Raw genomic sequence first — 72,089 nt, 5'->3', positions numbered from 1 at the left:
AGTTTTAAACAACACTGCTTAACGTTGCTGATAATTTGAATTCAAATTATCAGCAACGAAGAAGAGAGCTGTGCTCTAAGTCAAGCCCTGTCATGTGTATATTCAAACAACGTGAAGTCTCCAGCCTCCATTTTCCACGGCTTAAATCCAGTCAGTGGAAGTTTCCTCTACTCGTCTTTCGATCCACAGCCAAACATGTAAAATTATTGTGGTTTTGAATTCATAGGCAAAGAAAAGTATCTTTCACTTGTGTTTGGAAACCCCCATTCAAGGCTCAGCCAAGCGAATACCCCTAGTCTCACTGTTCTGAAGTCCCAGTGAAGCCGTAATCGTCAAACTGTTTGTAGATGGCGCTCTGTACGACGTATGCCAGAGCATCCAGCGTTGGTCCGAAGTTGTAGCTAAAAAAAAGGGGGGGGGGGGAGGCGTTAAAGAAAGTGTAAATTAGTGTTAAGATTTATAATAGCATAAGAGAACGTTATCGTCATTAAAGAACTGTTGGAGGTTGACAATGAACACAGCAGGCGCAGTGGGCCTTGGTAAGCATTTAGACCTATGTTGTACTACTTCAACGGACCACCCGTCTCCAGCTCAAAGGAACAGTTAGATCTTGTATCAGCGAGAATCTATAAGACCTGGGCGGTATTTCAACCCCATACCACCAATGAAATGTTGCCTACGATAAAACTGACGGGAAACACTTAAAACTTATTTCAAAACGACAAAAAAGAAATGGACAACGACAATCCTCGAAAACCGAAGATTTCTATGTTTACAAAAGTGAACAGTTCCTCCTTGTAAATGTGAATGCAAGCTCTAGTATTATTAGTTTGAATGTAACACTGCTTTCATTGACTGAAAGCAACATGTGCTCATAAGTCAAATTAACAGAATATTACAAGTATCTTCCTCAGCAATAATTTACCCAGTTTCATTTATTCTTTTTTCTGTAATGTTCTTCATGTAATGAGAGACAGAGAGCTTTAGTTCATTATATTTGCAACAAACATTACGTAAAACTTACCTCATAGATCTTCCATTACGGTTAGTCAGAATTCCCTCCACGAAAGTAGTAATCGTGGAATACAGGAACAGAATAATGGCAAGAGCTAGAAGGGGTCCGGTATACAGACGAATAACACCGCTTACAGCCGGCATCACGATATCCAAGTCCCATGCTTTTGGGTTCAGCACGTTCTGAAAAGAAGAAGAAGAAACTTACAAGACCGTCCCTCGCGGAAATACGATTTCAGTTTTTAAATTATCGTGTTGTTTGATAATTTTCCCGTGTGGCTATATTAAATTACGCTTGTGCTTATATGCAGTGACATAAGCACATATAGGAACGAGATCTCTAGGCTTCTGCAAACGCTGCTGGTAAGTGACCAAACGTAATTCATAAAACCTTGGGATGGTGAAGATAAAGCAATGCAAACAATGTATATTTCATGTGGAAATGACTATATCTTCATTATTTTGGAAAAAATGTAAACAGAGTGGTACCTTTGCGTGGCCTAGGCTACCCGTTAACCGTATTAGGCATTTCAGAGGGAATAGGTACTACACCTTAGTCTAACTTAACCACAAACGCCGTGCCCTATCCGGCTAGAGGGTCTTTTGACTTCCCCTAATATGTTGTGACCCATCCATCTGCATACTACCTCTCAATTTACCTTATTTGTAAAAAAAATTAAACCTAAAAGGAAAGAAAATACCGTCTATGGTATCTGATCCTTTTAGGTAGGCCTATTTAAACTTGATAGACGTTTCGGTTGATAGGCTACCTATGCTTTGGTAATTTGTATTAATGGATAATTGTTCAAGAAAAATCAGCTAATTAATTTATTTAGGCATCACACAACCTTTAACTTATCCAATTACCCTTCAAAACCCTAAAACTTTGGCGTAAGGCCCGATTGATCGTAAACAAAAACCCTGTGGTACAAAATGTTATAGTCACGCTTGTTTTTATTACAGTTTTCTATGGAATTTTTTTATAGAAAATGGCCCTGACTGAAACTTCTTTTGCAGGGGTAACTATAAAGTATATTTAGTCTTGCACGTCTAATACTTCAGTGAAAAGGTGTGTGCTAATCCTCACTCATCTATGATATAACAAATTAATATCATATATTGACAGTTAATTAATACAATTAGAACCATTTTATCTGAAACCGGAAGAAAATTAATGTAAATTACTTGTAATTGAATTTCCATGTTTTCCTTGTTCTTGTTGACCGTACTCATATATATATAATATATATATATATATATATATATATATATATATATATATATATATATATATATATATATATATATATATATATCGAAACTGGATATTGGTACGGCAGCCGTACCCCGATCTCGGTAGATATTGGTACGGCAGTGAATTGCGCATGCGCTAACCGTTGTTTACCGCCTCACGCATATCCAAAGACTATATACTGAAGTATATACACAGTCTTTGGGCATATCAGTGACAGCAAGAAAAATGGTGACGGAACAGCATGAACCGCGGAATAATACATTAGTTTTCGCCGAAAAACAGATGTTTTCAGGCTTTAACGAGCTGAAGAAAGCCATAGACATCTATGAAGACTCAAACTTTCAAAAATTGGGTAATTCATGGTATATACGTAGGTCACGAACGATCGAATCGGCCCTGAAAAGAATTCCGAAGAGGAGATTCAAAGAGGATTATATATAAATATATACACTACCATCGTACCTTTGGTGACTTTTCTCTGGCTCTTTATTCTGCCGGAGACGTCGCAGCTGCAAGGGCCGTTATATACTTTACAATATTCTTTTAATTCACTTCATTGGGTATATTGCAGCTGTCGGAGAAGACGATAGAATTTACCAGGTCCATTAAAATCTGGATAGTGTTGTTTTTGTAGTACAAAAAAAGCGGGACACAATTCACAAAAGCTAAACAAACAAAAACAGGGGGGAGGAACATTTTGCTAACTGAAAAAAGGGGGACAGATGTTCAAAAAGCGTGACTGTCCCACCTAAAAGCCGAGCTCTGGTTTACATAATACAGTATGATTAGCAAACTGGTAAACGGATACAGCTAACTGCCGTATCTACAGCAAGTCAAGACCGCAAATACGGCGCCAATGACAGAATCTGCCGTACCCTCACCGCACTATATTATTTGTACGGCAGGAAGTCTGAAATTGACGCATGCGCAATTCACTGCCGTACCAATATCTACCACGATCGGGATACGGCTGCCGTACCTATATCCTGTGCCTATATATATATATATATATATATATATATATATATATATATATATATATATATATATATATATGTATATATATATATATATATATATATATATATATATATATATATATATATATATATATATATATTGCATACACATTTCTACCTGAAGGGTAAAACCTTTCAGTTTCTTTCTGATCAAGTCCTTACATATGTGCATTGTGTTCCCGTCCCAATAAAATATGAATTTATGTAAAAAGAAATACCTACCCTTACAATACTTTTAAGGTAGTACCAAGGGCCTTGCCAAGTACAATCTCTCTCTCTCTCTCTCTCTCTCTCTCTCTCTCTCTCTCTCTCTCTCTCTCTCTCTGTCCTTACCACCGCCGTCTGGAGTGCCAGTTTGTAGTATGTAATGAAGTTTTCCAGAATTTTCTTCTCGTTCGGTCCCATCCAAGAGATGTCCGTGAACTCCTTCGCCTCCTCCCTTTCAGGGATGCTTTCGACGTCCTCTGATGCTGCCGTCGTCGCCATATTCATCGCCATCATCAAGATGGCTGTGGTTACCACCGCTTTCGTCACACACGCGTTCATTGTATCTGAAACGATCGATTAATGCTTTAAACCGTTTCCTGGCAAGTTCTGTCCAGGCTCGGGGAAGTAAATGTACCTAATCTTGTACAGTGTGAAAATGAAACGATATTGTTGTTTGATGTTATATTAAACAGTAAGCCACCTCTGTTGACCTGAATTATTTATGTACGTGGTTGGTAGCAGCTGGAGTGGTTAAAGGAGAACAAACAGACAGCTATAGTAGATTCACATCAACCGTGCATTTGACGTCTAGGCCAGTCTCTTACGACGCTCCTGGAATCTCTCTGTCTCTCGAGAGAGTTCACACAGACAGGATGTATGTTCCACCTCTCCTTAAAGACGTATCCATCAGGAAAGGTGGAACATACATCCTACCCGTGTGAACTCTCTCGAGAGACTGAGAGTTTCCAGCCCTGTCATTGGCTTATCAACAGCCAATCAGGAGCGTCATAAGGGACGGACCTAGACCAAATGTTCGGTTGATGTGAATCTACTATAGATGTAGTGATCTGTCAAAATGTATGATAAAAAAAAAAAAAAACGGTGGGGCTAAGACAGGAATTCTCCCCCCCCCCCCCACCCCCCCCACCCCCCCCCCCCCCACTAACCCCCGCCGCCCCCTCAACAAAGATTAGACAAAGACAAAGTAATTCTCAATAGTACTCCATCAAATGAGTGCTTATGTTGCCCAGTACCAGTAATTGACTTTTAATCAGGTTATCAGTTTTACTGTTTTAGCTGCAATGACGCAAACTTTCAGATGACCAAATACTCTGGGCCATGTCACGAAACCGGAAACCGCTGAGCCTAGGGCGATGTGATTTAAGGTAATTGCCATTCATTTGCCTGGTCCATATTCCTCGTCCCTGTTTTTTCGCCAAGTCACCGCCGGGATCTGTGCAGCTATAGTTGCTGCTTTCTCCCACAAATCATCTCATCTTGGGAGACACCCCCAGAGCGCAGAACAGATCTTCCAAAGACACGCAAGTGGTTTCCGCGGTTAGATTTCTCGTCAACCTTTTTTTTTTTAAGCTAGGGCTGAATGGGCGGGAAAGGTATTGAAGATTACCCGTAGTTCCGCGGACATTCTCGAGAGGAACCTTCCTTCCGTTGACATTCTGGGATATTTACCCGCGCTCTCGGTAAAAAAAAAAAAAATAATAATAATAATTGTATAGCTTAGCGAGCAGTGTAGGTACGCATGTTACATGAATAATTGTTTTGTTATTTACCTGCTGGAAAAATAAAGTTGTGGAAACTAATGAAAGGTAATTTTCATTCATTCTGTTTGGTAATCGTATGATAAGTATTTTTCTTTTAATTAATGATAACTTTAAGAATATTGAAACTACACTATTTATAAAATACAGACAGATTTATTGTATTCCCGCTGAAACAGGAGTCCGGGTAATCTACACGTATATATAGTACTTGGACATTTCGCGCGTTATGAGAGAATGAAAAAAAAAATGTATCCTAATAGCACATCTTTAAATCATTTGCCCTCGTGTTGGCAACAGTGCCTCAAATTATTCACACGCGGAGTACTGAAAACAAAAAGTATGCCGCAAGATTCGATGGAATGTTTGTCTGCAACGAAAATAAAATCAATTTATGTCATTATTATTTGCATTTCCGAATAGAAGGGGACACAAGGGCCGACAGTGGTTGTTACAAAATCAGTTTAATGACTTAATAGGATCTGCATATCCGAGTTAAAAGTGACCCACGGGCCAATGCTGCTTTGTACAAATCGGCCAGTGAAATAGAAACATATTAAATTCTTCTAGACAATTTTACGTTTTCCTATTATATGAAACTTATATCCGCGAATGCCATAAAACCCTGAATCCAAATCGAAATTAAGAAATGGAGTTTTTCTAACGAACCGAATATCTGGAATATTATAAAAAAATGACCTCGTAATCATTCATTTACCCTGAGTTATTAACTCCTATTAACGATTAATTAGTATTTGTTGATTATCATTTTTGATTTATAACTTATCACCAATCGAAGGCCGAAATTCGCGTCATCTTCATCCACTTACTGTTGAAAATAGTCTTTAACTCACAATGCCCTCTGTCTCATTAGTTATTTCTAATTATTAACATAAAAGTAGATATCATTTTTCTTTCGAATTCTTCTCAAATTTCTGGATAAATCATAGTACATCTCAGACTTGCTAAACCAAACGTCTTTCCATTTTTTTTTTTTCCGATGCGTGGTTTACTCCTGGTCTAGTATATATTCCAGCCATTTTACCCTCCTGTGAATGAGTATTATCAGCGACTGCAGGTGCCAAGAAACGCGATTTAGTGGAAACCTCTTCTCTAAAGATTTGTGGAGAAACCAGAAGGCTTCACTTGTCTTATTATACCGTCCTTTGCAATGAGGATAATGCATGCGGTAAGTATGTAGGCATATATAAACAAAAACCCGATTATCCAGTTGGTCTACTCTAGCGTTACGGCTAATACGAAAAATATTGGTATATAGTAGTAGACATTACTTCTAAAATATTTATCATAATGGTAAATGGAGTGTTTAATGAGCATCGTTTTCCAATATGTTCTGGGCCCCGATATATCGAAGAAGACTGGTCTATAGGTTACTGAGATGTCGAGCGCTCCCTTCATCTTCTTCTTCTTCTTCTTCTTCTTCTTCTTCTTCTTTCTTATAGATCACAACACCTCTGGCGTGAGTAACCAAGAGTCAATTCTTTATGTCCAATTCCGTATTTTCTCAGTAACGTTACGTGTCCGTATCAAAAAGTGAACTCTTTATTTTCCGCATTTTCCAAGTGACTCACTATACTTTGCTTTACGTGTCCGTATCAAAACTGTTTTCCCGTGACCCATATGTGAACCTTCCATTATGATCCCACAGACCGCGAGATGAGTAGGCAAACATTAGTATGGAATTATGCACTAAATGACAGATCTCTGGCGGTCAAAAACCGCAAAGGGATTGTTAGTAAGTTCTACCCTATGTTAACGCTCCCTATAGATTAACGAGAAGAAGAATGTTAACGAGATGGGGAAAACATAGAATTAGAAACACTCCCCGGAAGGAAGGGAGTCACTTCTCTTTGCAGTTACTGGGCCAATAGGTCTATTAATATTTACAATTCCCAAAATTATCCCCTATGTTAACGCTCGGTATAGATTAACAGGGAAAAAATAAAGAAGAATGGTAGCGAGATGGACTTGGAGTCAACGACAGAAGTGGAAATACACTCCAGAAGGGAGTCCAGTCTCTTTGCAGTTACTAGGCCTATAGGTCTATTATTATTTATAATGACCACAACTGTCAGCTCTAAGGAGAATCGTTGGTTTATATAATGAGTCGAGGGAGAGAAAGCATCCTTAAGGTTGCATCAAGAGCGTTAATTAGTCTCAGATGTGTATGGTAGAATGAGACTGTCATTATATGGTGAATTAGAACAGCAAATAGACCCACATTTTCAGCCACAATGTTTATACAATGAATTACAGCGTATTGTAAGAACAACGGGCAGAAAACTATGGTTGATAATGCAGCCTCAACATATGAGTGACAGTGGATGTATGTGTGATCATTTTTAATCTCTCTCTCTCTCTCTCTCTCTCTCTCTCTCTCTCTCTCTCTCTCTGTATAATTATATATATATATATATATATATATATATATATATATATATATATATATATATATATATACATATATATATATATATATATATATATATATATATAATATATATACATATATATATATATATATATATATGTGTGTGTGTGTGTGTGTGTAGCGTTTTACTGTAGATATGTATGCGTATATGTGCGTGCGGATGCGCGCACAGCATCTTAATATACGTTTTGAATATATATATATATATATATATATATATATATATATATATATATATATATATATATATATATGTGTGTGTGGTGTGTGTGTGTTATATATACCTACTATATATATATATATATATATATATATATATATATATATATATATATATATATATATATATATATATTCCTTTGTTGCCTTTATTTTAGACTTCTCGATCAAATCTTTTCTCATCTGAAAAACAACCTGCGTTATCTCTTGGGGTATTTCCTTGTTCATTTCTCTCGCTTGAAGGATTTAAGAAATCGTAGAGAGCAGAAATTTGTTTCGTAAACCCAGAAGAAACGATGTGCAGTCAGTGCTCATGCACAAATGCATTCCTGTTGTTGAATTAATATCTAATTTTCTTTGTTGATTCGTATTTGAAATCTGTCATCTGCAGACAAATGTGTGTCCTCAAGTGTGCTTCTCTTGTTAATAATAATAATAATAATAATAAGAATATATGCAGAGACTCAAGGCGATACTCAAGTCAAAACTCAACGCCGGAAATATGATAAAAGCCATAAACACATGGGCAGTGCCAGTAATCAGATACAGCGCAGGAATAGTGGAATGGACGAAGGCAGAACTCCGCAGCATAGATCAGAAAACCAGGAAACAAATGACAATACACAAAGCACTACACCCAAGAGCAAATACGGACAGACTATACATAACACGAAAGGAAGGAGGGAGAGGACTACTAAGTATAGAGGACTGCGTCAACATCGAAAACAGAGCGCTGGGGCGGAATATCTGAAAACCAGTGAAGACGAGTGGCTAAAGAGTGCATGGGAAGAAGGACTAATAAAAGTAGACGAAGACCCAGAAATATACAGAGACAGGAGAAAGACAGAAAGAACAGAGGACTGGCACAACAAACCAATGCACGGACAATACATGAGACAGACTAAAGAACTAGCCAGCGATGACAATTGGCAATGGCTACAGAGGGGAGAGCTAAAGAAGGAAACTGAAGGAATGATAACAGCGGCACAGATCAGGCCCTAAGAACCAGATATGTTCAAAGTACGATAGACGGAAATAACATCTCTCCCATATGTAGGAAGTGCAATACGAAAAATGAAACCATAAACCACATAGCAAGTGAATGCCCGGCACTTGCACAGAAACCAGTACAAAAAGAGGCATGATTCAGTGGCAAAAGCCCTCCACTGGAGCCTGTGCAAGAAACATCAGCTACCTTGCAGTAATAAGTGGTACGAGCACCAACCTGAAGGAGTGATAGAAAACGATCAGGCAAAGATCCTCTGGGACTATGGTATCAGAACGGATAGGGTGATACGTGCAAACAGACCAGACGTGACGTTGATTGACAAAGTCAAGAAGAAAGTATCACTCATTGATGTCGCAATACCATGGGACACCAGAGTTGAAGAGAAAGAGAGGGAAAAAATGGATAAGTATCAAGATCTGAAAATAGAAATAAGAAGGATATGGGATATGCCAGTGGAAATCGTACCCATAATCATAGGAGCACTAGGCACGATCCCAAGATCCCTGAAAAGGAATCTAGAAAAACTAGAGGCTGAAGTAGCTTCAGGACTGATGCAGAAGAGTGTGATCCTAGAAACGGCACACATAGTAAGAAAAGTGATGGACTCCTAAGGAGGCAGGATGCAACCCGGAACCCCACACTATAAATACCACCCAGTCGAATTGGAGGACTGTGATAGAGCAAAAAAAAAAAAAAAAAAAAAAAAAAAAAAAAAACAAAAAAAAAAAAAAAAAAAAAAAAAAACTAATAATAATAATAATAATAATAATAATAATACAATTTTTCCTCTCCTATACTGTACAATTTATTGATTTTTACATACGCTTGACATTCTATTCGTTCAAAATATTGCAAGTATGATAATAAAAAAAATATTCGAGTAGATTTTCTTATTGCGCTACACATCAATATTTACTCCAAAACCACCCGAGTTATTTTCCGAAAGATACTCGAAAACGACCATACTCACGATTCCTATTGTAACCTTTTACGTGTCGTGTCCACAGCTTCCGACGTCTGACTTACGACTGAGTGCCTGACATTTCGTCCGTAAAGATTATAAGGAGGGTCGACGGTCCAACGATGGTGGGTGTGACGTCATTGTATAGGGGTGGGAGGAGCCAGTCTGAATGATGACGTCACTCTTCCGTTGCTTCTTCTGCTGCTGCTGCTGCTTCTTCTCTGCTTGATGAAATGGAATTTAAGGCTCCTCATTTCAGCTAGTTGCATTACGCGTGTAACTTATAAACAACGGGTACTCTTTACAATGCTTCTTTTGTACCTTTGACGTTAATAAATTTCGGGGAGATAATAATAAACAGATATTTTTCAGCCAACAAAAGAACCCCAGTAACATCGATAACTTGAGCATTGGTGAAGAGTTTCCCGCCTCGAGAAATGTGCCGTACCAATGACGTAGCCTACAATTAAAATAAGCTCTCTGAGAAGCAATTCATAGAATAATGTAATAGTCTACATGACGGATTCATCTTGTAAAGTAATGAATAATATTCTAATGAGTCTTTCTCGCAAGAGAATTAGTATTCCATGAAAGGTACATTATACAGTGTAACGTAAGCTTAGGCCTATACTCACAGTCGTTACTTTAAAAGCCTCGTCACGCCTGAATAACTTCGAAAGTCTCAGGTCTTTTGAAATCTTGTAGAATGGTCCAGTGATCAAAGTCACTACTAGACTTATAAGTCTCACATCAGTAGCGTTTATGAAGGAGGGACAAGTCTGCCGCAGCCATACAAACATCACTTCTGTCTTGATAGTTTCTGCCTTACACACGCACACGCAAACATGCAAATGCACTCAGGTAAAACACATCATCACGGTTTGTTCCTTATATACATACATACACACATGCAAACTTAAATATGCATATGCACACAAACTATTGACATAGTTTGTTCCTTACACACACGCACAAGCAAACATGCATATGTATACAGGTAAAACACATCAACATAGTTTGTTCCTTACACACACACATACAAGCAAACAAACATGCATATGCACACAAGTAAAACAGATAATAAAACACCAGCGACATCTATAAAAGCGCGACTCCTAATTTATATTTAAAATATATGCAGAAACTTTCAGTTTGACATTAACTTCTCGATGCTGGTTTATTGCAAAGACGTCACAAATCTTGCATTTGTTACCACAAACATCTTCGTAATGCTGTAACCCGCGTCTCGAGTGGATGAAAGCCATAAAGAAGAAGAGAATTTCCTTTAAATACGTTGTAATCTAAGGTCATAAAATTAGTTTTTTGGTATTCAATTTGCATGATAGAACTGGTCTTACTTTGAACGTATCTAAAACTCGGGAAATCTAAGATTTTTAATCAAATGAAAAGTGATTTGATCAAGTGCGTTGCTTGGAAACCGAGAGAGTTATTTTATTTTGGAGGGGGCGGTGGTATTGGGGGGCATCGGGGCCTCTGCTCGGTTGAAATAATATACTTTTAATAGGATCCACAAGATGGGTCCTATTAAAAGTATATTATTTCAACAATAAAGAAGTCTTTCGTTGCCAGATATTCCTATGAGCCACAGAATTAAGTTGTGCAAATGCACTTCACAAAAGATAGGAGGCCATTTTGCCTCGTATATTGTTCATTATATGAAATGGTTACTTTATATATTGTGGTTTTCACTGCTCAGCTGTGAATCCCTCACTAAGCTGAGGTAAGCTTGTGTCTTTCAATAACATCAAATCATAAATGGTACTTCTTGATCTGTTTCAAGAAATCAATGTGTAGCCTACATTTGCTCTATATTTATGCATGTACTTATGTATTCCCTTTCTCCCTGTAATTTCACTCTCCCCTAGAAAGAGCCACAGGAGAGAGAGAGAGAGAAAAGAAAGGTGCATAAGATAGCCATTTCTTTTTTGCCGCCCCTCCCTTCGGGCTAAATGACACAAATTCTCTCTCTCTCTCTCTCTCTCTCTCTCTCTCTCTCTCTCTCTCTCTCTCTCTCTCTCTCTCTCTCTCTCTCTAGACGCGGCAATAAAGACAATCCTTCAGCCGAAGATTTTCTCTCAGACAGGCGGCACTAATTTTTTTTTTCTCCCCGTTTACCTTCTTCAATTGTGGAATAATATAATTGACTCGTCAGACTCTTTTAACAAAACACCAACTTGTGCCAGGTGGCCGACTATGGCGATATGACATATGGGAAGCCCTGGAGACAAGTTTGGTGCTGCTGCATCTATGGTTTTCTGTAATCAGTGTATAGTATCCCTCCGCCTTCTTCTTCTTCTTCTTCTCTTTTCTCTTTTGTCGAACGCTGGAGGTGGTGGTTCGCTAGCTATTGGTTGCTAAGCGCTCGCTCCACAAACACAGTTGCGGGCGCACTACACTATCTAAGTGAAGTGCAAAGCTTTACTATTTACTTTATTCATTTTTAGTTTAACTTTACCTCAAGCTACTTCAAAATACGTAGCTCGTTAGCTCCTTTCCACAAGAATCTCTTCAAAATACGTAGCTCGTTAGCTCCTTTCCACAAGAATCTTCTTTCTCTCTTGACCGTTGCCAGCCTTGGCCAGTTCTCTCTCTCTCTCTCTCTCTCTCTCTCTCTCTCTCTCTCTCTCTCTCTCTCTCTCTCTCTCTCTCTAGTGTTGAAGAGTTTAAAAGAAAGCTAGACAAAATCATTAGGACACTGTGAATGCACAGTCAAATCTGCTCCTAGAGATAAGTGAGCACACGATGTCTCATCGGATGGACTAACAAATCTTTGAGAAACTTCCTAATCCTTGTAACTCTCTCTCTCTCTGTTTTATTGGCCTATCAGTCGAACAGGACAGAGGCGATTCATTCAAGCCATTGGACAGTGACGACGAAGACTAACGTACCATACATGCTCAAAAATCATAACATGCATCTTTTGTGGATTTTATTATATATATATATATATATATATATATATATATATATATATATATATATATTCTAATCTAAAAGGAGCCCATAAAAACACCAAAATGTAGAGAGAAAAAGTACTATATTTCAGAGACTGCTGCTCTCTCTTCAGGTATATAAATGAGAAAAGTTTACAGAAAAGGTGGTATTTATACCAAGAGATTCGTCCACAAGTAAGCCAATTTAGGTCACCCCCGCTGATAATCTTCCTTTAATCTTCTTAAGCGTTGGTTGAATGAACACTGCGTCGACGATGTCCGATGTCCAATTCCCTTTTGAGATGTTCATTACCTGCTTCTCTTTTATTAAGGCCGATTCCATCATTTGACTCTTGTACCGGCAGTTGCTGCTATAAATTACACGTGACATATTCCAGTTTATTCTATGGTTATGTTCATTTATATGGTTGAAAATAGCCGAGTTCTGTTGTCCATACCTAACTGACCGTTTGTGTTGTATTAATCTCTTGGGAAGTGATTTACCTGTAAATCCGATGCCAGGACTGTGACCAATCTTACATCGGATTTACAGGTAAATCACTTCCCCAGAGATTAATACAACACAAACGGTCAGTTAGGTATGGACACAGAAACTCGGCTATTTTCATCCATATAAATGAACATAACCATAAAATAAACTGGAATATGTCACGTGTAATTTATAGCAGCAACTGCAGGTACAAGAGTCAAATGATGGAATCGGTGCCTTAATAAAAGAGAAGCAGTAATGAACATCTCAAAAGGGAATTGGACATCGGACATCGTCGACGCAGTGTTCATTCAACCAACGCTTAAGAAGATTAAAGGAAGATTATCAGCGACCATAAATTGGCTTACTTGTGGACGAATCTCTTGGTATAATACCACCTTTTCTGTAAACTTTTCTCATTCATATACCTGAAGAGAGAGACAGCAGTCTCTGAAATATAGTACTTTTCTCTCTACATTTGGTGTTTTTATGGGCTCCTTTTATTAGATGGAATTCTGTTGTTACAGAACATTTTTACCAGTCATATATATATATCATACTATATATATATATATATATATATATATATATATATATATATATAGATAGATAGATAGATATAGATAGATAGATAGATAGAGTAGATAAGATATATAGTATATATATATATATATATATATATATATATATATATATATATATATACTATATTTATAGCCTAACTAAATTTTATAATCTAATATATCGCCTTTACTGAATCCAGCTCCTTGACTCTGAACATCCCCGATATCAGTGAGATTCGCCATAACATTTCTCACTCCTCTCAGTCAAACAGGCGACTGCGCGAATTATAATATGGCAAGTGGCATGAGACGCCAGTGAGTCGCCAGCATCAGCTGGTGCTCCTGTGACGTAAATTTGTCCGCTAGGATATTTTCCGGAGACACTTCTGAGGCTGGATTTCTCGGTTGACTTCTCACTTCGAAATGCGCTCGTTAGGAATGGTCGCAGACCGCAATTCGGTTTCCGCCGTGAACATATTTAATTACGCTGGTCTTTCGGGCATTTAACTGGGTTTCTCTCTCTCTCTCTCTCTCTCTCTCTCTCTCTCTCTCTCTCTCTCTCTCTCTCTCTCTCTCTCTCTCTCTCAGTACGGTTCTTCGATCGATCGCTGTCTTTCTGAGAGATAGAGGAAATGGGTCTATATTTTTATTTCTTGTTATTAAAGAAAACAGACATAATGAGGTCTAGGATAAAATAACATGCAGGTAATACGGAAAGGCTTAATTGATGTTTCTTCTTCTTCTTCTTTAACGGATGGAAACAATGGTACCATTCTTGAATTCTTTTGCTCTTCTTCTTTTTCTTCTTTGATGGAAACAAGGATCAAATCTTTGGATTCCTGGATGTTTCCTTTATTTCTCAGTCTATTAATTTACTTTCATTCATTAGTTCTCATAATTTGAATTTGACTTATATCTTTGCCCCTCTTTGCTCTCTGTTCCTCCTTACACGAATGTGAGAAGCTAAAATGATAAAAGAAACTGCAAAGTTAGATTTCTTAACTGTTTAATTTCGATCATTTTTTTCTTTATTCCTGCCTAAAACCTAATTATTCAAAGCGTTAGTACTAATGAGACCGAATTTATTACACAGGCTTTAGACAGCGAGATGATTAGAGGCAGAGAAATGCTTCAATAACAAGAGAGAGAGAGAGCGCGTACTGGAAAATCTTTCTGGCGAACACCATCAGCAGAGATCTGTGTGCTGTTGACCACAGGAGTTCCTCGGTTAAGAGGAGAAAGTGAAAAAGCATCTCGTGAGCGCGTTGGAGTGGAAAACGCAACGCACTGAACTGAACTCTTATCTTCCAGTTGTCGGCGACCAGCATCTAGGCGAAGGCCTAACAGAATTCTTCTCTTTTATTTAAATTAGATTCCTTTGTATAGAATAATTCAATTGACGATGCTTGGATTATCCTACAGAGGCTTTTATATAATCTGCAGCTTCCTTTTCATTATCTTTCTCCTGGCAATTATTAGGAATTCTTCCAAAATTGTTTACTTGATCTTTCTTTCTCTTTGTTTACAAATTCAAGGTTATGATACGTTTCACTGAGTTAAGCAATATAATTGTAGACCGTATATTTTATAATGGTTTAAGCCACATATGCAAAGACTGGTTAGATTAGATATCAGTACTTAAATATCCAACATTTATATAACATTCCAGTGCTGTCTGGTGACGTCTTATTGTCAATCAGTTTACATCGCTTGATTAGTTTTGGACAGTTTCTGCTAATAAAACAAAAATGCACAGCTTTTGAGTAGTCCCAAAAGCACCCATATTATAGGCTGAAAATGGCGTAAAAGGGCAGAATGTATTATTCTGTTCGAAAGTTGAGTAATATTGAGTATGTTGAGGAGCTGGAACTAGAAGTGATCCACTTCGGTTATTTTTATATTGGCCGCTGTTGCAAAACTATTGCGTAAGATCGTCTTCGTGTGATATCTATTAATAAGCACGCACTACCCATAGTGCAATATCCCAGTCGTCTGTTTCGTGTGATCTCGAAGACATCAACGCTGGTAAGAAGCTGGTATATTTCTGAAATGGAAATATCGCTGAAGAGTATTTTTATTATTATTTATATTGTTGGTATAATTGTTGACGTAGTTTCCCTTACCGCATGACTCACTAGTTTTCAATTGAACACGTCTTACTAGTGATTAGTTCGAATCATCACCTCTCCAACATATTCAGTAACAAATTTACGCTCTACGGCTCTTAATCAATTTCTAAGCAGAAATTATAATGGCAATATGCCAAGCCAAGTGTTTTGATGTTTCATGTAGCTACGTTTTCTGATGTCATGCTGACTGGAACTTATTCCACAGGATAAAGTTTGACACCATACTCGAGCAGCTATCTACCTTTAAAGATTTTAAATTATGTAATGTATTTTGTAAATCCTTCATCAAAGAAGCTTATAATTCATTACTTGGGAATTAGTCGATTGAGAACGTACCCATCATATGACACGAATTTATCCGGTTACTTTGTCCCATCTGTTTAATTCTCATTTTAGATGCGTCGCTATATAATGTCTTCTTATTGTAGACATATTAATATAAAATTAACACATTTAATATTAATTTTTCCTTCAAATCTAACCTAATATCGTCAGTTTTTGCAGTTTTAAGTTACGTTTTCGAGAAACGAAGTCAATCTCTACCATCCGGATGAAGATGACGCTCTCACAAGACGTCGATGTAAACAAACATGGCAGCGGCAGCCAAAGGTTAGCTGATCTGTTACCGCTCCTTTGTAGTTTGCTCTTACCCCCCTGATATTTATAAGTGACAGTGTTATTTTATAAGATTTTAAGAGAATTTATAGCACTGTGTTTCTTGTGCCTTTTTCCATCACCCTGAGTCTTTTGTTAAAATAGTACTGTGAACATTTCTCATTGCCTGACAGCCTACTGTAAGCTGGCATTCAAGTGTTGTGTTCGGAAGATTACAATTGTAGCCATCTCATTTTTGAAGGAAAAACTACGATACTCTGATTAATTTAGACAGCGTATTTGTTAATGGCATTGGTGGAATAACGGAGTATAGGGTAAAGCACCGCTCTGTGGTCATTGATCCGTCAAAAGGCCACTTTTTTCACTCGATATGTAGTAATTGCTGAAACAACAATACAATTCAATATTTAGGCATACCATTCAAAAGATTGAAGTTTCTTCAACAAAATGAGATATATGAAACTGTCTTAAAAAGTAAAATACCTAAGCTAAGCTTGTGAAGTCTTCGTAAAATAGGTGTGTGTTCAAGGCAGTTGTTGATTCCAATAGGGTAATCAACCGCGTTGAGTCCATCCTACTTGTGCAGAGATCACCCTTTTTCACTCGATATTTTATTACACCTTTAAGCATACCATTCAAAAGATTGAAGTTTCGTCAACATAATGGGATATATGGAAGCGCCTAGGCTATATAACAACCATGTAAGCTCTTCATAAAATATGTTTTCAAGGCAGTTTTTAAATTCAATATGGCTTCTACTCGCATCTGGTCCCTTTCATCTCTGGCATCGAGACCACATCCTTCCCTGCCTTCCCAGCGTTCATTTGAACAACACTAGCGCATACCTATAGGCTAGGCTTATGTTACATTTATTGATATTAGGCTACTCAAGATTGCAGTTGTAATCAAGACAATAAAACGACATTTTGTTGCTTATATTAGTGAAAGTATGGGTCGTCTTATTCCTGGGGTCATGGTTTGAACTGAAATGCATTTTTACCTTGTAATCAGTGGTTTTATCCTTGCTGCCATCACAACTGAAACTCCACAGTGCATATTTGATTGTAATTATGCACATTTTGTTCTTAATCCACTCCAAATTGCACTTGAAATACATTGAGAGTTTGTTGACAGTGAAGTTATGGCAGGAACAATTTTTGTCTTAGTGTACAGGGTGTCAAAAAAGGCCCACTATACCATTACAAGTATTTATTGCTCAGAAACCATATAATATAGAGTAATGCAGTTTTTTGTAGAATGAAGTGTTCTGAAGAATGTAAACTTGAATGTAGAACATTCTATGAAAAACTGCATTACTCAATGTTGTATGGTTTCTGAGCAGTAAATCTTTTTTATGGTACTGGGAATTTATGGACACCCTGTAGTATGTACATCTGGCTGCCGAAAACACCGGCGAGCAGATGACAAATTAGTGAATTGTTTACAGCAAAAATTTTGTATTTTTTATAGCACTTTTCATTGATAAAAGTCTATATTACTATTTTGAATTTTTAATATTTAATAACTGTACCTATGCCTGAAATAAATGTAACCTTTAATGCTTGCATGCTAGGAATGGCAAAATTTCATCGTTGCCAATTTACTGGAGCTTCACACATATGCTGATGCATTTACAAACTGTTTCCATGAATTCTAGTTGTCATAATAATGCAATAATGGTTAAATTTCTCTGATATTTATGTATATATGCTACAAATAGATATGCTAACTGCATTTATTTCCACAGTTTTGTGTAAAGTCTTTTATAATCAGCTTGGAAGGTAAACACATACCAATTGGCAACACTGTGCTCATTTGAACAATGTATGCGTATATATGTAAGCTTTATTGATATTACTCAAGATTGTAGTTGTAATTAGCACAAGAAAACAACATGTTTGGAACTGAAATGCATTTTTACCTTGTAATAGTTGGTTTTATACTTACTGCCATCACAAATGAAACTCCACAATGCTTATTTGATTGTAATTATACACATTTCATTCTTAATTCACTCCAAATTCCACTTGAAATACGGGAGTTTGTTTACAGCAAAGTCATGGAGAAAATAATTTTTCAGTCTTTGACGCCTGGCAGCCAGAATCCACAAGTCAAGCAGATGACAGTTTAGTGAATTGTTTATTACAAAAACTTGGTACTTTTTTGCTAGCACTTTTCATTTATTTAAGTCTATACTGTAATACTATATTGACACTTTTTTTATTTTTTTTTAATAATTGTATGGCTGAAATAATTTGTTTCTAATTTTCAATCATTGTACTGCTGAAACAAATGTAACCTTTAATGCGTGCTAGGAATGGCAAGTCACCTTTGCCAATTTAATGGAACTTGATACGTACGCCGATGCCTTTACAAACTTTTTCCATGAATTTTAGTTGCCATAGTAATACAATACAGGCAGTCCCTGGGTTACGACGGGGGTTCTGTTCATGAGACGCGTTGTAACTCGAAAATTGTCGTAAGCCAGAACATCATCAAAAATCCTAAGAAAATCTTACTTTTAATGCTTTGGGTGCATTCAAAACTATGTAAACTGCATTCTTATTGCATTTTCCATCAAAAAACCTTCAATTATTGATTATTTTGCATTTTTGGTGTCATATTTCTTCTGCCAGATGAGCGTTGTAGGCATCGTAACCCTGGAACATGCGTCGTAACCCTAGAAATAATTTCTGATGAATATATTGAAAAGCGCCTTAACCTCGGAACATCGTAAGCAGAACCCGTCGTAACCCGGGGACTGCCTGTAATAATTGCTCTATTTATGTATATATATTACAAATAGATACACTAAGTTCACTTGTTTCCACAGAGGAAAGTAGAGGTCTCGAGGTGTTGCTTCCACAAAGGTTAGCTCATGACTTGCATCTAATTCAGGATACTGGAAGTGCTAAAGTTATTTTTTGGGAAAGTGACCACGCCATAGTACAGATATCCACCTGTCCGTACAGTGGTGCTTTACCCTAGGTTAGGGGCCAAGTGAATATAAAACAGTCATGTATTTACCATTGAAAATATAATGGTTTGCATCAGTTATCCTGTTAATTGGTGTAGTTTTCAAGTACTTTTTGATTCCCTGGAAACTGTTTGCAAAGCCAAAGCACAAGGGCTTTTTAAGCACATCTTCAGCCTTTATATATATATATATATATATATATATCTATCTATATATAAACATATATATATATATTATATATATATATATATATATAGATATATATATATATATATATATATATATATATATATATATATATATATATATATAAAAGCAAATACCACAGGAAAATGATAGTCAGAAATCGTATCATTTTCATTGGTGTAGTATTTGCTTATGGTAATGAAGTCACATGCATCTACTGTAATAAGTTTTTAAGTATATATATATATATAGATTATATATATATATATATATATATATATATATATATATATATATAGATATATATATATATATATATAATATATATATATATATATACACACACACACACACACATACAACCTTTACCAATCTAGGCTAATATTTTGGCTACCTGCAATTTTCAACTAAAACTAGCCTAAGTAAGTAGTAACTATGGCAATTCTACAGGAGAGTTCTCCATCTAGAAATTGTTTAGATATTGTTTATTAATGAATTTTTTTATACAAAATAGCCTTACATAAAAAAAGGGTGTAGGCTATATGAAGCAGTTCCTCACTCTCCTAACAATTGATTTATAGTTTAACTGGGAGGTTTTCCTCCTGTTACACCTTTAAAACCTTTTTCTGTCAGTTTCTGCTGAGTGACCTCATAGGTCCCAGTACTTGGCCTTTGGCCTAAATCCCATATTTAATTCTATATAATGTAGTTTAGGTGGATGTTTACATTTTTATATAGAAAAGCTTTACGAATTCCATATTTAGTAGCAGCCCCTCGGGGATTATTGTAAAATCATAAACAAAAGACAGTACATTTCCCCTGTTATTTCAGTGAATTTCTTTAATTATCTCACTGATACTGTATTATATACACCCATTTTTATACTGCTGAGTCAAAAAATTCAGTTAACAAACCATATCTCCATGCAGAGCTCTGCTGTAGAATAACCATATAGTATTCATGTGCTTAGATATCTGTTATTTCAAATTAAATATACATACTAACTTCTTAATCCTTCTGACAGGATAAATTCCTTTCCTCCACAAAAATTACAGAACTATTGCATTTTATATAGGAGTACATATTATGCAGAGCAAGTTGAGAGACAGTCATTTAACTTGGTAACGAGATGGCTAACTGGTGGTTAAGGGATGTGAGTTAGGGACTACTCTTCACTCACCTGCCATTGCTGAATATTTTTTCATGGTTTTTTTGCTTTTGTTGTCTGTTTTTATTTACTGTTTTGAATGAGTAAAAACAAGACCAGAGATGTTGTGAGAGGCATGGACAGATAGTCTCACTTCACATCCCCCCTTAACAATTGATTCTTGTGAGTATTGTTTGTTCTGCAGAGGGAAATCATACACCTGTAATTCCCCTAGCAGGGAGTGAGCTGGTTAGTCTTCCTTTTCATTGGAGAAGTATGGTAGGAAACAAAAGAAAGATAGGAAGCATTTACCAGCCTCAGTGATGCTGCCAAATCTAACCAGTTCCTTTATCACTGCTTGTGTTGTACATTTTCCATTACCTTCCAGAAGTACAGTCCCGGGTATTACTTTTGGTAGGATTAGTGCTTCCTGCTCTCTTTTCAGGTGACAGTTCAGGTACTTGGGCAGGTGTCTCCCAGATGAGATACAGATCCAAGTTCTTTGGTCACCCTCTACCATTCCTGTTAATCTTCTTGATGCTTCAGGTAAGCATTCATCATCCATGAACTAGCTGCAGACAATTTGATTATTCTCTGAACATTCCCTGAATTCCATCTTATGGTACCCACTAAGTAGGGGGATCCTCTTTTAGTTGTGATCCTTCTTATTGCAAACCCTCCTGCTTATGCAGCACTGATGACAACATTACCTTCCTTGATTTGGTCGTCAGCATTGGTTATGAACAACCCATGATTCAGGAAAGAGGGGAAGCATCTTTGAAGGTGTTCTTCATCCTTTTCCATCTCTTTGTTGAGTTCGTCATCCTCTTCTTCCCCCTTGACTCCTCATAGAAGGAAGAAGTTCCATAGGGCTTCAAGTGAGCTCCCTGCCTTGTTTCTTGGGGTGGTGCTGGTTCTTATAGGTTGGATATAGGAACTGCTCCCAGCTCATCCTCTCATAATCCTCTGGAAATTCTCTAGGTCGAGTCAGTGTAACCCGTTTGCTGTGTACCTGGTCCGTGGACTGTATACGTGCAAGGAGCAGAGTCAACCCTACCTCCTGTCTCTGCAGGGAGACACTGAGTAGAACACAAGCAGCCTGCTTCTGCTATGTGTGCTAGGTCCAAAGACCATGCTCATCTCAGGTGTCATACAAACCCTTGAGGAAGGCTTTGGGCCTAGATCCCACTGTCAAGTCTGTATCTCTGCTAGCCTTGCCTTCTACAGAGTGTGTAGGCTCAGCAGTTGAGTACCCAATCTTAGAGCTTCATCTTGTAAGATGAGACTTCCTCTGCTCTCCCTTTTAACAAGGGTGGGGCCTCAAGATGTTATCTGAACTTATGATTTTGTATATGTGACTTACCGAGTAATTATATATCTGATCATATAATTACTGGATAAGTATATACAGAATCTGATTGTATCATAAAAATATCATCTTTGTATATGTGACTTACCCAGTAATTATATGATCAGATATATAATTACTGGATAAGTATATACAAAATCTGATTTTATACATTCAACTTCCCTGCCAGATATATACTTAGCTATAGACTCCGTCGTCTCCGACAGAATTTCAAATTTCGCGGCACACGCTACAGGTAGGTCAGGTGATCTACCTGGCCCTCGCCCTGGTGGCAGGACTAGGAACCATCCCCGTTTTCTAATCAGAATTCTTCTGTCGCCCGGACCATCAACATTGTTGTTGGTTCCTCTCGATTGGTTTTTCTTTTTTCACCGGCAATTGATCTTCTTGACCGACTTTTGGTGACGTATCTGGATTGTTGGATTGGCATACGCTTTTGTGGACTGTTTTGTGGACTTGATTTTGGAATTTTCTTTAATAATGTCTGACTCTGGTATGGTTGTGAGACGTTGTGTGAATGTAGGCTGTAAGGTGAGGTTGCCGAAAGCTTCGGTAGACCCTCACACGGTATGCAAGAGGTGCAGGGAGTATGAATGTTCTTTTACTAATACTTGTAAGGAATGTGAGAACTTGAGTGAGAACGAATGGAAGAATCTAACTAATTATTTAAAAAAAGTTAGAAGAGAAAGAGTGAGGAAGGCTTCTCGTAGAAGTTTAAGTAGTTCTAGATCTGAAACTAATTCCAAGCTTGGGATCTTCCCAAGGGTAAGTATTGCTACTTCTCCTTCCATTGCAGCCCCACCCCTTCTCCTATTGCAGAACCTGTAGATCCAGCAAAAGAACTTGCGGATCTAAAAGCAGCCTTCAAGTTGATGGAAAACAAAATGGCTGCCATACAAGGTAAGGCTAGTGATTTTTCAGTGGACAGTGATATGAGTGTCCCCAGTGTAAGTGGAGGGGGCATCTGGTCGGCTCAGCAACGCTCCTAGGTCTAGACCTCTTCCAAGCTCACATGCCCAGAGGAGAAGGAATGTCGAAAGCCGAAAGGAGGTTGTGGAGAATCCCCACCGATCAGGTGTCCCTTCGGCGGTTTCTGTGACACCCCAGACTGCCAAGGACCGCTATTGTAAAAGCGTCCTACGTGAGTGTTTCTCGTCGTCGGGATCTTCATCACCGAGACGTGATTGGAGAGATTCAGATCGATCTCGGCCTCTCAAGAGGAGTTGGAAGGCTCCGAATATTGACTCGAGCCCTGAAAACTTCCCTGAGGAGTCTCCATCGGGAGTGAAGAAGGCAAGAAGAGCCATTCTTTCAACCAGAGTGAGAAGGAGGCAGGAGGTGGAGGCTATGGACTCCTCCCCTCCTCCTTCCCCTCCTCCCGAAGAGGATAAAGAGGAGGCTACAAAGAGGTTCATGATGGCGATGCAGGAACAGATTTCGTCGTTTGTAGGAGTCCTGTCAAAGGAGCCTCCTAGAAGGAAAGACACTTCCCTTCCTATTAAAAGATCCTCCAGACGTATGGAGGTATCTGCCTCCAGGATCGATACTCCTACTCGAGGTGAGGTTTCCGGTACGAACCTGGATGAAACAATCAGACGTCTGGCACCGGCCAGGAGTGAGGAGGTCACCCAGGAAGGCAGGAGCCAAGAGCCAGGAGTGAGGATGTCAAACCAGGAGGGCAGGAGCCGCCAGAGCCAGGAGTGTAGAGGCATCCAGCAAGAGGGCAAGAGCCAGGAGGCAAGAGCCAGGAGGCAAGAGGCAGGAGGCAGGAGCCCAAGAGGCAAGGAGCCAGGAGGCCAGGGCCAAGGAGGTCAAGGAGGTCAGGAGCCAGGAGGAGTTCCGGAGTCAGGAGGCAGGAGTCCGGAGTTCAGGAGGCAGGAGTCCAGGAGGTCATGGAGGCCGGAGTCAGGGAAGCCCAGGAGGCAAGGAGTCAGGAGGCCAAGAGTCAAGAGTCCAGGGAGGCAAGAGTCGGGGACTCGCTTCCTGGAGGTTATGACTCTTCTCCAAATAGGAGCTCCTCTCCTTCAGAACATAGGAGGTCTTGGAAGGACTCTCCCTCCAAACGTGAACTTTCTCCTTCGTCTGATCGAGGGTTAGACGAGTTGTCTGACGACGAACCTCCTGCTAATGAAGGACTTTCTAGTTATAAAGTCTTGGCCTCATTACTACTTCAAGAGTTTGGAGATTCTCTTAGTCCGGCGGCTCCTCCTTCTCCTCGTTCGCTCTTTTCGAGCTCAGCTACGGCTAAATCGTCGGCCTTTTTAAAAATGAAGCCTGCGATATCAATGAAGAAGGCACTCCATTCTTTAGATTCTTGGATGGACAAGAAGAAGGAGTTAGGAAAGACGGTATTCTGCATGCCTCCTTCCAGATTGCACGGGAAGAGAGGTATTTGGTATGGGACAGGAGAGACTATGGGTCTTTCTCTACCTGCCTCTGCAGATGCCGACTTTTCCAATTTAGTGGAGGCCTCTAGACGTCACTCCTTAGGATCGGTCAGAGCGACGTGGAGCACTTCAGAGTTGAACCACTTTCTAAAGGGACTTTTTGTCACTTTAGAGGTGTTCAATTTTCTGGATTGGTCACTCGGAGTTCTGGCCAACAAATCTAAGGATCCGGAGTTTCTGAAAAACCCAGAAATTCTCCATAGCGTCCTGTCCTGCATGGACAAGGCAGTACAGGACGGTTCGGGTGAAGTGGCTTCCCTTTTTGGTGCTGGTCTCCTGAAAAAGAGATCAGTGTATGGATCCCTATTATCGAAATGGGTTTCTCCGAGCCAGAGGACTGCCTTACTGTTCGCCCCTCTATCAGATCATCTGTTTCCTTCTCAGTTAGTGAAGGATATATCTCGCTCGCTAACTGAGAAGGCGACACAAGACCTACTAACGCAAACGTCCAAGAAAGGACGCCCTGTAGTGTCGACGGTTAAGAAGGAATCTCGTCCTACTCAGCAGCCCTTTCGTGGAGGTGCAGCGGCTCGTCCCCCTGCCAGAAAGAAGAGCTCTGAAAAGAGAGGAAGGTCTTCATTTAGGCCCTTCAAGAAATCAAAGTGACTTGTTGCTCCTCCAAGCACCAGTGGGCGCCAGACTCCTGAACTTTGCAGGAGTATGGGCAAAAAGGGGAGCCGACCCTTGGTCAGTGTCGGTCCTGAAGAAGGGATATGTAATCCCCTTCGACGAACAGCCCGCCCTAACATCTACGCCTCGGGAACTGTCAGCGAGGTACAGAGACCCGTTAATGAGAAAGACTCTCCTTCAAATGGTGGAGCAAATGTGGGAAAAAGAGGCCATCGAACTTGTGCAGGATCCACACTCCCCGGGATTTTACAATCGCCTTTTTCTAGTACCAAAGGCATCGGGGGGGTGGAGGCCAGTTCTGGACGTAAGCGCTCTGAATCGCTTCGTACAGAAAAGAAGTTTCGCATGGAAACGTCCGCCTCTGTAATGTCGGCTCTTCGTCCAGGAGATTGGATGGTCTCTCTGGACCTACAAGACGCATATTTCCACGTTCCCATTCACCATTTGTCAAAGAAATATCTTCGCTTTGTAATAGGAGACAAGATCTTTCAGTTCAGGGCTCTGTGCTTCGGTCTGTCTACAGCCCCACAAGTATTCACCAACCTGATGGCGAATGTAGCAAGATGGCTTCACCTAGAGGGGATAAACATCTCCCTCTACCTGGACGACTGGCTGATCAGGGCCAAGTCGAAGATTCAGTGCTTGGAGGACTTAGAAGTAACAAGGAACATGATAGATTCGCTAGGGTTACTCGTCAACCTCGAGAAGTCACAAACTGATCCCCAGCCAGAACTTGGTCTATCTGGGGATTCAGATGGATTCTCGGGGTTTTCGGGTATATCCTTCTCGAGAAAGAATCGCTCGAGGTTTGTCGAGAATCTCGAGCTTCTTAGAGAGAAAGAACAGCTCAGCGAGGGATTACCTGAGCCTTTTAGGGACCCTGTCCTCATTGGAAAAGTTCTTCTCGCTAGGGAGACTTCATACCTTCGCCCTCTTCAGTTTTTCCTCAAAGAGGTGTGGAGTTGGAAGACGGGGGGTCAACTCTCGGACATCTTCCAACTTCCACAAGAAGTAAAAGATCATCTGAAGTGGTGGATCCCTCCGCTTCAAAAGAACGAAGGCGTATCGCTTGCTCTGCAGAACCCAGACCAAGTGTTATTACCGACGCTTCGGAGTCGGGATGGGGAGCGACGCTAGGAGCAAGGGAGGTGTCAGGCACCTGGACAAAGGAACAGGTGTCCTGGCACATCAATTGCAAGGAACTTGTGGCCATACACCTAGCCTTAAAGTTCTTCGAAGAGATAGTCAGAGACGGGGTGATACAGATAAACTCGGACAACACCACGGCTCTGGCTTACATACGCAAGCAAGGAGGCACGCACTCTTTCTCCCTCTATCAGTTGACAAGACACCTGTTAACCTGGACGGAAGAAAGAGGCATAACTCTCCTCACAGGTTTGTTCAAGGGATCAAGAATGTGAGAGCGGACAGACTGAGCAGGAGAAATCAGGTCCTTCCCACAGAATGGACTCTTCACGAAGAAGTGTGTCGAAGTCTTTGGTCCCTGTGGGGGAGACCTCACATAGACCTGTTTGCGACGTTCCTCTCCAAAAGAATAGAGATCTTTTGCTCTCTAGTGGAAGATCCGAGAGCCTTCGCAATAGACGCGTTTCTCATGGATTGGTCGGGTGTGGATGCATACGCCTTTCCCCCCGTTCAAAATCCTGGGGGAAGTGCTCAGGAAGTTCGTAGCTTCGAAGAGCACGAAGTTGACACTCATAGCCCCATTTTGGCCACCAGCCAGGAATGGTTCACGGAGGTACTGGAGTGGATAGTGGACTTCCCCCAGATCGCTTCCAAACAGACACGATCTACTCAGACAACCCCACTTCGAGAGGTTCATCACAACCTCCCAGGTCTCGCTCTGACTGCCTTTCGACTATCAAAAGACTTGTCAGAGCGAGAGGCTTTTCTCGCAAGGCTGCGGGCTCTATCGCTAGAGCCCGCAGAGCTTCGACGAGAAGAGTATACCAGTCGAAGTGGGAAGTCTTTAGGAGGTGGTGTAAGGGTCAGAAGCTGTCCTCCTCCAGTACCTCTATAGTGAATATTGCCGATTTCCTCCTCTTTCTGAGAGAGGAATCACACCTATCTGTCTCGACAATAAAAGGATACCGAAGCATGCTGTCTTCAGTATTCAGGAATCGAGGCCTGGACATTGCTAACGACAAAGATCTACACGATCTAATTAGATCTTTTGAGACTTCGAAAGCAGCTACTCCTAGAACACCTAGTTGGAATCTAGATGTGGTCCTGAAATTCCTTTCATCGGATAAATTCGATCCTTTACATCTGGCGTCCTTCCGCGACGTCACTAGGAAAATGCTTGTTCCTGGTGGCTCTCGCTACAGCCAAGAGGACGAGCGAATTACACGCTCTGGATTCCACGGTGGGGTTCAAAGGAGATGCTGCCATCTGTTCTTTCCAGACAATGTTTCTGGCAAAGAACGAAAACCCGTCAAAACCTTGGCCCAGAAGTTTTGAGGTAAAAGGCCTATCTAACCTGGTAGGCAGAGAGATAGAGAGATCTCTCTGTCCAGTGAGAGCTCTTAAATACTATTTAGAGAGGAAGAGACAGATGGGAGCTTGTCAACAAGGTCTTTGGTGTGCGGTGAAGAACCCCAAAAGACTCATGTCCAAGAACGCCTTGGCTTTCTTTGTGAGAAGCGTTATTACGGACGCTCACAAGAACTGCTCGGAGGAATCCTTCGGTCTTCTAAAAGGTCAAGAACTCATGAAGTTGAGGGCAGTAGCAACGTTCTTTGGCATTCCAAAAGAATATGTCTCTAAAGAATATCATTGAGACTACATATTGTCGGAGGTGCAATTCAGGTTTGCATCTCATTATCTGAAGGATGTGAGAGTGACCTATGAGAAGTGCTTCTCGCTAGGTCCTTTTGTATCAGCAGATACAGTACTGGGTCTTGGAGCAAAGACTGATCCTTAATTTGGTGTTTTTAGCGTACATAAACCCTCTTGTCAGATATGTGCTTGGTTTTCTATTAGCAAGCTCACTACTGTCGCACGGGAGCAGAGTGTCATTGCTGGTAGGGGATCAAGGGTATGTATGACTAGTAGGGGAGTACAAAATTTTTTTTTGTATATTTTGTAATGAAAGTGTAATTATGTTTCGAGTTTTTTGGTTGTTTGTAAGGAGTTCAGGGATAACTCCTTACAATCTTAGAACTAACATGGATGTTAGGATCAGGTGATCGGGATCGGTTTTGTGCTCCTTGAACAAGGTGTATTGTCATGTTAGTGGAATAGCACCCAATGACAAAGGCCTTTAGGCTCTGCCGAGTAAGTGGATAAGACCCCATTGGCAGACCCACAAGAACTCTTAGCCATAGATCAATATCTCGCTGAGGCTCTTGAGGCTAAGCAGACTCCAAGGCAGTAGCCGCGAAGTCTTCAGCCTAATAAGGTAGGAACCAAGGTTTATTAATACCTACAACATATGTTGTTTACCTGTCTATTTCAGTTGTTAGCTGTCTCTTACCCACCACCAATGGGTGCTAATCAGCTAAGTATATATCTGGCAGGGAAGTTGAATGTATAAAAATGATATTGTCATGTTACAATAAAGTTTTATACATACTTACCTGACAGATATATACTTAGCTATAGACTCCGTCGTCTCCGACAGAATTTCAAATTTCGCGGCACACGCTACAGGTAGGTCAGGTGATCTACCGCCCTGCCCTGGGTGGCAGGACTAGGAACCATCCCCGTTTTCTAATCAGAATTCTTCTCTTCCACCTGTCTCCTGCGGGGAGGCTGGGTGGGCCATTAATCGTATATATCTGTCAGGTAAGTATGTATAAAACTTTATTGTAACATGACAATATCATTTTTATTATACAAATATCATGTTTATGATTCTCCCAGATGTTAGCTGCTCTTTAAACTTGTGCTCTTTTTTCTTTTGGAAAGCTCTTGGTTTTCCAAAGTTTTCTTGGAGTGATTATCCAGATAAATCTTACTGGCTCAGTGCGCTATCAACCTTGCACATGTATGCCAGATTATACAGTAGGTTACTGTTCACTGTCATGATTGGAAACATGCCAGTCAGGCTCCTTCCAATTTTGTGGTAAGTCTCGTACATAATAAACAGTGGCTCTTATATTTGTATAAGAACAAATATAAAATTTGTAAAGCAATACGTATCTTTCCTAGAAAAAAATGTTGGCATATGACAGGTGAGTGATAGATTCCTCCAACTCCCCTCTTACCACTAGTTAACCACCATGTTACCATGCTTCAATAGCTATTTCCAGCCTGGACTGAGGAATATACTTAAATAAAAGGCTCTGGTTCATACATCTGGGTATTAAGAAAAATACAAATTCCTTTAGAAAATAGATGTTCCTATGTTTTGGAAAGGATCAAGTTAATTACAATATAAATATACAAACATCTGATGTCTCTTTCAGATGTGAATGAAGTATTTTCAAGATTGTTTGACCATCGGCCATTTTTACGTGGTGAAATTGATTATTTTAAGAAGGAATTTGAGGTGAGTTGAGTTAGCTGTAATAATCTGTTAGTTAAATATTTTGATTTGGTATTTATAATAAGATATAAAATACTGTATTACTTTGTTTCTTCTGCATAATGCTGATAATTGTATGTATTTTTATCTTAACATAATATACTGTATAATTAATACAGTAATTTTTAGTATGTATAAAATTGGTTTTGTGCCTATGATGATTTACTGATTCAATCGCTTCTCATTTCAAGAGAAAGATATAGTAGTTCTTTCTTTTAGAAATACAGACCATCTTTTAAATGTAAAAGCAGTATTCCTCAGTACAATCAGGAAACGGTCACAAACGTAATACTAACAAGGTGGTTTCTTCAATGGTAGTCAGGTGAATGGTGGAGTCCCCTTCTCATGCCATAAACCAGCACTTTTTTTTCAGCCGTACTCTAGTCAAGATGTGTTGCTGCTCTCTGACTGAACATCAAGTTGGAGCTTCTTTCATTTTGTTCTTATTTTATGTGTGATGTTTGCATCATTTTTCAAGTGTGGATTAGAACACAAAGTGTAATGGATGTCAGAAGGTGTGTGTTGGTTTATCATATTTTCTTTGTGTTTTTGTAAAAGTATATTGCTTGGTTTGGCTAGGCTAAGGAAGGCCAAAAACATTCACCAGTTTCCTTTGATTTTTGGAACGGAGTTATTCTTCACTCATGACACTGGTGAATCATTTTTGCTGTTTCCGCCCTAGTTCCCTCCCCTGCCCTGTCTACTCATTTCCCTCTGGTTGAGGAGTTACATGGCTAACTCATCTAATACTGCTTTCAGATGGATGAGGGATCCCTCCCCTCCTTCATTCCTCAGTTTTTGGCGAAAACTCAGAACCTGTCAGCAGCGGACAGTAGATTCAAGAGTTTCTTGATTCCCCCCACCCCCCCAGAGCCTTTGATGATGGTAACCCAGACATGATGATCTTATGCCTGGGCTAGCCATAAGATACTAGAAAAGGGCCCAGTCTCTGCAACCACAGTGTCGGTACCTTTTCATTAGTACTGGGAAACCACAGTGTCGGTACCTTTTCATTAGTACTGGGAAACCAGTAATTTTGGGGAACACCCTATATTTGTCTTTGTGAGCTTATCAAATAAGCTTATGATACCTCTTGCATAGAAAACTCTTGCGTAGAAAGACAACCTTTACTTCATCCCCCTCCAGCCCCTGGATACCTCCTCCTTGGGACCTGTGGTCATTGCCCAAGTTGTGTAAGTCAGGGGGTGTGAGTGTGGAGTGACTGAACTCATCTTCTTTCTTCTGGGGTACATGCTGGAATTGGACCAGGTACAAGTATCTATGTACTTAGAGTATACCCAATCTTGGTATAGATCTTAAGATATATTTCCCTCTGCCCCTTCTTTTGACAAGGGGGCAGGGTGGGCAAGGTAGAGTTTATTCTGAACTTGTCATATGGTTTAAGCCAGACTTAGCTGCCTACTGACTTCGTTCCTGTACAGGGGATTTTATGAGACCAGATTTTTTTTCTCCTTACTAAGGTGAGTCCTCTCTCTAAGTCAGCGGCTCATTTAAGCCCAGGGCCCCACTGCTTTGCCATTCCACATGCCAGACCAAGTCTGTGCATTCCCCGCATGCATTTACTGTAGTACCTCGAGATACGAAAGGCTCAACTTATGAAAAACTCGAGATACGAAAGCCGATACGAAAAATTTAACGGCTCTACATACGAAAAGTTTTCAAGATACGAAAGGTTTCTGAAAGTCCGAGATTCGCCCGGATAACAATTTTGAAAATCGCGCCGCACGCCGCCATCTTAGTACTAGTAGACTCGCCACCATCCTCCTGCTCTCCCATTGGCTCCTAATGCTAGTTGCGGCCATGAAATCCTTCTCTCCTATTGGCCAGCGTCCCTCCCATCATGCATCTACTATGTACACATGGTGGCGTGCTTCGGCCACTCGGTACCAGCATTGTTATAGTATGCACGTGGTATTTGTTTTCGGGATCATCAATGTGTACATTATTTAAAAAAAAAAGTGACCAAGATCTCTCACATGGGATAAGTGATCAAGGTCTCTCTCATGGGATAACTGGAAACTTTGCAAGGTTGGTAGAATATCCACTCCCTGCTGAACAGAGGGTGTAGACCAATCATTTACAACATGTATACCAGTACGTATAATCAAGGCACTTCAGTTTATGCTGAAGGTCAGCAGCCGAACATTCAGTACCCCAATCAGTTGCAGAGAGAGCATTTGGTTGAACAGGGTTTTGATGGACACCTGGGCCAACAGAGTCCCCCCCCCAAACATGAGGTGCAAAAAAAGAACCAAGTGATAAAAAACAGAAAAGTTGAAATTCTGTAAAAAAAAAAAAAAAAAAAAAAAAAAAAAAAAAAAATAAAGTAAAAAAAAAGAAAAAAAAAAAGTTAAAAATAAAAAAAAATAAAAAAAAAATGGCAGAAATTAAAGCCGCTTTTCATAAAGTGCTATCATTTCTAGAAGACACCCCCCGAAAAGGCTCACACAGGAACATTGTGTACGTATATTTTTTAAAGTGTACGTACGTACATATGTACAAAAGAAAAAAAAACGGCAGAAATTAAAGCCGCTTTTCATAAAGTGCAATCATTTGTAGAAGACACCCCCCGAAAAGGCTCACACAGGAACATTGTGAAAAGTAGGCAGAAGCCTCACTCGAAAGGTAAGCTTCCACATTTTACATACAGTATATTTCTTGTTACCATGTACACTAATATACACTTTATTTACAGGTTATATTTTGCATTTTGTTCCGACACGGCATACAAACCTTCGGTCCTTTTACAATAGGAAGGTACTAGCGGCAGCTGGATAGGTCGTAAGCTTTCGAACAAGGGGTTCGGTAGTTAACTGCTTGTCCGACAGGCGCGCGCGCGACTGGGAGGTAAACAAATCACTTTTGCTTTCGGCCTCACAGCGAGTGGACGTGTGTGTTCGACGCTCTCTGCCCGCTTCTCGTCGTTTGCTTTCTTGAGTATATGGTTGTGTTTGTGTATGAAAGAATTCATTGTAAGTACAATCATTTCTCTCTTTTCATAATATTTGAAGTGTTTTTGATTAATGATGGAATCTCCTCGCCTCGCTACCCCACGGAGACTATGCCCGGGTACCGAAGGGCGTAAATGCGGGAAGTTCCGCTCTTTCCCGGAGATAGACCCTCATATTTTGTGTGCTCGGTGTCGGGGGCGCGAATGCACCCGAGCCGAGCCATGTGATGTTTGCAATAATTGGTCGGAGGCGCAGTGGACTTTGTATGAGGGCAGGAAGAAGCGAAGGCCTGCAAAGGAGTCGTCGGAAAGCTCTCCCGCGACTCCTTTGGTGACGGACACTTCGTCTTCTTTCCTGCCGCGCCGCTCAACTTCCACGTATCGCGCCTTCTCCTTCGGGGGGGGTTTCTAGGTCCTCTCCTCTCCTGACTTGTCGAGTGTGGAGGAGGGCGCTAGATACCCTGACGTCGAGTTGTACTCTGGGTCCTCTATCCGTTTGTCTTCGCGCGAACGGGTAGAGGATCCCCCTAATCACCCGACTTTTGCCTCCTCAGGTGCGGTTGCCGCGAAGGATGACCTCGGACAGGTGTGGGCATCGTTGGGGCTGCAGGGCGTGCCGAGTGTCCAGGGGCTGCTCTACCATCTCGCTGGCTCCGTGGCGGTCACCCATGCTACGGTCACGACCACCACCACGACCCTTACAACACCCGGCTACGCTTCACCTCCTCACCTGGTGTACACCCGCACGCGGTCTCTGTGACACCCACTACATCGGTGCAGGGGCCAGTCGCCGTACCTCGGGGGAGTGCGATGCCGCCACCTGGGTTTGCCGTGCTGCCGCGACCGGGACTTCGTGTGCCCGAAGAGCTCGCCCCTGGACCTCCCACCGGTACCTAGGATGTCTGTGCCGCTGGTCCGCCCATCTGGACCGCCTACACAGTCTGTGGCCGTACCTGCCGTACCTGCCCAGCTGCTGTCCACGGACGTGACGTTGACCACTGCTGCCGTTCCTGTACCTGCTCCTGCTGTCTCTTCTGCCGTTCCTGTGATGCCTGCACCTGCTGATGTTGTTCCTGTTCCTGGCGCCGCTGCTCCCGATGCTGATCTGTTCGGACAGGTGCGTCCGGGCCCTGTTGCTTCGGCAACAGCAGCCCCGGCTCCGCTCTGGATGACAGATCTGACGTCGGTCCTGAGGAGGTTGACGAAGAAGAAGAAGAAGAGGAGGAAGGTGTCGTCGTCGTCTTCATCGTCTTCTTCGTCGTCGTCGTCGTCTGCCGCCTCTCTTCCCCTTCTTCTTCTAAGGCTCCCCCGGCCGAAGAAGAAGAAGGTCGCCTCCCCCCCCCTAAGGAAGTCTCCTTCGGGAACTTCTAAGGGCCCGTCTCGCTCTGGTGAGACGGGGGTTCTTCCGCTGGTCACCCTGCTCCTTCGGGGGCAGGACCCGTCTCTTCTTCCGCAAGGAAGAAGACTACGGGGACCAGAGGAGTGCCGGCTAACACCGGCACTTCCTCACCTGCTGTCAGTGGTTCGGCCACAGCAGCCAGGGTCTGTCTCGGCCTCTCGTTCGCGAGAGGTACCGAGTGTACGGTCGCCTAACAGCGGCCGTACAGCCAAGAACCAGACCTCTGAGTCCGCTCAGCGTCAGGTTCACGGCACGGAGCGGAAGACTGGTGACAGCCGCTCACGCGACTCTCACCAGACCAGCTCTCGCTCTCGCGGCGAGCAGCTGGCTACCCGGGCGGACGTGACGGTCCATGACCGGCCACGGGCTGAGGCTGGGAAGAGGTCCCCCCGTTCGCTGCACCAGCCACGGCTGGTACCAGCGAACTGACGCACCGTGAGGATACGCACCGATCTCACCGTGACAGTGGAGCTCGCCGGTCGCCTGACCGTCACTCCCTCACCACCGAGAGCGATCGGGAGGGTACGGCGACCAGCAACCAAAAAAAAAAAGCTCCTCTTGACACACGAGACCGGGGCCGCTGTTCTCGGTCCAGCCGTTCTCCACAGCGAGACGGCTCGACTAGGTCTGCAGCTCGATCGCCACCGCGGGTTGGCGATCGCCTGCAGTCTTCCAAACCCGCTGGTTCTGCCAGCGAGCGAGGAGGGAGCGTCAGGTCTGCCTCTCCCATACCTTCAACCTCCTCTGGGTTTGTTTGGGGGGACACCGGAGGGTCGAGGTATTGAGGAGTGATCGTGAGGGGTGCGCCCCTCAGGATCCCACCACGTCGTCGTACGTACCAGGCACGGCTCTCGGGCCAGCCAGGTCGTACGCACAGGTGGTTGGAGGAGGGGACCGAGGAGGGGGGCTGTCGCTGTTCCTCCCCTTGAGGGAGGAGGGTCTCGGGAGATGCTCCTGTTTGAGGGACTGGACGGTCCGACTCCGCAGGACGCAGTCACTCCTGAGATCCAGAGGAACTTTGCCGAGGTTATTGCGCTGATTCGTCAGCACAACGACCTCGCGGAAGGATCGCCGCTCCCACCATCCGAGCCCACGTCCCGGCTCGAGTCGTTCTGGGGCCCGAAGAGGGAACCCAGACCGACGGTGGGCTTGCCGCGTTCTGAGCTTGCGGACTCAGTGCTGGACCAGGTTGAATCGCTTGTCTCCGGACAAGACGGTTCGCTCAAGTCTGGCAGGTCGAGCAAGCTGCTTCCACCTCCTCTGCTGCGACAGCGGCGTTTTTACGTGCCATCTGAAGACCCGATGCCGCCCAAACAGGTGAACCCCGGAGTTAGCCAGGCTGACTCCGGGTGTGTCTCTGCAGCAGCTCCTGTCCGAGAACCTGTGGTTCTCGCAGCAAGAGGCACTCGGCCTGGAATCTACCGCCATTGGCAGCTTTCCAGGTCCCCCCCCCGTCTTCCTGGCTAGATCTGTGGTCCCTCACAGTATCTAAGATCGCAGCCAACTCCGGGGGAATTTCTCCCGAAGAGGACTCGGCCTTCAGGAGACTTTGCCAGTCTGGAGGAAGAGCCATCTCCTTCCTTGCCCACCAGACGGTGAACCTGTGGGCCAACCTGGTTCTCCGACGAAGGGACGCTGTCCTTACTCGGGTTTCCAGGGCGGCCGGGCGTGAAGCGGCGTTGGGACTTCGCAACGGACCTTTACGGAGTTCCACGTCTCTCTTCCCAGGAGAGATGGTGGACGCTGCGGTGGACAGACGGCGCACTGACGACAGTGACCGTCTGGTTCACCAGGCAGTCTCGAAGGCTTCTGGGCAGCCTCGGACTGCGGCCAAGTCTAAGAGCTCGGCTAGCGCTTCCTCGGTGGCTAAGACGGTAGCTGCGCGAAGCCCCGGGGGGAAAGACTCTGTCTTCTTCGACTTCTACCGAAGGGAGCCGTACCAGCCCTCCTCCCAGCCCTCCTCCCTCCCGTGGAGGCTCTGGGAAGAAGTTCGAAGAAAGGGGGGGGGGGGAAACGCCCTAGGGACGGCGTTCCCCCTCACCTGCTGCCCGGAAGTGGGGGGGTGCCTGGCCAGCCATTGGGCAACTTGGCAGCACTACGGCGCCGAGACCTGGATTGTAGATGTCCTTCGGGAGGGATATCTATTACCCTTCGAATCTCGGCCACCCCTCACCTCCAACCCGGTCCAACAGCAGTCGTACGTTCCAGGGTCATCGAAGGACGTAGCATTGAGACAGGAGATCAAGACCATGCTGAGCAAGAGAGCTGTAGAAATCGTCACGGATCAGTCACCGGGCTTTTACAGTCGACTCTTCCTGGTGGAAAAGTCCTACGGGAGGCTGGCGCCCGGTGATAGATCTCTCTCCCCTGAACCGGTTTGTTCGCCAGATCCGGTTCACGATGGAGACGGCACGTTCAGTGCTCGACTCCATCAGGGAGAACGATTTTCATGCTTTCAGTGGACTTGAGGATGCGTATTTCCAAATACCCATTCATCAGTCCTCCAGAAAGTACTCCGCTCATCCTCGACGGGACGGTGTACCAGTTCAGGGCACTTTGCTTCGGTCTCTCAACCGCCCCACAGGTGTTCACAGCGAGTGTTCACTCTGGTGTCTGCTTGGGCCCATTCGCACGGGAATACGTCGATGAGGTATCTCGCATTGGTTAGTCCTGGCGAGCTCCCGCTCGCAGTTGCTACAGGACAGGGGACGGGATCCCGCAACCTGGCTTTAGAGTTCTGTCGCGATCTGGGGATCGTTGTGAACTTCGAAAAGTCCGATCTCGAGCCCAAGCAGAGGATGAAGTACCTGGGTATGCTGATCGACACGGTAGCAGGGCGAGTCTTCCCCGCAGACTCGCGGATCAGCAGATTCAGGGAGGCAGCCAACCAGTTCCTGTCTCGGCAGGAACAGGTGGCTCAGCGATGGCAAGTCGTGATCGGACACTGTCGTCATCGGAAGAAGTTAGTCCTCACGGGCGTCTTCACCTGCGGTCTCTTCAGTGGAGACTAAAGGGAGAGTTGGTCACAGGCGACGGATCCCCCAAGCTTTCCAGTGTCACTGACACAGGAGGTGAGGCAGGACCTAGCCTGGTGGCTGGACGACAGGAACCTCTTAAGAGGAGTGCCTCTGCGCACTCCCCCCCCGGACATGCAGCTGTTCTCAGACGCATCGACCGAAGGGATGGGGCGCACACCTGGAGGAGTTGCTGACTTCAGGAGTGTGGGACGAGAACGACAAGCACCTTCACATCAATGTACTGGAACTCAAGGCAGCGTTCCTCGCTCTCCAAGAGTTCCAGGACCGCTTGATGGGACACTCAGTGGTGTTGATGTGCGACAACACCACGGTGGTGGCCTACGTCAACAAACAAACAGGGGGGCCTAGTGTCTCTCCCGTTGTACCAGTTGACTCGGCAGGTGCACGAGTGGGCCGAGGCACACTCAATAGAGCTGTCGGCACGCTACATTCCAGGGAAGAGGAACGTAGTAGCAGACACGCTCAGCCGTCGGGATCAGGTGATAGGGACCGAATGGTCTCTACACCAGGACGTGGCGGAAAGGCTCTTCGACCTGTGGGGGCGACCAGTCGTGGATCTGTTCGCCACCCGGCACAACAGGAAGCTCCAGGTGTTCTTCTCGGCCGTGCCGGACCCATGGGCAGCTGCAGAGGACGCTCTTCAACACCCGTGGGACAACCTCTTCGTCTATGCCTTTCCCCCGTTCAGCCTGATTCGCAAGGTGATCAGTCGAGCACTGGTCACCCCGAATCTCAGGATGATCCTGGTGGCTCCCAAATGGCCACAGGCCATTTGGTATCCGGACCTGCTGGCTCTTCTCGCAGGAGAACCGAGAGAGATTCCCCCTTGGCACAACCTTCTCGCCCAGCCACACGTCGAGCGGTACCACCGAGCAGTCCAGTCCTACGTCTTCACGGCTGGCTGTTATCCACCATCTCTTGCGAACGAGAGGCTTTCTTTTCTCGTAAGCGCAGCAAACAGAGATGGCTGGAAACGTCCGTCAGTCCTCTGCAGCTGTGTACCAGGGGAAGTGGGCCGTCTTCTGTGGTTGGTGTCGTAGACGGGGTCTATCTCCTCTCAGAGCCACTCTTCAGCAGGTAGCGGATTTCCTCGTTTTTCTTCGCCGAGAGAAGCTCCTCTCAGTCCCCACAGTCAAAGGATACAGAGCCGCCTTGGCGCTCGTCCTGAAACTGAGGGGATTGGACATCTCGAACTCGTTCGAGATCTCCTTGCTTATGAGGAGCTTCGAAAGGTCTTGCCCACCCAGGGAACTCAGGCCCCTGCGTGGGATGTGACTCTCGTACTTAGGAGTCTGACTCGAACGCCGTTCGAGCCACTCCGAGAGTCGTCAGACAGGGATCTGACCCTCAAGACCCTCTTCTTGCTGGCATCCCTGGCATCGGCGAAGAGAGTAGGGGAACTTCATGGTCCTTTCCTATGATGTACGACACTCCCAGGGGATTGGGGATCCGTGACGGACCCCCCCTCCGATTTCGTCCCGAACTTCGTTGCGAAGACTCAGAAAACCGTCGATCCCTGACGACAGGTTCGAGTCATTCACGATTCCCTCCCTAATGGACTTCACCGATAATGATGCGGATGAGATGCTGCTTTGTCCTGTGAGGGCGCTACGGCGCTATCTGAAGAGAACTCGACACCTCAGGCCTGAGTGTCGACGCCTCTTCGTTAGCACCAGGGTCACCAAGAAAGAAGTATCCAAGAACACTCTTTCATTCTGGCTGCGTGAGGTCATCAGGAGGGCGTATGAAGCTGATGGTAGTGACGACATCCGTACGTCCCGTCCGAGGAGCTCACGAAGTCAGAAGTATTGGCCCCCTCGTTGGCGTTGCGTAAGAACTTCTCCGTGGCGCAGGTCCTGAAGGCAGGGGTTCTGGTCTAACCAGACTACCTTTTACGTCCGGGTTCTACCGTCGGGATATTGCCCACAGGTCCTTGGATACCTTTTCCTTGGGACCCGTGGTGGCTGCTCACAAGTTGTGTAGCTAACCCAGACCCTCGCAGGCTGAAACAGCATCGAGTCCTGGTGTGACTGTGTGGATGGATGTGTGAATGAGTGAGTGACTGGCTCCCTCTTCCCGTCTTTTCCTCCTCCTCTAACCTGTGGGCGAGAGGGCCACGGTCGTCACTACGATGGATGAGGACGAGATGCAGGTGAGCTATATGACAGAGCCCCATCCTATCCCTTTCACTAGGGATAGGAGCAGAAATATCCACCACTTCCTTCTACAAGGGGGGGAAGTGGATGCCTACAAGAGTCAAAACCATGACTTTATCTTTGCTCCTGTACAGGAACAAGTTCTTACATTGCTGGTACGAAGAGATACGCTTGCCTCTCTCTTAGTACTCGGTCCAGAGGTCTGACCATTGATCCTGCGGTGCACACACCCGATCAATCGGACAGAGGCTTGGATCCCTCGCTCTTACGACCAGGGAGGCTTCCAAGGTTGGGCGAACACCAGTCTGTTCACAAAAGACTCAGATTCCTCCCACCAAGAAGTGAGTCTTCCTATTGTAAAAGGAACCGAAGGTTTGTATGCCGTGTCGGAACAAATGACAATTTGTCCAAAATTGCATTTTTTCTAACTATACAAACCTGAGGTCCTTTTACACATAGCCCCACCACCACCCTCAAAATGCCACCCCTCACTCTGCAGTTTTTGCTTGGGCCAAAAGCAAAAGTGATTTGTTTACCTCCCAGTCGCGCGCGCGCGGGCCTGTCGGACAAGCAGTTAACTACCGAACCCCTTGTTCGAAAGCTTACGACCTATCCAGCTGCCGCTAGTACCTTCCTATTGTAAAAGGACCTCAGGTTTGTATAGTTAGGAAAAATGCAATTTTGGACAAATTGTCATTTTTTTTATTAATTTTAGGTATTGAATGGTCCAAATTGTTGTAGTATTTCATTGTTTATAGTCAATTTAGCTTTATTATGAAATTTACTGGGGTGTTTTTGTAGGGCTTGGAACGGATTAGCCATTTTACATGTAAAATGTGGTCCAAGATACGAAAACCTCATGATACAAAAGGCGCCTCGGAACGGATTAATTTCGTATCTCGAGGTACTACTGTACAACCATGGGTACTATGACAATTCTGTGTAGGATACAACTCCAGTCCATTGTCAGAGATGACCTCCCACCTAAGGAGCAAATTCTCCTATGCAAAAGGCGATGGTTTGTATTTCTGTAGGAACAGATCAGTTTTTAATCAGATAATCCCCTACTTACCCCTCCCCCCATAATCACCAGTTCATGAACTTGTTTCCTAGTTTAACAACTTTGCCAGATCATTGAGGATACTCATTTGTTAAGCTCTGGGTTTTTATTCGTAGGAAAAATATAAAATACCCATTAAAACTTTGCTGTTATATTTCATTCTCGTTGAATATTAATTTATGATAAAAATATATGTAATTCTAGGTTAATCTATGCATTTGTGTATGAGTATCAATGCAGTTTAATTTGCTTCCAGGAAAAACGAGGAGACAGAGAAGTTGAACAACTTTTTCGGTCTTTAGAGCTCATAACTGAAATCAAGGAAGGACAAGTAAGTGTGTTCATTTTTTTAACAGGAAAAGTATTTTGATTTTATCTGAGCACTTTGTCTAATAAAAGCTTTAGTTTTATCACATCCATGATTTAACGATAGCTTTAAACATGCACTCCGCAATTTGAAGAGAAAGAATGTAAGTACCGTATACATAACGAGTTCAATATTGTATTGTGAAAAATTAACATATCAGGGTTGGTTATAGTTCATCAAATGGTCTGACCTTTCTGGTTTTAAAAAATAACATTGAGGTGAAGACTGTTTCAAGCTGCTCTGCAGCCTCAAACTTCTCAAGATCCTGGTTCCAAAGCGTTTTTAGTTCTGTCTGTCTTCCATTGAAAGACAGATGCATGAAGTTACCCCCTGACTTTGTCCTTGTTTCTGATGTTAAGGATTTGAAAACATACATTAGCACTGACATTTTGACCTCACTGTAGGCTGTTTCTAGACTTGCCTTGATGAACACAGTCTAAGCAAGGCCTAAGGCAAGCAACAATATGCATATGACCAAGGCATCTAACTCGAGAGCCCTTCCTCTTCACTTCCACAGAGCATTCTCTTACCACTTGGGAATACCACATTTCCTTCTCTTTCAGCAGACACCAAATTTGTAGCTTAGTAAACTCATCATAAAGGAACCTAGCATGATTGAGCAGGGTTTTTGGCTGTCTTTGGATGTGGAGTAGCATTGCAAAGCCCTTTTTACAGTTTTGGAGATGTTATTTGTTCCTGACACGTCTCTGGATGCACTAGCAGAGAATGTAAAGCCATGATTTGGAGCTTCCTCTTGAATATCAGCTTTTGTACATGAAACTTACCCAGCAGATATATACTTAGCTATAGACTCGGTCGTCCCGACAGAATTTCAAAACTCGCGGCACACGCGACAGGTAGGTCAGGTGATCCACCATTCCCGCCGCTGGGTGGCGGGGTCTGGAACTATTCCCGTTTTCTAAGCCATAATTTCTCTGTCGGTTGAACGGACAACACCTATTGTTCGTTCCTCCATCTTGGATTTCTACTCGTTTGCCGAGAATTTGGATTGGTTTTTTGGTGACGTATTCTGTTTTTTCTCTGGCTTGGCATACGCTTATTGTGGACTGTTTTTCGACTTTGGTTTTGACTACTCTTTCACGATGTCTGACGCTAAGGCTTCACCTATGTTTAGAGTTTGCAGTAGGAGTAGGGAAGGTTGCAAGGTTAGGCTGCCTAAATCGGCAGTAGATCCTCATAGTATTTGCGCTAAATGCAGAGAGAATGAATGTTCTTTTAATAACACCTGTGTTGAATGCGAGAACCTTACGGAGCTTGAATGGAAGGAGTTATCGTCATATGTTAGGAAGCTTGAGAGAGATAGAGTAAGAAAGGCTTCAGCTAGGTCATCTAGTAGATCTTGCTCTTTAGAACAAGAAGTTAACTCTCCTACTAACGATTTTCCCTTAGCCTCAGCTGCTTCTCCCTGTTCTGAATCCAAAGATTCTTCTTCAGAGAGGGAATATGTAAAAGCTTCAATCAAGAAACTTCAAGCTCAGCTGCGAGCTCTAAACGAAGGTAAGAGTGGTGATAGTGACTTGTGCAGTGTCCCCAGTCCAGTGGAGGGGGCGTCTGACCGGTTCCTCATTGCTCCTAGGCCTAGACCGCTTCCAAACTCCCAGGACCAGGGGAGGAGGAATGTCGAAAGCCGCAGGGAGGATGCAGAACATCCCCAACGGTCAGGCGTCCCTTCGGCAGATCCTGTTGTAAAGTCCCAGGCTGCCTCGGATTGCCGCAGAAAAGGCGTCCTAAGGGAGTGTTTTTCGGCCTCAGACTCTTCCTCTCCTAAACGAGGATGGAGTTCGGCCTCTCTTTCGCGCCCTTTGAAGAGAGCCTGGAAGGCGCCTAAAGGAGACGCGGCTGATTCCAGCCCAGAGCGTTTTCCCGAGGATTAGCCTTCGGGACCTAAGAAGACGAAACAAGAGGAGCCTTCTCTTCAGGATCCTACGAAGAAGTTTTTGATTAATCTGCAAGAGCAGTTAGCTTCTTTAGTAGGCTCCTTTGCTAAGGACTCGACAAGGAGGAAAGATGTTTCGCTCCCTGTTAAGAGTTCCGCTAAGCGCCCCTCTTCGTATGGAGGAGAAACCCTCACAATCTCCAGGGCGTTTATCGCCTTCGTCGAGAGACTCGTCTGATAGGAGTTGTTCTCCTGAGAGAAGAGTTCTTTCGCCCTATAGGCTGTCTTCTCCGAAGCGCCCTATGAGACACCGCGAATCGAGCAGAAGTCTCGATCGGTTTAGGTTCAAGGAACCGGAAAACCTATTTAAGTATCAGGATCCTTTGGGTCTGCAGGACCAGGAGCCAGGCAGGCGCAAAGAGGCAGCAAGACGCAAGAAAGGGCGTCAAGAGCCTCTCAGACCACAGGATTCAGGACGTCAGGAGTCTGCTAGAAGGCAGGAATCAGGAGGGCGCCAGGAGTCAGGACGCCATGAGTCAGGGCGCCAGGAGTCAGGGCGCCAGGAGTTAGGATGCCAGGAGGCAGGACGCCAGGAGTACGTTAGGCGTCAAGAGTTAGGGCGCCAAGAGCCTGTTAAGCGTCATGAATCAGGACGCGGGGATCTTTTCAAGCGCCCTGAATCAGGGGCGCCAGGAGCCTAGCAAGCGCCGCGAACCTGGCGAACCGCAAGAACCTAGACCAACAAGAGTCTAGTAAGGTCGCAAGAGTGTTTCGGACAAAGGCAGGAGCCTCACTCTTTCGCATAGAAGTGCTAATGTTCATCGCGCCCCTGTCCCCTTTCCGGGAAAGGAAGGGTTTTCCTTCTTCCCGGGAAGAGCCAGATCACTCCCAAACGGGTCTCCTTCGGTGGGAATCAGTTTGGACCCAGGTATCCGGAAGACGACGAGGCCAGTAGATGTAGCAGTTTTGCTGACTACAAGAGACCTTCACCCTTTTTGATGCTAAAGGAGGATTTCAGAGACTCCAGTTCATCCTGCTGACCCTCCTTACACCAGGATCTTTGATGTCTAGCACAAAAGCTCTCAAGTAAGTTCGTTTCCTTCGTCAATAAATGCACCCCGCCTCGTTTGTATGAAAAACGGCCTTAAAGACCTTTTCAGAGTGGTTGAACGTTCCAGAAAGGGAAGCGGGCAAAACATGGTTTTTCCTGCCCATTCCTTCCAAGTTAACAGGCAAACCAGGAAGGGTGGTGGACGAGACCAAAAGAACCTATGGGGTTAGGTCCTCCCTTCATTCCGCAGATGCGGATTTTACTTCCTTAGTGGACTTCTTCCAGGAGGAAGTCTTTTGCTGTCCTGCTTAAGGCAAACATGGGGCATGTGTGAGCTAGAAGCCACCTTCTAAAGGGCCTCTTTAAAAAACCCTGGAAGTCTTCAATTTTATGGACTGGGCTTTGGGAGCTTTAGCTAAGAGAGCTCAGGACACTGACTTTGTTTCCATGGAGGAACTTTCAAGCGTCCTGGCTTGCTTGGACAGAGCGGTCATGGACGGTTCCGTAGAAGTTGCCTCTCTTTTTGGAACGGGAGTCTTAAAGAAGAGATCGTCTTTAGCTCTTTTCTAGCAAGAGCCGTATCACCTTTGCAAAGAACATCTCTTCTTTTGCAACCGTTATCCCCGCATCTGTTTTCCACAGGAGACTGTTAGAGAGGTTTCTAAATCTCTTACGGAGAAGGCAACTCAGGATCTCCTCACGCACTCAGCCAAGAAGTTTAGGCCGGCAGTGCCTATAGAGAAAAAGAGAGACCCTCTTTTGTACAGCCCTTTCGAGGTGCCTCCTCTTCTAGAGCCCCTCTTAGAGGTCGCAGACCAGATAGAAGGAGTAGACCATCTAGAAGGTCCTTCGGGAAGTCTAGATGAGCAGGGAGTCCTCCAGACGAAAGTAGGTGCCAGACTACTCCACTTTGCAAAAGTCTGGGCGCAGAAGGGAGCGGACTCTTGGTCCCTCTCTATCCTGAAAAAGGATACTTGATCCCCTTCAGGGAAAATCCTCCCTTGACGACAACTCCAAGGGAGTTGACTGCAAGATACTCGGATCCGGTCCGAAAGCTTGCTATTTTGCAAGCAGTGGAACAGATGATTTTCCAGGAAGCGGTAGAACTGGTTCAAGATCTCCAGTCTCCAGGATTTTACAATCGGCCTATTCTGGTACCGAAAGCATCGGGGGATGGAGACCGGTTCTAGACGTCAGTGCCCTGAATTTCTTTGTCTTGAAGAAGAAACAATTTTTAATGGAGACGTCTTCCTCTGTTCTGTCTGCTCTTCGTCCAGGGGACTGGATGGTGTCCCTGGACCTTCAGGATGCGTATTTCCATGTGCCAATTCATCCGGCAGCAAGGAAATATCTGAGATTCATGTTCCAAGGGAAGGTGTTCCAGTTCCGAGCGATGTGCTTCGGACTTTCGACTGCCCCTCAAGTCTTCACGGACATCATGAAGAATGTAGCTTATTGGCTACATCTGGAAGGATCAGGATCTCGTTATATCTGGACGATTGGCTAATAAGAGCCCAATCGGAGAAAAAATGTCTGGAGGACCTGTTGTTTACTCTAAATTTGACAAAAGTCCCTAGGACTTTTAGTCAATCGCGAGAAATCCATGCTGACTCCCCAGCAGAGTATTGTCTATCTGGGGATTCAGATGGATTCTCGGATTTTCTAGCGTATCCTTCGCAGGAAAGGAGAGAATGCTGCTTAGAAAAGGTGGCAGTCTTCTTAAGGAAAGAACGATTGTTCCGCGAGGGAATGGATGAGCTTTACTGGGGACCCTCTCCTCGATGGAACAGTTCGTTTCCTTAGGAAGACTACACCTACGACCCCTTCAATTTTATCCGAAGGAGAAGTGGGATTGGAAGTCCAACAATCTAGGAGATTACATTTCCAATCTCGAAAGGGATCAAGGAGAATATCCGTTGGTGGGTTAGCTCCCACAGAAACTAAGCAAGGGAATCTCCCTTCTCTTACAGAACCCTCGCCTAGCGTTATTTGCAGATGCCTCAGATTCAGGGTGGGGAGCGACCCTAGGTTCGGAAGAAGTGTCAGGCACTTGGGAAGGAGAACAAGTGTCCTGGCACATAAACAAGAAAGAACTAACAGCCATTCATCTAGCTTTAGTTCATTTCGAGGAACAGGTCTCAGGTCTGGGGATTCAGATTCACTCGGACAACACAACAGCCCTCGCTTATATAAAGAAACAAGGGGGGACGCATTCCTTTTCCCTGTACGAATCAGCAAAGGATCTGCTGATTTGGGCTCAGGAAAGGAGATCTCTCTTCTCACAAGGTTTGTGCAGGGAGAGAAAATGTGCCCGGGCAGATCTTGTTTGAGCAGAAAAGAACAAGTCCTACCCACGGAATGGACTCTCAATCCTCAGATTTGCCAACAACTTTGGCATCTGTGGGGAAGGCCCAATATAGACCTGTTCGCGACCAACAAGAATCACAGATTAGAGACCTATTGCTCCCCGATCTCGGATCCACAAGCAGTAGCAGTAGACAGCTTTCTGCTAGATTGGACGGGCTTGGACGCATACGCCTTCCCTCCTTTCAAGAAAGTAGGGGAAGTATTGAGGAAGTTCGCTTGCGCGGAAGGAACAAGAATGACCCTCATCGCTCCCTTCTGGCCAGCTCTCGATTGGTTCACAGAGGTGCTGGAGTGGTTAGTAGATTTTCCAAGATCGCTTCCACTAAGGAACGATCTTCTCAAACAACCCACTTCGACAGGTTTTTCACAAAAACTCCCCGCTCTAAGTCTGACCGCCTTCAGACTGTCGAAGGACTTGTTCAGAGCAAGGGGCTTTTCACGAGAAGTGGCGAAGGCTATTGCAAGAGCCAGAAGAGTCTCCACCTCTAAAGTATATCAGTCGAAGTGGGAGTTGTTTAGAAGATGGTGTAAGGAAAGAAAATATCCTCTTCCAGTACCTCTGTAACTGAAATCGCAGATTTTCTCCTATATTTGAGAAAAAGACTGTAACCTGGCAGTTTCAACAGTGAAGGGTTACTGAAGTATGCTGGCCTCAGTTTTTCGACATAGAGGAATAGATCTGACGAATAATAAAGATCTACATGACCTTATAAGGTCTTTCGAAACCCAAACCCGAAAGACCATGTAATCAAGAAGCCTAGCTGGAACTTGGATGTGGTCCTCAAGTTCCTAATGTCGGAAAAATTTGTACCGTCACGCAGCTTCGTTTAGAGACTTAACGAGAAAGTCATTATTCCTCTTTGCGTTAGCAACAGCCAAGAGAATTAGCGAGTTGCAAGCTTTGGAAGGCAAAGTGGGTTTTAAGAAGGATTCAGCGATTTGCTCCTTTAAACCATTTTTTCTAGCAAAAAAGGAAAATCCCTCAAAGCCTTGGCCAAGAAGCTTTGAGATAAGAGGACTATCTTCATTAACAGGGAGAGAACTAGAAAGGACTTTGTGTCCAGTCAGGGCACTCAAGTTCTACCTGGAGAAGAAGAAGTTGCTGAGAGGTACAGAAGAAAGTCTTTGGTGCTCTGTCCAAGAGATCCGAAAGATCGATTTCTAAGAACGCCCTTACATACTTCATAAAAGATGTAATAAGGGAAGCTCACCTTAAGTGCGATGAAGAGCACCTCAAGGTTCTCAGAGTGAGAGCTCATGAAGTGAGAGCCATAGCTACGTCTATGGCATTTCACAAAACATGGTCTCTTCAGGCTCTTATAGAGGTCTACGTTTTGGAGATGTAATTCTGTGTTCGCCTCGAATTACCTAAGAGACGTTAAAATTTCGTACGAAAAGGTTCTTTGCTCTTGGGAGCGTGTGTCTTTCGGCGAATTCAGTGCTGGGAGAAGGGGCTGAGGCTAATCCTTCCTAATTTAGTTTAGTGCTTAAATTACTTTTTATTGGTGGTTGTTTTTTATTGGTTAATTGTCAGAGGGAATAGGGAACCCTCTTGCAATTCATAGATTATAACAATACTAACATGGTCAGGTGATCGGGATTGGCTTCAGTGCTCTTTGTGATTTTTTAATAACCTTAACTCTGTCATGTAAGAGGGCGAGTCTCCATTGATATGACAAAAGGTCAAGGCTCTACCATGTAAGTGGGTCAGCCCCCATTGGTACGATCCAGAATAGGCTCTGTCGCGTAAGCGGGCTAGCCCCCATTGAACGATCCAAAGAGTTTATTCAACCATAGGTTCATTCCTCGTTGAAACTCTTGAGGCAGGCAGACTCATCGACAGTAGTCATGAAGTCTTCAGCCCAATCAGGTAGGAACTATGGATTATTTTATCCAAGAACATAGGTTGTTTTTTTCCCTGTTTTTTAATGTATTTAGTTTAAGTATTATTTTGTTTTTAGCTGTCTTGCCCGCCACCAAGGGTGCCAATCAGCTAAGTATATATCTGCTGGGTAAGTTTCATGTACAAAAATGATATTGTTAAGATACAATAAAGTTTTGTACATACTTACCTGGCAGATATATACGATTAATGGCCCACCCATCCTCCCCTCAGGAGACAGGTGGAAGAGAAATTATGGCTTAGAAAACGGGAATAGTTCCAGACCCCGCCACCCAGCGGCGGGAATGGTGGATCACCTGACCTACCTGTCGCGTGTGCCGCGAGTTTTGAAATTCTGTCGGGACGACCGAGTCTATAGCTAAGTATATATCTGCCAGGTAAGTATGTACAAAACTTTATTGTATCTTAACAATATCATTTTTAGGCAACAAAACTTTTTTTTTTTTCCAGCAGGACTTTTACAGATGACATTGGCAAGACAAATGACATCCCCTTCATTCTCGTGACCTTTTTATCATAACCTTCTAGAGTTGAAACTCTGGGGTACAAGTCATAATCTTACTAACAAGGTACCTTTGTGTTTTTGTGACCTTTTGGTAACCCTAAAGACATTCAGATCATACCACTCCTAATTCCAGTGGCTTGTCTTGCTCCAGAGGTCCTAACTGTATGTTGTAGGACTGGTTAGAGTCTCTCTCCTAAGTAAGTTACTCAGGTTTTCATCAAGTGATGGGTATAAAAAACTTTTTTCTTTTACAAATCCTTAACTTTACAAACATTTTCATGACCCTCAACCAGATTGTACTCTCTCTTCTACCGTAATTCAGGCAGCACTCAGTACTTTGCAATTGCATTCCAGATTGGAAGCTGGTGCACATTTAAGGCTTTTCCCCGTTGCTGAATCACCACTGGTTCCATGCAACGTAAAAACACCATACAAACAAACAAAACAAACACATTTAAGGCTTTGGTAAAGTGATGAGTTTGTGTGAAACAGCCAGTTTTAATTTAAAAATATTATCTCCTTAATTTTTTTAGATTGAGAAAATTGTGGGATCATCAGATGACAATCTTCCAAGAACCATTGCAGATATCCAAGTAGCTCTGCATATGTGTGAAGATACTCTTGCCACTGATAAACAATTTAATACTGTAAGTAACTAATCTTTTGTTGGTTTTTTTCTCTTGTTTTTTAATATTGTTTTTTTTATATGGCTGTTGATATATGAATAGGATATCATTTTTTTTTCAAGACTACTGGATGATTTCATTGCATTATAAACTTTGAAATTTTCCTGTTTCATTTATTTGTACGTAATGCATTCTTTTTAATTAGCATTCTTTTTATTTAAATCACTTGTCTCACAAACTGTCTCACAAATTTATCTTCTTACTTTTGCTATATACTTGATTTTTCACAACAATATTCAGTGGCCTTTACCTTGAATACCAGATTTAAATAGCCATATATTTTTACTTATAATTTATGTACAGTAAGGCTTTGATATTTTGGAGCAAAATGAAAGTGTAATAGTGATTTAGGAAACACCACTTTTAGGTAATATATATAGTTCACATGATTTGCTGCAATAAAGTCTTAAAAGCTGTGAATGCTCTTGAATACTGCTGTGCCAGTTTTTTGAGATTCTGATAAGATTCATAAGTAAACAGATTTCTGTCACAAAACTTTTAATTCTGAAATATCCCAAAGACTTCTCTGAATTTGTTTTCAGCATCTATATAGTAGTTCATATAGTCACTAAGTTCTATGTTCTTAGAGACCTATGTTCTGATAGTCCATAAATCTTTAATATTTTTTGACAATAGTACTCTTTAAGTAATCACAAAAAGGACTAGAACTAATTTTAAGACAGAAAACATACAAAAATTTGGAAAATGAGGTTGGAATAGACCTGATGAAATATAAGTACAACCCCATAGTTGGGTCATGCTGTTCACTGCAGCATTTTTTCATCTGGCTGCAACCCTTTTCATTCCTATTACTGTACCTCCATTCATATTATGTTTCTTCCATCGTACTGTCCACCCTTTCCTAACAATTTTTTCATAGTCTAACTGCCAGGTTTTCCTTCTGTTACACCTTTGAAACCTTTTTACTCTCAATTTCCCATTCAGCACTGAATTTCTGCATAGATCCCTAAATTTCCTGTTCAGTTTCATTCCATAAACATAAAAGGCAGAAACTTTACCTGCAGGATACATAAGCTGTCCCTTGCAAAAGAATTGTGTTGCAGAACGAGAGCTGCAAGATTATGATCGTCCAAATCTTGCTAAGCATACAAAATAAAATTTGCTAAAATGTTGCCACGGACATATTACAGTATGGTGTACTGAAAACACTCGCCAGGGAAATCGTGGAACAAACCCTGTTTTGATATGTACCTTCTCACTTGGAAAGGTATCAATGGTTTTTAAAAGACCTAAAACATTTTTCAAGGCCATATTACCTATGCACAGCACATCATCCCATGATCATGAACAGCTAGGGGAAAGTTTGAAATAATAATGTCCAGGATTACAAGAAAAATTTCAATTTCAATGATGTTTTACTGAGTTCTGAAGTGGAGTACCTCTGATTATCAGAGGGGAGTTAAAAGTCCTTCAAGACTGAGCACATGTTTGGAGCATTTCTTAATGTGTAATTATTGATATGTCATAAATGTACAAATTTTTTTAATTGTTTTTAATCTTTGGTCTCTTAGTTACAATTTTTCCTATTATGTTTTTTCATAAAGTTTTTTGTATTTTTTCTGCAGGAGGAACTTTTAGCCAAGAAAAGAGCTGATCGCAGTGCCCGGCTTGGAGCTGTACAGCGGGATGTGGATGAAAAGCTGAAATTACTTGATGACACTTATAAAGAGAAGGAAAAGGCAATGAGGTTGCAGTTTGAGCAACTAGAGAAAAATGCTGGTTATGGGAAATGATTTGTTGTACTCATTGCTTTCAGTACAAAATCATAGCTGAATAGCCATTTCAGAGCAGCCAAGTGTCATATAGTCTTTTAGACAGTTTTCTGTGACTTTCTCGCCAAAAGTAGTGGGCTTAGCATTTATGATTGTATGAATCGTATGTTAATTTAATCTCAGGTGCTTTAAGTGTTTTTGTTAGTATTTTTGAAGGTTTAATTTCTTATTTTTAACTTATAATTCTTATCATAAATTCAACATATGTATATATAATTTTTGTGCAAATGTATGGCCTGGAAATCCTCTATTATACATTACTATTATTGCTAGTGTCGTAAGGCTGATATTGAAGCAATCTATTTGCAAGCAATCATAACTCTTCCTGTAAAGAAGTGCCAATATTTTAGTATAGATATAGGGCTATTAGGATTATATTTTAGCCATGGATCACATCACTGTCATTCCGTCAAAGAGATTTGTTCAAATCTTACAAGAGCTCTGTACAACATTTGGAGCATTAGATAGCATCAAAGACAAGTTGTCTTCAAGTGGTAATTCTTATGGCGAGATAAAGCTCACAACCCAGGAAATCAAATGGTGTCATCTCAAGATGAGAGAGAGGGGCATACCAGAAAGAGTGCATGAGCTCTTAGAAGAAAGTGAAGTTATTCTTCCAAAATATGAACCTCCGCCTAGAAATCCGGAACTTGAAGCACGCATCCAAAAACTCCGAGCCGAACAGGAGAATCGAGAGTACAATAAAATGGTTGAATCAGTCTGTCTTAATAAGGGAAGTGCATATTTGGGTGATGTTTCAGAGGACTTAAAAAGTGTCAATAGGCAGATTGTATCGGGCGCTCAGTACCTTCTCTCTATTGTTGGTACTTTCTTTGGCGTATTCATGGTCGCAGGGATGGCCACCCCAGATTATGGTATCCGAGCTCTCCTAGCTACTGTATCAGCCCTTGTGGTCGGGCTTGCTGAAATTTACTTTATCATTAAGCATGACATTTGGGAAGAAGAGAAAAAGAAAAAAACATAGTTTATTTTTTATGTCACTGCAAGTTATCATTGCCTAATAAACTATATAGCCTCATTCCTAGACTCTCATACGGATCAAAGGACATGCTCTGAATAGAGAGGTGAAAATTAGAGCAATTTAAAGACAATAGAACAGTCAAGTTTTAAGAGGCCAAAGGAATTTTTTTTTACTCAAGGGCAAAAGCCACACAGCTTGGAGTGGGAGAGATGATGCAGCCAAGAACCTTCAGTACTCTCTACTTTCATCAGTACCCAAGGTATTGCCTCGGATAAAGGATTGTGTCGGCAATTAAGGTCATTTGCTCTGATGATACTACCGTGTGTCGCATGCCAAGAGGTCATGTGTCAGGTATTCTTAGGGAAAGGATGAGTACATTTCCTGGTAAGGATTAGATAAGCTCAGTGCAGTACTTTGTTGTACTACTGACACTCTATAGGTTCTGGACACTAACATGGGACAATATGGTAAGTTTGTAAAATTATTCAGTCTTATAAGAATTAAGTATTATATTTTTGTTCTTCAGTTGTATGTGATTACAAACAGTTTAAGAAATGCACAGCCACAATATTTGTGATCACAAACATTTTTCCCCTTTATAGTGATAGTCAAGATCATCGTTGACCTTGAACTCATTGTCTTTTCAACATACCACGATAAATATGAAATTCACGTAAGTTCTTTTCTTATTCTAAAATATCTAGCAAAGTACTTTTTTTATTACATTGGATTAAAAAATTTACTACAAGTACATATATTCAAAAATTCCTTCAAGAGCTGATCATATTTCATTTTGAATTTTTGGACAATAAGAAAAGTTATTTATAATAACTTGTCTGTATGTACTATATTTTTTATTGTTAATATGTCCATCACTTGGCGAATAGAGTTTTGTCGTTTTTTCACAATGATGAGAGAACTGGTCCTGTGTCTTAACCCTGTGTTACAAAGATGCCATTGTGAACTAATTGCTCCTGGCAAGTATGCCATTCAGATGGAAAACAGATTTATTTTTAAGTTAAGATTTGGCTTCATTGAAAACTGATCAAAGTTTTTTCAGTACAGTAATTCATATGGCCTTATTCAGGTATCAGATTTTTGTTTGTTTGTCTCTTGCTGGGGTTAATACAGGTATATAATTTCATAAAGAATTTTGTATTTAGGGTTTGTTTTCAGTAACTACCAGCACCAGAATACATGCCAGTTTTGATTAACATTATTGCCCCCCCCCCCCCCCCCCCCCCCCCCCCCCAAATCCCCCCCCCCCCCCCCCCCCCCCTGCGGTAGTTTTTTTTTTCTATTGGTTCTTGAGACTGAGCAGCATCGGAATTGGATTTGTACTTCTTACAGCCTCACTCTTGAAGTATTTTTTTTATTACAAGGCCTGAACAGTTTGGAATGAATACTTTACTTTTCTATGAATGGAAATGATAAAACATTTCCTTTTGGTAGAAAGCCTGATCAATTGTAATTCCCCTATCAGGACATATAGGATGTATTGTGTATTTGATTTTGACATGTTAGGATTTTTAAAGGAAAAACATTTCTATTTTATTCAGTTTAAATTGGGTGATCAGCTAAGACGTTAATGAGGCTAATCATTCGTATAGACTACAATAATATAATAGTAATTTCAACTATTTATGTTGGTCCACAACCAGAGTTATTTATTTCATGGCCAATTTGAATCCCTTAAAAAGTTCAATAACAAATGTTCCTTTTCATGGAAAATGCACCCTTCCTCCACAAAGGGTTAGATGCAGTGTTAAAAAGATCTATACAAATCTCACTTTTGAAATCAAGTGTTGCATTTTTAATGGTTTAATTTTTGTAAGTATAAGAGACTTACCATTCATAACTGTTTCAGGTAAGTGGAATGCATTTCAAATCTAAGTATGCTGATGTTGAAGAGTGTCAGTTATTGTAAGGTAAAGAAGCTCTCAAATTTGACTTCTTGAAACCTGGTGGGTTTCATGTGCAAAGGTAATGTTTCACAGAACTTAATCTTTCAGTCATTGCTGAAGAAGTAAGTGACATATTTAAGCATACGTATTGAACTCCACTCTTAGATAGCTGTTATAGAAAACATAAAAAGTAGCTGGAACAGTACTTACTAACCAGTGAAAAATGGCTGAGCAGCATTAAACAAGGTTGATTTTGTGTTCTTGACTTAAGACATTTTCATATTGTAACTTTGTCCCTCACTGTCTCTGTTATTGTCATCAGACTTAGGTTAAGGTGATAATCTAACTCAGTGGTGTTATTATGACTTACAGGTGGGCAAATTGTTTGTTTACATATTTTGATTACTTCTAAGCATTCCACATTTATGTCTAGCTGTATTGTTGTTACTGAGTCGGCCAGTCTTTAGTTGATTTCCTCAGTTTGGTTCTTTGTGATTTATAGCAGAGAATTAAAATGCCAATATACTATGTTCATTTGTTTGATTTTTCCTTGGCTGTATGTAAAGATAGCAGTGAGACCTCAAGTAAGCCAGCTAACGACACCTTCCCATAGAATTAAGAACTTGGTACTTGCAGAATGCCTCAAAATTTTCTTTTCAATTTCTCCATCATTATTATCTTTTTACATAGTAGTTTAACCAGACCATTGAGCAAAATACTTTTGTAGGGCTGACCAGAAGGATTCGTCCTTAATAATAAAATTAAAAGCAACACTTCAGCATAACATACTAAGGTCTGGCTTTCTGATTAGTAACAGAGGCCCTCTGTTATTATCTGTGCTTGAACACTAATTAGATAACTTACAGCTAACAGCTAACTTGTACTTAACACTTAATATTCAGTTTAAGAGATTTATTTCAAAATGTATCACATCAAATAAAATATTGTACCATAGCAAAAATTAACCATATTGATTTGGCTGATAAATAAAGTCCATTAAGTTGTGGTGTCACTTGTTTCCAAACCTTGTCATTTACTGTGACTCGAAGTTTGGATATTCACATAAGAAACATTTAGCTGTTATCGTTGACCAGTATTCTCTGAATCAGCTATCCTTTGGCGCCAAATGAGCATGACCTACTTGAAATCAAAAATTAATTACTATACAGGACTACATTACTGTACAGTTCGAGACCAATGATGTATCTCTTTGCCTCGGAGCAAGTATTTGTTACAGACTTGGTTCAAGATGTAAACTGCACTTTAAAGTACGTGATTCCATGAGAAGGCAACTTCATGCTTTCGATAGACCTGAAGGATCTGTACTTTTAAATGCCTATCCATCAGAGCTTGCAGAAATATGTACTCTTGCAGTGTCAGCAGTGAGACCAGCTACCACTTCAGTATGTCAATGTTCTGGAGATGTAGACAACAAGGTTAGCATTGCAAGCATTTCACAGCCTACATCAACAAATAGGGTCACAGCATCTAGAACTTTTTTTTTTTTTTCCCAGCATTAGTTTTTTAAGAACCTTTTTTTTTTTTTTTTTTTTTTTTTTTTTTTTTTTTTCCATTTGTAATTACAGATGCAAAAGTGAGTGGTTTGACAAGCCATCAAGTTAACTGCCTTATACATTCTGGACAGACAGAACATCCTGGCAGATCAGCTCAGTTATCAGGCTAAGGCAGGAGAGACTGAGTGGTCCCTGAATACTGGACTAGCAGAGAAGCTTTTCGAGTTAATTGGTTCATCATGCTCAATCTGTTTACTACAAGAGTGAACCAGAGAAGCTTTTCGAATTAATGGTTTTGTACATGAACTTTCCTGTCAGATATATACTTAGCTATAGTCTCCGACGTTCCCGACAGAATTTCAAATCTCGCGGCACACACGACAGGTAGGTCAGGTGGTCTACCTTACCCGCCGCTGGGTGGCGGGTGTATGACCCAATCCCCCTTGCTTGTCAGATTTTCTCTGTCGCTCGGAACGATAACAACTGTTGTCGGTTCCTTTTGATAGATTTTTCGCTTCTCGCTTGCCTGGAGTTGATTTGGACTTCTTTTTGGTGACTTATTCGCTCTGTTTGGCTTGGCATACACTATTTGTGGACCGTTTTTGACTTTGCGCTGGAATTTTCTTTAACATGTCTGATCTGGATTCAGTAGCTAAAACTTCTGTTTTGTTTAGGGTTTGTGTGATTGAAGGGTGTAAGGTGAGGTTGCCGAAAGCTTCGGTTGACCCTCGCACTGTATGCATGAAATGCAGGGGGAATGAATGTTCTTTTAGTAACCCTTGTAAGGAATGTGAGGGACTGAATGAAGACGAATACAAGGCTCTCTCTTCTTATATTAGGAAGTTCTAGTAGGTCTAGAATGAGTGAGTTGGATGTAGAACCTAACATTAATGTAGAAGTGGAACCTCCTTCCCAGGTTGCAGCCCCTGCTCCCCGCACCGAAGCCGAAGATTATCTTCGGAGGCGGCGGCTTTAAGAGCTACGATTCATTCGATGGATCAGAAGATTTGTCAGTTAGAACAAGGTAAGGAGAGTGTTAGTGATCAGTGCAGTGTCCCCAGTGTTGTGGAGGGTGCGTCTGACTGGCTCCTTAGTGCCTCTAGGCCTAGACCTCTTCCAGACTCCCAGTTCCAGTGGAGGAGGAAAGTCGAAAGCCGCAGGAGGGCTAGGGAGAGCCCCCACCGGTCAGGCGTCCCCTCGGCAGATCCTGAAGTATGCTCCCAGCCTGCCTCGGATCATTACGAGAAGGAGATCCTGCCTCAATGCTTCTCCTCTTCTTCGTCGCCCTCTCCGAAGAGAGGTTGGAACTCCCCAGTTGCGTCTCACCCGTTGAAGAGGGCTTGGAAGGCTTCCTGCAGTCCTTTGGCTTCCAGCCCGGAAGTATTCCCAGAAGAAACTTCTTTGGAAGTAAAGAAGCCCAAGAGATCTTGTGATCGCTTGTCTTCTCGCGCCCCTCGCTCTGCGCCTGCTTCGGAGGAAGACCAGACGGATTCTCCTACTAGAGTCCTTGCGGGACTACAGGCTCAGATCTCGGCTTTGGCGGACTCTCTGGCCTTAAGATCGCGGAGGAAGAAGGACGTTTCTCTTCCGATCAAGAGATCTAGGCGCCGTTCTTCAGAGGATCGTTCTCCGCTTCGTAGGCGATCTCCTTCGTATGGGGAGTATTCGAACGAAGGTAGGAGCTCACGCGAGCGGCCCGCTCTCCTGGCTCTCTCTCAGCTGCTTCAAGGCGCCAGACTTCACTCAGGCGCTCTGTGGAGAACGAAGACTTTTCTCCAGATAGGATCCCCGCTTCTGGTAGGCTTTCATCGCCTGCTCATCCCGCTGTTTCTAGTGTACGGCCGAGAGGAGATAGGTACTTGGAGCAGAACAGGCCTTTTTCTTCGACTCCCTCTCGTGGGACTTCTCCTTAGCAACTTCGAGAATCTAGAAGGCGCCCTTCTACAAGTAGGCGCTCGTCTTCCGGATGTCACTCTCCTCGAGTTTCGGATCTGGCTTCGAGTAGACGCTTTTCTCCTGTTCGTAGCTCCTCTCCCTTCAGACGTCAAGAGTCTGGTAGGAGCCATGCGCCTGGTAGGTGTCCTTCTGGTAGCCGCTCCCCGCAAGATAGGCGCCAAGAGCCTAGTGTACGCCGATCTCCTGGTAGGCGCTCGTTGTTTTCGAGGCGCCCTACTCCTGACTGTTCTCCTCTTGGCAGACACCAAGAGCCTCTCAAGCGCCCTTCTCCGTGTAGGCGCTCTCCTTCTTCTAGATGCCCTACTCCTGACCGTTCGCCTCTTGGTAGGCACCAAGAGCCTCGCAAGCGCCCTTCTCCTGATAGGCGCTCGTTAGCTTTGAGGCGCCCTTCTCCTGACTGTTATCCGCTTGTCAGACGTCAAGAGTCTCTCAAGCGGCCTTCTCCTAGTAGGCGCTTTTCATCTTCCAGTCGACCTTCTCTTGATCGTGCTCAACTTGACAGGCACCAAGAGACTCGCAAGCGCCCTGCTCCTGAGGCTGATAGGCACTCGGCGCCTAGCAGCCGCTCTCCTCAGGATAGGCGCCCAGATACTAGTAGGCGCTCTCCTCCTCGTAAGCGCCCTGTTGATGTATCCAGACCTTCTCGGGGTAGAAGCCCTGCCTCTCCTTCAGTCGAGATTTCGTCTACCTCGAAGAGGGAGTCTCATTGCAGACAATCCAGGTCGGGCGGGCGCTCTTCCTTTTTGTCTCGTTGTTCACCTGCTGATTTGAACTCTCCTGCGAGAAGGCACTCTCCAACCTCTCGCTCTGCTCCTGCTAGTACCTCTTCATCGCCTAAGGATCCTCCGCACTCTCCTCGACAAGGAATCCTAGAGGGTTCGGATGAGGAAACGAACACTTCCGCAGCTGTGTCTTCTTACAAGAAGCTCACAGAACTTCTACTGCAAGAGTTTGGGGATTCCCTTAGTCCCACTGCTCCTCCTTCTCCTCACTCGTTGTTTTCTACGGCAAAGACAACGAAGGGTTCGTCTTGCGTGAGGATGAAGCCTACCCTTTCGATGAAAAAGGCACTTAGGAGTTTTGGTTCCTGGACGATTTCCAAAGAGGAAGCAGGAAAAACGATGTTGGCTTTCCCACCTTCGAAGCTATCAGGACGTGCTGATTTCTGGTATGAAACAGGAGAGTCCTTCGGGCTGGGTCTACTGTCCTCGGCCGATGCGGACTTTTCGGCGTTAGTGGATGCCACAAGGAGAGCTGCACTTAACTCTGCTAAAACAACTTGGGCGATGAACGAGATCGACCACATTCTGAAAGGTATGTTCAGAGTGCTGGAGGTCTTCAACTTCCTTGATTGGTCGCTGGGAGTCCTGGCTAAGAAGATACAGGTGCCAGAGTCTTTTTCTCCAGAGGATCTCCTTTGCGTGTTATCTTGCATGGACAAGTCCGCTAGAGACGGAGCGAGCGAAATCGCCTCCTTGTATGGGGCGGGAATCGTGAAGAAGAGATCTGTATATTGCTCCTTCTTGACAAAGTCCGTCTCCCACGCTCAGAGGTCTTCGTTGCTGTTTGCTCCTCTTTCCGCTCAATTATTTCCCAAGCATCTAATCCAAGACATCTCGAGATCTCTTTCGGCTAAGGCCACCAAGGACCTTCTGGCCCAGTCAGCAAGGAAGCCTCGTCCTTCCTTCCCTACCAAGACTAAGAAGGAGAAGTCTAGTACTCGGGAACCCTTTCGAGGGGCTTCCTCCTCCAGTACCTCTTCGTTTAGGGGTCGTAGACCCAACAGAAGAGGAAAGATTTTTGCCAAGTCAGTCAAGACCTCCAAGTAACTTACAAGTCCTTCAGACAACGGTGGGCGCCAGGCTCTTAGGATTTGCGGAAGTCTGGGCCCAGGAAGGGGCGGATCCTTGGACCCTTTCAATTTTGAGGAGGGGTTACCTCATCCCTTTCACCTCAAGGCCTCCCTTGACGACCACCCCAAGGGAGTTGACGGCCAGGTACAGAGACCCCATCATGAATCAAGCTCTCCATCTAGCAGTAGAACAGATGCTGGAGAAGGAGGCTATCGAACTAGTGACAGACCATCGTTCAGCAGGCTTCTACAACCGCCTTTTCCTAGTTCCGAAATCCTCAGGGGGATGGAGACCGGTGTTGGATGTAAGCGCCCTGAACTTCTTCGTAGAAAAGAAGAAGTTCACGATGGAAACACCTTCTTCGGTGCTGGCAGCGCTTCGTCCAGGGGACTGGATGGTGTCCTTGGACTTACAGGACGCTTACTTCCACGTACCGATCCATCCTTCCTCGAGGAAGTTTCTCAGATTCATGATGGGGGGAAGAATTTTCCAGTTCAGGGCTCTGTGTTTCGACCTCTCGACGGCCCCTCAAGTGTTCATGGGGATCTTGAGGAATGTAGCTCAATGGCTTCATTTGAAGGGGGTGAGGATATCCATGTACCTCGACGATTGGCTTATAAGGGCCAATTCAGTAGATCGTTGTTTGAAGGACTTACAAGTAACACTAGAATTGACGAATGAGTTGGGACTTCTGGTCAATTTCAAGAAGTCTTGTTTAATTCCCGAACAAGAGTGTGTGTATCTCGGGATACGGATGAACTCTCAGAGTTTTTGGGCTTTTCCCTCTCAAGAAAGGATAGCCCGAGGATTCGAGAGAGTAACAGCCTTCTTAGGGAAAGAAGTATGCACAGCGAGGGAGTGGATGAGTCTGCTGGGGACGCTTTCCTCGCTGGAGCAATTCGTTTCCCTAGGAAGGTTGCACCTGAGACCGCTCCAATTCTTTCTTCATCAGAATTGGAGTCGTCGTTCTCAGGATTTGATGTTCTCCCTGTCAATATCTCAGAAAGTCAAGGAGGAACTCACATGGTGGGCAGATCCCAACATGTTTGCGAAGGGACTGTCTCTTCAATCCCAGAGCCCCAACCTAGTGTTGTTCTCCGACGCGTCAGACACGGGTTTGGGGGGCGACTCTGGGAACCAGCGAGGTGTCAGGTACCTGGGTGGGGGACCAGGTATCCTGGCACATCAACAGAAAGGAGCTGATGGCCGTGTGGTTGGCTCTGAAAGCCTTCGAACCCAACGTCAGAGGATCAGTAGTGCAGATCAACGCGGACAACACCACAGCTCTGGCATATATCAGAAAACGGGGGGGACGCATTCCTTCTCTCTGTACGAAACAGCAAGAGACCTTCTTCTGTGGGCCGAAGAAAGGGGAATCAAGCTTCTCACCAGGTTTGTGCAGGGAGAGAGGAATGTGAGAGCAGATCTCCTCAGCAGGAAAGATCAGGTCCTTCCCACAGAGTGGACACTTCATCTAGATGTATGCCAGAGCCTGTGGAAGTTGTGGGGCAGGCCACACATAGACCTCTTTGCCATGTCAAAAAACAAGAGACTGGATCCTTACTGCTCTCCAATCTCGGATCCAGAAGCATTAGCAATCGATGCTCTTCTTCTAGACTGGAGCGGAGTCGATGTCTACGCGTTTCCCCCCTTCAAGATTCTGGGGTTAACAATCAAAAAGTTCGTAGAGTCAGATTCAACGAGAATGATCCTAATCGCTCCCTTTTGGCCAGCCCAAGAATGGTTCACAGAGGTACTGGAATGGTTAGTGGACCTTCCAAGATCGCTCCCTCTAAGGAGCGATCTACTCAGACAGCCCCACTTCGACAGGTACCACAAAAATCTCCTCGCTCTCAGTCTGACTGGCTTCAGACTGTCCAAAGTCTGGTCAGAGCGAAAGGCTTTTCAACAACAGCTGCTAAAGCAATCGCAAGAGCGAGGAGATCTTCCACCTTACGTGTATACCAGTCAAAGTGGGATGTCTTCAGACGGTGGTGCAAGAGAAAGAACATTTCCTCTTCCAGTACCTCTGTGACCCAGATTGCGGATTTCCTGCTTTTTCTCAAAGAAGATTCTGATCTAGTTGTATCTACCATTAAAGGATACCGCAGTATGTTGGCAGCGGTCTTTCAGCATAGAGTCATGAATATCTCCGAGAATAAGGACCTGCATGACCTTATTAGGTCCTTTGAAATGGTTAAAAAACAGTCTCATATTACACCGAACTGGAATCTAGATGTGGTTCTCCAATTCCTTGGATCGTCTAGATTTGAACCACCTAGTTCAGCCTCGTTCAAGGATCTGACGAAGAAGGCTCTCTTCCTTATGGCTCTAGCAACCGCTAAGAGGGTGAGTGAGCTCCAAGCAATTGAGGGCAATGTTGGTTTCAAGGAAGAATCTATGGTTTGTTCGTTCCTTCCGGGATTTCTAGCTAAGAACGAAAACCCATCCCGTCCATGGCCCAGGAGCTTCGAAATTCGTGGGCTATCTTTTCTTGTAGGGGAAGAGCCTGAGAGAACTCTTTGCCCTATGAGGATTGTAAAATATTACCTTAAGAGGAAGGACCAACTTAAGGCCAATCAAGAAGTACTTTGGTGCTCCGTGAAGGACCCCACTCGACCCATGTCGAAAAATGCTCTGTCCTTCTTCTTGAGATGCCTTATTAAAGAAGCACATGTTGCCTGCAAGGAAGATCATTTTAAGCTTCTTAAGGTGAAAGCCCAAGAAGTGAGAGCCATTGCAACTTCGCTTGCTTTTAAGAAGAATATGTCTGTGCGGAACCTGATGGAGGCAACCTTCTGGAGATGCCAATCGGTTTTCGCAAATCACTACCTACGTGATGTAAAAATCACTTATGACAAATGTTTCGCCTTGGGCCCTTACGTATCGGCGGATTCGGTGCTGGGGCAGGGAGCTGGAACTTATCCTTGTTAGAGTTTTATATTTTTACCCTATATTTTGTTATTGTTGTTTATGGTTGTCTGAAAGAGGTTGCAGGGAGGCACCTCTTTTTGTCGTAGTACTAACCCTTTGTAGTTTGGTTAGGTGGTCTGATGAGTTTTGGCTCCTTGCAGAAGTAGTGGTAAGGATCTGTTAAGTAAGCGGACAAGTTCCCTTTAATAGGATCCGACTTGGATTCTACCACACAAGGGGATCACATCCCAGTGGTAGATCCGAGGGTCTTTCAGCAACAGGTCACGTCCTAGCTGTAGCTCTCCAGGCAATGCAGACTCAGAGACAGTATCAATGAAGTCTTCGGCCTGAAAAGGTGAGAACCAATGTTTGTTCCGACACGGCATACAAACCTTCGGTCCTTTTACAATAGGAAGGCACTAGCGGCAGCTGGATAGGTCGTAAGCTTTCGAACAAGGGGTTCGGTAGTTAACTGCTTGTCCGACAGGCGCGCGCGGGCGCGACTGGGAGGTAAACAAAACCACTTTTGCTTTCGGCCTGCTGGCATGTAGACGTGTATCATCGCTCTGCTGCCCGCTTCATCGTCGTTGCTTTCGCATGGTTGGTGTTTTTTCTTTTCTATTTATCTAGTGAAACTGAATTGTAGTACAATCATTTCATATTATTTCCATTGAATTCAATTGTGAATTAAAGGATCTTGGTTTCTCCACGCCTCCGATTACCCGAGTGCCGGACTGAAGGGCGTAAGTGCGGGAATTCATTTTTCCGCAGAAATGATCCTCGTATTGTGTATGCTCGGTGCCGAGGGCGGGGAGAGCGCGTCGCTCCGAGCTTATATTTTGGTTGGAAATGTGTAGATGAAAAATCGTAAGTTAAGTGCCCTTTTCATTTATGACCTGTATGCTCGTTGCCGAGCGAATGCGCTCGGCACGAAAACTTATTCTGTATGGAAGTGGAATCGCAGTACAGTATTCTTTTCATTTTCATATATTTATTTTGATTGTAGCAATACTCATTTTGGATCAGTTTCCGCTCTTACCCGGAAATTGATCCTTTCCCCTTTTTTTATTTGAATGAAGTGAAATCGCAAGTGCAGTTCTTTTTCATTTTCATATTTTATGAGATTGCATTGTTACTTGGATCAATGTTTCAGCTATTCCCGGGAATTGATCCTTCCCTTTTTATTTTGTATGAAGTGAAATCGCAAGCGCAGTATTCTTTTTCATTTTCATATATATTTTGATTGCATCAATTCATTATGGATCATGGATTCCGTTCATAATCGGGAATGGATCCTTTTACCCTTATTGCGCTCGGTACCAAGGGCGCAAATGCGCTCGATCCGAGCCCTTATCATTGTGAAGTGAATCATAATGCAAGATTCGTTTTTCATTTTATTCCTTTTATTATTCGATTGCATCAATATTTATTTGGTTCAAGTTCCGCTTCAGTCAGAATTGATCCTTATGCCCTTGCATTCGGGCCGAGGGCACGATTGCTCTCGGGCTCTTATTATTATTGTTGGGTACATGGGTGCTGTGCGGGGGTGGGGAACGAGAATCCCCCCCCCCCCCCCCCCCCCCCCCCCCCCCCCGCCGCTCAGCTCCCACAGATGGCCCTTCCCCTTCGGGGGGAGGTTATCTGGGTTCTTCTCCTCGCCCGATCCGTCGAGCGCGGGGGAGGGCGCTCGGTGCCCGATGTACAATTGTATTCGGGGTCTTCCACTCGTTCGGTGTGGGGCTCACCCCCCCACCCCCCGCACGAGGGGACTTCCCCCCCACTAATCACTACTACTGTTATTTCCGCAGGTGCTACTGCCACGAGGGTGGACCTTGGTGAGGTATGGGCGTCCTTCCATTTGCAGGGCGTGCTAGTGTCCAGGGGCTGCGGTTCTATGTCTGGGCCTACTGCGGTCACCCATGGAGTGGTGACCACGCTCCAGGTGACGACGTCCCTCCTCACCTGGTGTACTCGCCTCACGTCGTAACAGTCTTGCCTACAGCCGCGGTGTGAGTGCCGTTCTTGCTTCCGATACCGAGAGGGGGCGTTGCCGCCGCCGCTCGTGGTTGCCGCGCTGCCGCGCCACACTTCCGCTGCCCTAGAGCTCGCCCCTGGATCTGCCGCCGGTACCAGGATGTTGCTGGCTGCTGCTCCACTTCCTGTGTTTCCGGTGCTGCCTGCCGTACCTGCCGATTCTGGGCTGACTGTCCATGCAGTTGCTGCGCTGGCTGTCCCTGCCGTTGCTGCGCTGGCTGTCCCTGCCGTTGCTGCGCTGGCTGTCCCTACCGATGCTGTGCTGCGTGTGCTGCTGTTCCTGAGATGACCACCTGCTGACGTCGTCCCTGTTCGTGGTGGTACTACCCCAGACTTTGGTCTGTCTGTACAGGTGCGTCCGGGCCCTGTGGCTTCGGCTACAGCAGACCCCGGCTCCGCCCTGGATAGCCAGATCTTACGTCTGTCCTGAGGAAGCTGACGAAGAAGAGGAGGAAGGTGTCGTCGTCGTCGTCTTCATCTTCTTCATCGTCGTCGGCTGCCGCCTCTTCCCCTTCGACTTCTAAGACTTCACAGCCGAGGAAGAAGAAGGTTGCCTCCTCCCTCCTAAGAAGTCTCCCTCGGGAGCTTCTCGGGACCGTCTCACCTCGGTGGGACGGGAGGGTTCCTTCCGCTGGTCCTCCTACTCCTTCGGGAGCGGGGCCCGTCTCTTCTTCCGCAAGGAAGAAGACTACGGGGACCAGAGGGGTACCGGCTAACACGGTACTTCCTCGCATGGTGTCAGTGGTTCTGCCACTGCATCAGGGATCCGTCTCGGCCTCTCGTCGCGGGAAAGGAGGTACGAGTGTACGGTCGCCTACCAGCGACCGTGCAGCCAGGAACCAGACCTCTGAGCCCGCTCAGCGTCAGGTTCACGGCACCGGCGGAAGACTGTTGACAGCCGCTCACGCGACTCTCACCAGACCAGCTCTCGCTCTCGCGGCGACCAGCTGGCTACCCGGGGACGTGACGGTCCACGACCGGCCACGGGCTGAGGCTGGGAAGAGGTCCCCCCGTTCGCCGGTGCCAGCCACGGCTGGAACCAGCGACGTGACGTGCCGTGAGGACAAGCACCGGTCTCACTGTGACAGTGGAGCCTGCAGGTCGCCTGACCGTCGCTCTCACAGAGAGCGATCGGGTACGGCAACTAGCACCAGCTCTTCTGACACTCGAGATCGGGGCCGCTGTGCTCAGTCCAGCCGTTCTCCACAGCGAGACGGTTCGACCAGGCCTGCAGCTCGATCGCCACCGCGGGTTGACGATCGCCTGCAGCCCTCCAAGCCTGCTGGTTCTGCCAGCGAGCGAGGAGGGAGCGTCAGGTCGCCTCTCCCGTACCTTCAACCACCTCGGGTACACCGGGAGGAGCGAGTATTGAGGAGTGATCGTGAGGGGTGCGCCCTCATGATCCCACCATGACGCCCTACGTGCAGGCACGGTTCTTGGACCGGCCAGGACGTATGCGCAAGTGGATGGAGAAGACCGAGAGGGCTGTCGCTGTTCCCCCTTCTTAGGAGGAAGGTTCTCGGAATATGCTCTTGTTCGAAGGGCTTAACGGTCCTACTCTGCAAGATGCTGTGACTTCCGAGATCCAGAGGAACTTTGCCGAGGTTATAGCGCTGATTCGTCAGCACAACGACCTCGGGGAAGGATCGCCGCTCCCACCAGCAGAGCCACGTCTCGGCTCGAGTCGTTTTGGGGCCCAAGAGGGAACCCAAATCGACGGTGGGTCTGCCGCGATCGGAGCTTGCCAACTGTGTTGAACCAGGTAGTCTCTCGTCTCCGGACAAGAAGGCTCTCTCAGTTCTGGCCGGTCGAACAAGCTACTTCACCTCCTCTACTGCGACAGAGGCGTTTCTACGTGTCTTCGGACACGTATTTGAATACCCCTTCGGTCCTCCTGAGAGGTTTCGACCTCGACGAGGACTGGAATGAGTCGGAGGACGGTATCGGCTCTCTCCTGTCAGGTGTTCCCGCATCAGCCCCACCCAGACGACGTTCACAGTGGCGGCAGACCCTTACCTACCAGTATGAGTTCGTAACCCTCCTCCCGAAAAACGTTTTCTCCTGACGATTACGTTTTCCCAGGCTCTGAGAGGCCATCGCCGTAAGGCGATGGCTGCTCTTTCTTCTCCAACTGCTAGTTCCGCTGGGAAGGCGAGCCAGTATCCAATTCCTCCCCCATTCCCTCTCTCCTTACGGCTACGAGGGAAAGGGGAGGGATCCTACAGAGATTTCTCTGTAAGATCCCACGTTAGGGGCTGCGCTACCGGGGGACCTTCGGGTCCTACCTGACGTAAGCCCCGGTCATTGAGGAGGGATCCTGCCCCTTTCTCGATTTCTACGGGAATCGAGAGGACCACCAGCCGATATCGTTTGACGAATTCGGTGGGGGTTTCGCAGAGTGCTTAGAATTCTACGGAATTTCTAGCGCACTCAGAGTGTTCGAGTTTTTTACGATCTCCAAACACTTAGGCGAGACCACGGTCCAAAGTGAGCGAGAATCCCCGATAATTGTTACACGATAATCGGGAACCTCGCTTATGCTCGAATTCCTGTAATTTCTAGCATTTGGAAGAAGACTGCTGCTGAAAGAAGAGTATCTCACAGGAGGCGATTAACCTGGAATAGAGAAGAACGGACGGGAACTTCATTGTTCCGACACGGCATACAAACTTCGGTCCTTTTACAATAGGAAGGTACTAGCGGCAGCTGGATAGGTCGTAAGCTTTCGAACAAGGGGTTCGGTAGTTAACTGCTTGTCCGACAGGAGCGCGCGCGCGACTGGGAGGTAAACAAACCACTTTTGCTTTCGGCCTGCTGGCGTGTAGACGTGTATCATCGCTCTCTGCCCGCTTCATCGTCGTTGCTTTCACATGGTTGTGTTTTTCTTTTTCTATTTAGTGAAACTGAATTGTAAGTTGTTCCGACACGGCATACAAACCTTCGCGGTCTTTTACACAATAGGAATGGTACTAGTCGGCAGCTGGATAGGTCGTAAGCTTTCGAACGAAAAAGGGGTTCCGGGTAGTTAAACTGCTTGTTTCCGACATGGCGCGCGCGCGCGACTGAGAGGTAAAACAAATCACTTTTGCTTTTGGCCTGCTGGCGTGTGGACGTGTATCATCGCTCTCTGCCCGCTTCATCGTCGTTGCTTTCGCATGGTTGTGTTTTTCTTTTTCTATTTATCTAGTGAAACTGAATTGTAAGTACAATCATTTCATATTTATTTCCATTGAATTCAATTGTGAATTAAAGGATCTTGGTTTCTCCACGCCCTCCGTTTACCCGAGTGCCGGGACTGAAGGGCGTAAGTGCGGGGAATTCATTTTCCCAGAAATGATCCTCGTATTGTGTATGCTCGGTGCCGAGGGCGGGAGAGCGCTCGCTCCGAGCGTATATTTTGGTTGGAAATGTGTAGATGAAAATCGTAAGTAAGTGCTCTTTTCATTTATATTTTTTTGACCTGTATGCTCGTTGCCGAGCGAATGCGCTCGACACGAAAACTTATTCTGTATGGAAGTGAATCGCAAGTACAGTATTCTTTTTCATTTTCATATATTTATTTTGATTGTAGCAATACTCTTTTTGGATCAGTTTCCGAGCTTACCCGGAAATTGATCCTTTCCCCTTTTTATTTGAATGAAGTGAAATCGCAAGTGCAGTTCTTTTTTCATTTCATATTTTATTGAGATTGCATTGTTTACTTGGATCAATGTTTACCGCTATTTCCCGGAATTGATCCTTCCCCTTTTATTTGTATGAAAGTGAAATCGCAAGCGCAGTATTCTTTTTCATTTTCAATATATATTTTGATTGCATCAATTCATTATGGATCAAGGTTTTTCCATTCATAATCGGGAATGGATCCTTTTAAACCCTTGCGCTCGCTCGGTACCGAGGGCGCAAATGCGCTCGATCCGAGCCCTTATTCATTGTGAAGTGAATCGTAATGCAAGATTCTTTTCATTTTATTCCTTTTATTATTGATTGCATCAATATTTATTTGGTTCAAGTTCCGCTCAGTCAGGGAATTGATCCTTATGCCCTTGCATTTGGGCCGAGGGCACGATTGCTCTCGGGCTCTTATATTATTGTTGGGTACATGGGTGCTGTGCGGGGGTGGGGAACGAGAACCCCCCCCCCCCCCCCCCCCCGCTCAGATCCCACAGATGGCCCTTCCCCTTGGTGGGGGGGGGAGGTTATCGGCGTTCTTCTCCTCGCCCGATCCGTCGAGCGCGGGGGAGGGCGCTCGGTGCCCGATGTACAATTGTATTCGGGGTCTTCCACTCGTTCGGAGAGGGCTCACCCCCCCGCGCGAGGGGACTTCCCCCCACTAATCGCTACTACTGTTAGTTTCCGCAGGTGCTACTGCCACGAGGGTGGACCTTGGTGAGGTATGGGCGTCCTTCCATTTGCAGGCGTGCTAGTGTACAAGGGGCTGCGGTTTCTATGTCTGGGCCTACTGCGGTCACCCATGGAGTGGTGACCACGCTCCAGGTGACGACGTCCCTCCTCACCTGGTGTACTCGCCTCACGTCGTAACAGTCTTGCCTACAGCCGCTGAAGAAGGCCGTTCGCCAGTACCGAGAGGGGGGCGTGCGCCGCCGCTCGTGGTTGCCGCGCTGCAGCGACCACACTTCCGCTGCCCTAGAGCTCGCCCCTGGACCTGCCGACCGGTACCAGGATGTTGCTGGCTGCTGCTCCACTTCCTGTGTTTCCGGTGCTGCTTGCCGTACCTGCCGATTCTGGGCTCTGATGTCCATGCAGTTGCTGCGCTGGCTGTCCCTGCCGTTGCTGCGCTGGCTGTCCCTGCCGTTGCTGCGCTGGCTGTCCCTACCGATGCTGTGCTGGCTGTGCCTGCTGTTCCTGAGTTGCCCATACCTGCTGACGTCGTCCCTGTTCGTGGTGGTACTACCCCAGACTATGGTCTGTCTGTACAGGTGCGTCCGGGCCCTGTGGCTTCGGCTACAGCAGCCCCGGCTCCGCCCTGGATGGCAGATCTTACGTCTGTCTGAGGAAGCTGACGACGAGAAGAGGGGAGGAAGTGTCGTCGTCGTCGTCTTCATCTTCTTCATCGTCGTCGTCTGCCGCCTCTTCCCCTTCGACTTCTAAGGCTTTCACAGCCGAGGAAGAAGAAGGTTGCCTCCTCCCTCCTTAAGAAGTCTCCCTCGGAGCTTCTCGGGACCCGTCTCACCTCGGTGGGACGGGAGGGTTCCTTCCGCTGGTCCTCCTGCTCCTTCGGGAGCGGGGCCCGTCTCTTCTTCCGCAAGGAAGAAGACTACGGGGACCAGAGGAGTACCGGCTAACACCGGTACTTCCTCGCCTGGTGTCAGTGGTTCTGCCACTGCATCAGGGTCCGTCTCGGCCTCTCGTTCGCGGGAGGTACCGAGTGTACGGTCGCCTACCAGCGACCGTGCAGCCAGGAACCAGACCTCGGAGCTCGCTCAGCGTCAGGTTCACGGCACGGGGCGGAAGACTGGTGACAGCCGCTCACGCGACTCTCACGCGACTCTCACCAGACCAGCTCTCGCTCTCGCGGTGACCAGCTGGCTACCCGGGACGTGACGGTCCACGACCGGCCACAGGGCTGAGGCTGGGAATAAGGTCCTCCTCCCGTTCGCCGGTACCGAGGCCACGGCTGGAACAGCGACGTGGACGTGCCGTGAGGACAAGCACCGGTCTCACTGTGACAGTGGCGCCTGCAGGTCGCCTGACCGTCGCTCTCACAGAGAGCGATCTGGGTACGGCAACCAGCACCAGCTCTTCTGACACTCGAGATCGGGGCCGCTGTGCTCAGTCCAGCCGTTCTCCACAGCGAGACGGTTCGACCAGGCCTGCAGCTCGATCGCCACCGCGGGTTGACGATCGCTGCAGCCCTCCAAGCCTGCTGGTTCTGCCAGCGAGAGCGAGGGAGGGAGCGTCAGGTCTGCCTCTCCCGTACCTTCAACCTCCTCGGGTTACACCGGGAGGAGCGAGGTATTGAGGAGTGATCGTGAGGGGTGCGCCCCTCATGATCCCACCACGACCCCCTACGTGCCGGCACGGTTCTTGGACCGGCCAGGAGTATGCGCAAGTGGATGGAGAAGACCGAGAGGGCTGTCGCTGTTCCCCCTTCTTAGGAGGAAGGTTCTCGGAATATGCTCTTGTTCGAAGGGCTTAACGGTCCCACTCTGCAAGATGCTGTGACTTCCGAGATCCAGAGGAACTTTGCCGAGGTTATGGCGCTGATTCGTCAGCACAACGACCTCGGGGAAGGATCGCCGCTCCCACCAGCAGAGCCACGTCTCGGCGGCGAGTCGTTTTGGGGCCCGAGAGAGGGAACCCAAATCGACGGTGGGTCTGCCGCGATCGGAGCTTGCCGACTGTGTTGAACCAGGTAGTCTCTCGTCTCCAGACAAGAAGGCTCTCTCAGTTCTGGAACGGTCGAACAAGCTACTTCCACCTCCTCTACTGCGACAGAGGCGTTTCTACATGTCTTCGGACACCGTATTTGAATACCCCTTCGGTCCTCCTGAGGTTTCGACCTCGACGAGGACTGGAATGAGTCGGAGGACGGTATCGGCTCTCTCCTGTCAGGTGTCGATCAGCCCCACCCAGACGACGTTCACAGTGGCGGCAGACACTTACCCTACAGTATGAGTTCGTAACCCTCCTCGGGAAAACGTTTTTCTCCTGACGATACGTTTTCCCAGGCTCTGAGAGGCCATCGCCGTAAGGCGATGGCTGCTCCTTTTCTTCTCCAACTGCTAGTTCCGCTGGGAAGGCGAGCCAGTATCCAATTCCTCCCCCATTCCCTCTCTCCTTATGGCTACGAGGGAAAGGGGGGGGAGGGATCCTACAGAGATTTCTCTGTAAGATCCCACGTTAGGGGCTGCGCTACCGGGGGGACGGGGATTCGGGTCCTACCTGACGTAAGCCCCGGTCGTTGAGGAGGGATCCTGCCCCTTTCTCGATTTCTACGGGAATCGAGAGGACCACCAGCCGATATCGTTTGACGAATTCGGTGGGGGGTTTTGCAGAGTGCTTAGAATTCTAACGGAATTTCTAGCGCACTCAGAGTGTTCGAGTTTTTTACGATCTCCAAACACTTAGGCGAGACCACGGTCCAAAGTGAGCGAGAATCCCCGATAATTGTTACACGATAATCGGGAACCTCGCTTATGCTCGAATTCCTGTAATTTCTAGCACATGGAAGAAGACTGCTGCGGAAAGAAGAGTATCTCACAGTAGGCGATTAACCTGGAATAGAGAAGAACGGACGGGAACTTCCAGTTTGGCTTGAACTATCGTCTTCGGTATTCTGTTCACCATTGAAGCTTTCCTTGGGAAAGACTTCTCCTTCACTCTCTTGACTAGAGAACGAAGGCGGTCGATCTCCAATCCTTATTCTCATTCCTCGAGAGGAAAAGAATTTAGGATGGAGGTCGTGGTACAAACAACCTACAAATATAACTACGTATAATTCCCTCACCCAGCGCATCACAATTCTTTTAAAACAAGTTGGAATTGTTCCGGAGGGGGGTAGGCGCATACCGTACATTAACTCTACGGTTTGTGACCGAGACGAATTGTATCTTAATTGAACTGCAACTCGGGGTTGCCTGCAACCTCCAGCAGTTATCAGTTTCGATTTAGATACTTGGTATTGTCATGACAACACCAAATCAGCTTTTGTATTACCGAAATCCGTTTCGGTTAAATATAATTGCTCGAGCGTATTCTTTATGCTCGATGGGTTCTAGCCGAACGCTTTCCTTCGTGGAATAATGGATTACCTGGCAACTCAGGATGACGAGTCACCGAGAGCTACTGCGTATTGAACTGCCTGATAGCGGCTCAGTATCAGCTAGTCTCGGAGATGAACGGTCGGTTACGTCTCTCTCTCCCGGCTGTTTGATTGACTACCGAAACCGTATCTCTGCCCAACAATCATGGACTTAGGTCTCTGATTAACGGGGATTCTCGCAATAATGAAGGACCATCTACTGCTGT

The 72,089-nt window shown here is 44.7% G+C and overlaps 2 protein-coding genes across 2 annotated transcripts; both read left to right on the top strand.

The window, feature by feature from the left end:
• The first annotated feature begins 15,609 nt into the window (after positions 1–15,609).
• Positions 15,610–50,905, top strand: LOC135200391 (biogenesis of lysosome-related organelles complex 1 subunit 5-like). The gene is made up of 6 exons (XM_064229020.1): positions 15,610–15,727; positions 16,327–16,440; positions 29,633–29,715; positions 40,632–40,706; positions 48,999–49,112; positions 50,738–50,905. Exons 2-6 carry the CDS (start codon positions 16,422–16,424, stop codon positions 50,903–50,905), a joined length of 459 nt encoding a protein of 152 aa, XP_064085090.1. The 5' UTR covers positions 15,610–15,727; positions 16,327–16,421.
• Positions 50,906–51,325: 420 nt separating this feature from the next.
• LOC135200390 (transmembrane protein 199-like) lies at positions 51,326–53,185 on the top strand. The gene has a single exon (XM_064229019.1). It carries the CDS (start codon positions 51,330–51,332, stop codon positions 51,927–51,929), a length of 600 nt encoding a protein of 199 aa, XP_064085089.1. The 5' UTR covers positions 51,326–51,329; the 3' UTR covers positions 51,930–53,185.
• The last annotated feature ends 18,904 nt before the right edge of the window (positions 53,186–72,089 follow it).

Source organism: Macrobrachium nipponense, chromosome 26 (genome assembly GCF_015104395.2).
Source record: "Macrobrachium nipponense isolate FS-2020 chromosome 26, ASM1510439v2, whole genome shotgun sequence".
Lineage (NCBI taxonomy): Eukaryota > Metazoa > Arthropoda > Malacostraca > Decapoda > Palaemonidae > Macrobrachium > Macrobrachium nipponense.
This window is presented reverse-complemented; position numbering and strand designations above follow the sequence as displayed.

Bases quoted from the DNA above. Each gene is read 5' to 3' on its own strand.
- LOC135200390 (XM_064229019.1), top strand. From the start codon at position 51,330: ATGGATCACATCACTGTCATTCCGTCAAAGAGATTTGTTCAAATCTTA.
- LOC135200391 (XM_064229020.1), top strand. The intron at 29,716-40,631 runs GTGAGTTGAGTT...ATTTGCTTCCAG, and splicing joins ATTTTAAGAAGGAATTTGAG to GAAAAACGAGGAGACAGAGA. The intron at 40,707-48,998 runs GTAAGTGTGTTC...TAATTTTTTTAG, and splicing joins CTGAAATCAAGGAAGGACAA to ATTGAGAAAATTGTGGGATC.